General features: G+C 39.0%; 1 long non-coding RNA gene and 1 pseudogene across 1 annotated transcript; both read left to right on the top strand.

The window, feature by feature from the left end:
- The first annotated feature begins 4,720 nt into the window (after nucleotides 1–4,720).
- On the top strand, nucleotides 4,721–4,833 carry LOC122096782 (annotated as a pseudogene).
- Nucleotides 4,834–31,088: 26,255 nt separating this feature from the next.
- LOC122096776 lies at nucleotides 31,089–60,032 on the top strand. Its single transcript, XR_006145387.1, has 3 exons — nucleotides 31,089–31,123; nucleotides 59,364–59,378; nucleotides 59,917–60,032. It is a non-coding gene; the product is annotated as an uncharacterized LOC122096776 (long non-coding RNA).
- Nucleotides 60,033–72,089: the final 12,057 nt, after the last annotated feature.

The following is a 72,089-nucleotide window of genomic DNA, read 5'->3' as shown; positions in this document are numbered from 1 at the left end:
ATTCCAATAAAATAACATCTTAAAACACCAGTGATGTTGATGGTTTAGCTTACTTTCAGTGTACTGAATATTGTACACAACCTGCTTTAAAAGAGGAGACCATCCCTGCAGGCAGGCTCGAGAAAGTACAGACCCCCTTTGGCACTGACTACACCAAGAGCATGCTGCTGTGGCCTGCACACACACACACCTAAGAAAACGTGAATATAAACAGCATTTATGCTGGCCATTGTATCCGAAGACCAAAATGAAGCCAAGTCTGCTAACAAATCAACCACCCAATATTACTACTCGAAACAGATGCTTTTGTCTTTTATGGGAACTGCAACCATAAACATTAGTACTATAACTTTGTGCAGTCTTGCCAATTAAACAGTTCAATAGTGAAATTTCACATAAGACACAAAACAATATTTGAATAGTATGCACTTGATGGGTAGAGTGCCTTCAGTGTACTGTTTCTTATTTCCTTTTTTAAAATCAACTTGCTATAGACTTTCTACACATTTTGTTAAATACAGTTCCTAGCAATGTAGAAACAATGAAGTTTTCATTTACTAATTACAAATGTTGAGGCCTGCTTCTGAAAGTCCTCATATTTAAAGGTTAGATAGACAACATAATGAAATTTTAAATTATTTGTATGTCATTTTTGAAAGTGTACTGCTTTATGGTAAAAATGTTTTTCATTTGTTCATTGTTTTCATTACTTGTGGTCATGTTGTCTTTCGATACAGGCATAAACCTTCCACTCTTAAAAGTGGTAATTGCTTCTTTACCTTTTATTTCTTTTGTAAATGAAGATTTTCTTTAAAAATGTGACTTTGAAGTGTTGTCTATTGCATAAAACAGTTGACACTCACTGTAAAGTTCCTCTGCATGTGGTGGACCATGCAGGTTTCTGTATGTTCTCAGTATGCATCACTAGATAATAAAGGCTTTTGTGAACAAGGAAAAAAAATATTACAAGTGTGGAAAACCTTTGATCTGAAAGGAAAACTTCAGTGTTCATCACAGAACTCACTCACATAGGAGAAAAGAAAGTAGTGAATATAACATGTGAAATGACTTTCAATCAGAAGTGAGTCCTCAGCGGTCTGGGAAGGTGGCTCAGTGGTAGAGTGCTTGCCTTGCATGCTTGAGGCCCTGGGTTTGATTCCTCAGCACCACATAAGAAGAAAAAGCCGCAAGTGGCGCTGTGGCTCAAGTGGTAGAGCGCTAGCCTTGAGCTGAAGAACTGAAGGACAGTGCCCAGGCCCAGAGTTCAGGCCCCAATGACTGACAAAAAAAAAAAAAAAAAAGAAGTGAGTCCTCAGCATATGTAAGAACATAGACAGGAGAGAAATTATGAGTATAGAAAACATTTTGCCAGAAGTCCCATCTGTACAGGTATCAGAAACCTGGACACATGACAGAATCTCAGTAAATATGAACATGAGAGGAAATATTTGAACCAGAAGTCAACCTTCAACACATATTAGAACATTCACCCAAGAAAAAGCCCAACCTAGGAAAATCTTTGTCAGAAAACCTGTGTAAATTATACAGAGAAATCCTTCATGGCAGAGTTAAGCTAGGTGTGATGGGAAACCATTCTTCACTCTTCAGCAGTCTTTAAGCCAACATTTCTCATTCTCTCATCGTGTTGAGTGGGGATGGTGTCCTTCAATATTATCCAAAGCATGTAGAAACAACCAGTCTGGACAAGTAATTCAGAGATTGAAGTTATTAACTTGTGTCTTTTATACTAAGGAATTGTGTGTCAGGGTAATTTGATAAACTCTTCTTATAAACATGAGTACTGTCCCTTTGGGACTGGATTCAGATCATTTCCAACATGGTTAGGGGAACAATAGATGGATAAAGACTGTTATGATTGGAGGCAAGAACTTATTCCAGTTTAGTTTTTAAATGGATGATCTGATGGAAGATATTAGTCCTTATTGCAATACATATAGAGTAGAAAAATATTTCTCAGAGCGAGTAACAATGCTCAATAGGAAATGTATTCATGACCTTCCCCATATAACTAAATGACCAATCTGTGCAGTATTTTTACCATAAAATATATATTTTAAAAAATATGGTGGATACATAGAGACAAGGGTCTTTGCATTTTGCCTTGGGGGAGAACCCCAAAGTGTCTTCACTGCTTGGTTTTTTCTTTAATTAATTACTGGTGATGAGCAACTTGTGATTAATTCACTCAGCCCATTTAGTTGTTCTGCTGAGTGAGCTATAATAAAACACCAGTGTGGACAATGTGACAAGCCTGCATTTTCTCAATGTTCTAGAGGCTAATTACAAATTATATTGCACTTATTTTGAAATTCAATGTGATGTTCCATATTTTCTTTGTACAATCAGTGTATATCCATGCAATGAGTATATATCCAAAACCCAGAACACATATATTTCTTTGTGATGAGAAGAAGTCTTTCATTTGCTATCTCATAAAGGGCCAAGGTAGATATGACATTAGGGGAAATAACCAAGCACAAAAAAACATTGAGCAATCTCTCACAAAAATTGAAGTTAACAAAAAAAAAAAAAAATAAAACCATCTGCCACTTGAGTTACAGCATCACTTCTAGGCCCTGAGAGGAAGGACGGAAGGAGGGAGGGAAGTGAGAGAGGGAGAGAGGAAAGAAGGAAGATGGAAGTAATAAACTATTCAAAAGAAGAATGTTTAATTTTTGGTAAATGAGAGAATTATTCTTTCAGAGTTTGGGCTCAAGAAAAATGGCTTTTACAAAGTGGCTGAACAAGTTTACAATCCCACCAATAATGCAGTAGGGTTCCCTTCTGTCCACATCCCCTCTAGCATCTGTTGTTATTAGAGTTCTTGATTATTGCCATTCTAACTAGGGTGAGGTGGTATCTCAATATTTTGATTTGCATTTCTTTTATGGCTAGGGAGGTTGAACATTTCTTCATGTGTCTATTGGCCATCCTTTCCTCTTCAGAGAAGTTTCTCTTTAAGACTTTAGCCCACCTATTTATTGGGCAGTTGTTTCTCTGAGGATGTATTGTTGGGGGGTTTAATTTTTTGAATTCCACATATATTTTAGATTTATAGAAGTTCCTCAAAAACTACACATAGAGCTCTCCTGTGATGCAGCAATCCCAATTTTTGGACACTTACCCGAATGATCACAAACAAGAATATCCTAAGGCTACCAGCACGACTATGTTTATTGCAGCATTATTTACCATAGCTAAGATATGGAAACAATCCTGATGCCCCTCAGTAGATGAATGGATCAAGAAAATGTGCTACACAATTGAATTCTATGCCTCCATCAGTAAGAATGAAATTGCCCCATTTGTTAGAAAATGGAAAGATTTGGAAAAAATTATATTGAGTGAAGTAAGCCAGGCCCAAAGAAACATAGGTTCCATAGTTTCCCTTAGTTGTAATAACTGGTATATGTGTGAGACAAGCAGAAACGGTTAGATAAGTTGATGTTAGGGGAAATGAACCCGAAGATAAAGACTCCAATGATTTTTCTTGCTTGCTATTGTTTCTAACATGTTTATAAGATGATTTCTTTGTTGCTCTGTATGTTCCTACCCACAGTATAATCGTTGTTTTCTCTGTATTTGATGTTGGTATAATTTGTGGCGGGGAAGGAAAAAAATTGTTTAAATAAGGATACTGGTGGACTCATTGCAACAATGAGATATACAAGACATTATGTTGAAAAATGAATTTTAGAAGTTTGGTGGGGGGTGTGGGAGATGGGAGGGCAGGGATGGTAAGGGTAAACAAAGGAGGAGGTAACAATCTTGATAGGAAGTGTACTTATTACTTTGCTCCTGTAATTGTAACCCTTCTGTTCCGTATTTTCACATCAACAAATAAAGTAAAGAAAAGTGACTTTTACAAGAAGCACACTCTTTAACTGTTTAGAAAATGATGCAGAGGCTGTAACATTTTATAAAGTGATTTAATAAAATCAGTAATATTAAATAAGAGGGTCAGGCCTGGCTGGTGCCATATTGACCACAGGGTGGATGGTGGTGGAGTCTGCCATCTTGTCTTCATGCTCGGGGAAGGAAATGACAACATCCATCACCTGCCTACCAGATGATGGGTGTGCCTGGATCCCTGGAAGCAGGGGTGAGCATTTGGCTGATATGTTACTCAATCTGTTAGTTCAGTGCCTGGGACTGGGAGTTTCCTATGGACCTGCCACTGCTCAGGCCCTATTTAGGTTGGACCAGCAGTGGCACCAGATGCTACGCCACATGCCTCTGTGATCCTGTTCTGTGTCCTGTCTCCTGGCTTGTCTCTGGTAATCATGGTGTCCCAATTCAGTGGATACTGAACAAGGCTATCATAGGATTTTCACTAGACCCTCAGGGACCACCCAAGACCCCCTTGCATTACCTTGAGCACTTATATCTTTATGTTTGCCCAGCTCTATGTCATTTTTCCTCCCATAATTAGCTTAAAATTATGTGTACATTTTTTTCTGTTCCATCAATGAATTTTGAAGTTCTTTTAAATTTTATTCTTTAAGTTTTCTGGATCACTTACACCCTTTTATGAATTGGTTTGTTGGTTTTGTTTTTATTTATTTTTTTCCTTTATGACCTGTTTGTAAGCTGTATAAGTGTATTTGTGGACAGCAAGCTTTTGTTCCGGCGAGCTGCTTGCAGACTGCTACCTCTGTAATAAAGTCTCCAGTATTCCATCTTCCAAAATGTGGCTTCTGTGCTCGCTTCGGCAGCACATAGACTAAAATCGAGACAATACAGAGAGCATTAGCATGGGCCCTGTGCCTGTGCAAGGATGACATGCAAATTCGTGAAGCGTTCCATATTTTTACAAAATAGTGTTCTAAACTTACTGAGAGCCTAATTACATCATTTATACATTTTAAAAAATGTGACTTTTGGGATAATTTACCTTACAACAAATATACTGTCTTCATTTACATAAACACAAAGGTTGACTTAAAGTTAGAATTTCTAGAGCCAAGATAGCTCCCACTGTATAGTTATGTATTTAAACGAATCCTGGATGCATTTAGAGAAAATGTCTGTGTTACATCAGAAAGTACTTAATTAGTAAACCAAGACCAAGACTCCAGATGCTATATAAGCCAGTCCTTATGGATAAGTCCAGAGTTGCTTGCTTCCATGAAAAGCTGTACTTTCACACTATCATGAAGAATGTTTTTGTGCCTATAGGAGGTCTTCAACTCAGGAACTGATATAACATCCTTGATCAAGGTTTCATTTGTGAAACCAACACTAACACTCTACCACTTGTGCCACATCTCATGATTATTGGTGGTTAATAAGTTTCATTCTGTAGTCATTTCCAAAGTTAGGCTTTAGCAGAATTCTGCCTTTTTATGAAGATTTCAGCTCTCAATTAGATTATTTTCAATAGCCATTTATTGAATGTTACTGGATAAAGTGTACAAATAAAATCATATTTATGTTATAGAAAATTGTGTTATCACATCAGGGTCAGTTAATAAGACCCAAAGTCATGACCCTGAAGAGTCTGCTCTCCAGAGATCTAAGTATTTAACCAAGAACCTCCAGTTGCCAAGCAATCTTGACCCCAAGGAGAGAGCAGGATGTTAGGTGAACCCTTGTTTCTTCCTCAGGTTAACCTGGAATGATGCACCTCAGAGTGACTGGAAGGGACAGAAGCTGGGATACTGAGCACAGTGGGTACTGAACAAGGCCATCATAGGATTTTCACTAGACCCTCAGGGACCACCCAAGACCCCCTTGCATTACCTTGAGCACTTATATCTTTATGTTTGTCCAGCTATAGGTCATTTTTCCTCCCATAATTAGCTTAAAATTATGTGTACATTATTTTCTGTTCCATCAATGAATTTTGAAGTTCTTTTAAATTTTATTCTTTAAGTTTTCTGGATCACTTACACCCTTTTATGAAATTCTTGTTATAGAAGTCTCAGTACTTTGAGTAGATAACTACCTGGAACATCCACAGCCAACCATCTTTTGGCTCACTTGTATATGAAGTCTGAGCAAAACCCAACCAAAGCATTCTAACTTAAATATTTCTTACAAAAAGTTTGATGTGGAGACTTTATCTGGTGTGGTGCAAGTTGGTTGGGCTCATGGTCCAGGCAGGAACTCAAAATGGAAGGTAAAGAAAAGTTTGGTAAGAATCCAGCTGAGGAGAGGAGGGGTGTGCCAAAGTCTTCATGCAACAGGCAAGCCTGGCAAGGCCTTGGGACAGGAATGAGAAGCCCAGAGCAGGGCCTGTACTACACATCTTTCTACCACCAGCACAGCATGGCACCTACAGCATGGGCCACGGTGTGCATGTGTTTCTTGCAGGGTTCACTGTTGACACAGGGACCTGTAACAAGTCAGTGGCCTAATGTAATAGTCTTGTCCTATGTAGATGATACAATTGCTTGTGGACAAGAAAAATTGGTAGTAAAACAATTGTTAGGTGTACTGGTAAAATTCTTCAGGACGTGTGTGTTCGTGTGTGTCCTAAGAAGAAAAGAAATTGAAAAGTAGTTCAGAGAGAACTTCAATGATAAGTGTGGGACTTAGGTGCACAGCAAAATAGATCCATTACTATCACAACAAATAGGTGAAAAGGAAGGGTTTCCTTCACTTATTTTTACCTACCCTTACAAATCCCATTGTGTTCAAAATAATAAGAATAGAAATGTATGTGTTGATGCTTAATGTTGTACAACAGCTAGTTTATAAATGACAGCAGAGGCATAAGGTCTGTTCTGTGAGTGTCCCCTGCAATCACTGAAAGGACAGTACTATTGAAAGTGAACTAAAGCCAGTTTATTGCAGGGGAGGCATTGACTAATTTCAATGAGCAGACTTTCTGTTTTGCTTGTCTTTGGGCTTGATCTCAGGGCCCAGGTGCTGTCCCTGAGCTGCTTTTGCTCAAGGGTAGCACTCTACCACCTGAGCCACAGCACCACTTCTGGCTTTTTCTGGGTATGTGGACCTGAGGTATAGAACCCAGCTCCTCATGCATGTAATGCAAGCACTGTACCACTTAGCCACCTTCCCTGTCCTATAAGCTGACTTTTTTATGTTAAAAGAAGAAAGAATATGTTAGTATGTACTATCCACCTTCCATGTGCAAGTCCCAAGGTTCAATCCCCCAAAGTGAAAGGAAGAAAGTAGAAAATGGAATGACAGAAAGTATTCAGTTACAACTACAAAGAAAAATAGAAGAACAAAGGCAATAAGCAAGTAATTAGGTTTTTGTTTGTTTGGGACCATTTCTTTTTTCTTTCAATTGTTAAGTGAGGGCTTTAAACTCAGGGAGGGCCTGACATATTCCCTAAGCTTTTCACTAAAGGCTAGCATGCTACCACAATGTCACTTCTAGTTTTCGGGCATTTAATGGGTGATATGTCACAAAGAATTTTCAGCTGATGTGCTGCTGAGGAATGAACCCAGAGCCTCATGTATGCAAGGCAAGCACTCTACCACTGAGCCATGCTCCCAGCACTGACCCCTTTCTTAAAACAGTGTTTGGGGCTGGCAATGTGGCTTAGTGATAAAGTGCTTGCCTAGCATGCATGGAGCACTGGGTTTGATTTCTCAGTACCTAATAAACAACAACAATCACCAAACATCCCTAGAGTTGGTCAAGTGGGAGAATGGAGGTCTTCAGCATAATAAAATTCAGTAACAGTTCTTAAGCCCTGAGTTTAAGCCCCAGGAATGTCAAGCAATATCAACAACAACAAATGAGTAAATGAAAACAAAAACACAGTGTCAGCAAGTTTAATTGATAAACACCACACGCATACACACACACACACACACACACACACACACACACACACACACACACACATACACACACACATACACAATTTTTAAAAACCTCATTCACCTCCTTTACCCTGTCTGCTCACCCTCTCTGCTCCAACTGCTACCTACATCCACAAGAGAACTTATTCTATGTTTCTGTTGTTTTTTCAGTCTTAAAAATGTACCAATATTAAAATGTACCAATATTAGGTATTGATCTCATTGTCTGGGTGCTATCCCTTACCATTTTATCTTAAGGCTCTTTCACTCTTTCTACTTCTGTATTTTTAGTTGATTAATTGTAGAGAAGAGTTTCATTGACTTTTCTGAAAGGGCTGGATGAAAGCTCAATCCTCAGATCTCAGGTTTACCACCATGAGACACTTATGTCCAGCACCTTTAAATATTATTACATGCACTATGTTATTTGTGGTATTTAGTAATGAATTTTTTGTTTGTTTTTATGCTGGTCCTGAGCTTGAACTAAAGGTCCTAAGCAATCCCAGAGCTCTTCAGCACATGGTGAGCACTCAACCACTTAAGCCACAGCACCACTTCTGTTTGTCTGGTGATTAATTGAGACAGGAGTCTCACAGACTTCCCTGCCCAGGCTGGCTTTGAACTGTGATCCTCAGATCTCAGCCTCAAGAGTAGCTAGGATTGCAGGCATGATGCATCAGCATCCATTTGTACTTCAAAATACTGTGTTTACCTATCTGTGGAATACAAAATGATGAGGATCACTTTTTACCTGTATATTACCTATCAAATATCTAAGCACAATCCTACTTCTATCTCTTTGTGTCTCTCAATTTATGGATTTCTGTAACCATCTTCTAGCAGTTGTGGTAGGAATGCCACTTATGTTTTCTCAGACATAGATTTTGGACAGTGCCTATGCTCATCAAGCTTCTCCTGTGGATACATGCTCTGAGGTTTTGTTAGGTGTATTTCCTTACTGAAAGATTTTGCACATCCAGTACAAGTATAAGGATTCCCTCCTTTGTACATTTTTTTTATGTAAACTGACTGTGGGTCTTAAGTGGAATGATTTTGCACATACAATACATTCAGGTGTTTTCCTCCCTCCCTCAAGCATTTCTTGGGCAAGGACAGCAGAATTATGATACTCTTCTCTATATTCATTATGCTTTCTGGAGTGCTCTCCAACACTGTCTAAAGAATATGGTCCCTGAGAGTACTACCTTCCCTTCTCTACCATATTCAAAGACTACAGGTCATTTGGATTCTCATAATTTTGAATTAAATGCGCAGAATATCTGTGGGGGTCCTTCAACTTCAGTAGACACCCAGGACATGCATCTCATCAGGTTCACTGAAATCCTCAGTTCTCATCCTTCAGGGTTCCCATTAGTCCTAGTCAGCTCTGCCTTATATTTTGAGCTCAAAATAAAATTTGTTCCTAATCACACTCTTCCCTCAACTGTATCAGTAGTTATGACTGCTATTTCTCACAGATATTCATCTTGGAAAGACTTAATCACAACATCTATGTTTTTGGACCTCTAAAATGAGTCATAAGAAAAAAGTACAAAAACATAATTGATATCTAAAAACTCTTTATTGTGAAGGTATCACATTATCTTTTAAAATTTAAGATTTTAAAATATTAAAGTAGGAATTTATTTATCAGATCTGTATGCCTTTCCCCCTAAGGTATTATGAAAGTAATACTGATATTTTACAATTGAAAATAATATTTTTCTGTGTTTAAGTTTTCCTTCTTAGTCAATTCACACTTCTAAAAATGCAGATTATGGGTATTTTCAGGAAAGGTAATTAATTAATAACACACCTCCAGCTGCAGAGTGTTACAAGAAATTATCCTGCTTGAAGACAATAAGAAAGATGTCAACATGGAACTACACATGAAAATTGTAAATGTGTAGGTAAGTATATAGGAATGTATAGAACATATATTTTATGTAATCTGTCTAAAATGATTAGTGAAGGGAAAACATATAGAACTATGTTCATGATTCTTAAAGCATAAAGATGCAATATATAAATACATAAGTGTAATCAAACCAAAGTATGTGGATTAGTAACATGGATCAATTAATGCTGTATTTGCCAGACAAATATGAGGACCTGTGTTCAAGAATACCACCAAAAAAATTGAAAAGTGCAATTGATTCAGATGTTAAATGGAATTAACCCATTGAAAAGTAACTATATTATATGATGTCATCGGCTAGAATTGTGAGAATATTGTAAACTCTTAGAGTACCTAGTAATAATGCAATGCAGTACCTCCAGCAACTTAACTACCTATGTCTGCCATAAGAAAGACCAGACTATTTGAGAAATTTACTTTCTTGCAGTTCTAGAGTATAGCAACAATTTTGGTACATGTTTTATGTCTTTTGAAGTTCTATGTTTCAGCCTAAGGATGGTCTTTATTCTGTACATAAAAGTTGTGGTTACTTCTTTATTAAAGAAACAGTCAGACTACAAGATTAGGTTATAGCTACTGCTTAACGGCATTTTTTTTCTTTTTTCTTTTCATCAGTCATGGGGCTTGATCTCTGGGCCTGGGTTCAGTCCCTCAGCTCTTCAGCTCAAGGCTAGTGCTCTACCACTTGAGCCACAACACCACTTCCAGCTTGTTCTGTTTATGTGGTGCTGAGGAACCTAACCTAGGGCCTCATGCATGCAAGTCAAGCACTCTACCACTGAGCCACCATCCCAGCCCCTGTAGTAGCATTTTCATAGGAGTATATTATGCCTTACATATTTGTTTTTTTCACAGATTCAACCAACCTTAGATCTAAAATACTTGAAAAAGTATGGTACCTATAGTCAACATGTGGTCTTTCAAAAAACTGGCATTATCCTATGAACAATGCAGTGTAACAACTGTTTAGTAGGATTTAAAATGTAATAGGCATCAGAGGTGATTTACAGTGTATAGAAGATTGCCAGGAAATTATATTACAAGTGATTTGCACTGTATAGAAGGTTGTGTACAGGTTAGATGAAAGCACACTATGAAAGAAGTATCAGATGAAACAAACATAATAAATAGGAAAGTAATTAGTAAAATAAAACCATGTTTATATTGTAATAGAAAAATAGTGAATATATCAGGTACTGTCTGATTTGAACTGAAGAAAATATTCTCAAAAACTCAATAAGCCATCCAAAGAGATATACATTTATTATCAAGAAATCAAAATAATCAATATGAAGATACCTGAAGCAAAAATGAATAATGGAAAATACAAATACTGATAATCTGAGAGGAAGTAAACTTCAGCACAAATTGTGTTACCACAGATACAGCGCACTGATAATAATATGTATATCATCAATCTGTATAATAAAAATTTTATTCTGAAAAGTAAAGTCTACAAGGACATGGTTAAAAGGCCAAAGAATGATAATTTCATTAATCTATTATTATGATTGGAGAACGAATACTCCTTTTTTTTTTTTTTTTGTCGGCCATAGTGCTTGAACTCAGAGCTTGGGCATTATCCCTGCACTTTTGAGCTCAAGGCAAATGATCTACCGCTTGAGCCACAGCGCCACATCTGGCTCTCTAGTGCTTTATTGGGGATAAGGATCTCATAGACTTTCCTACCAGGGCTGGCTTTGAACCGTGATCCTCATATCTCAGCCTCCTGTGTAGCTAGGATTACAGGCGTGAGCTACTGGTGCCCGGCATCTAATACTCCTCTTAATGACTGAACAACCAAACAAATGGTCACCACAAAGAAACATGTGGAAGGCATTTTCTTTACCTAAATGCTGTTTGATAAGCACTACGCTGTTATATTTACCAAGAGAGACACACTGAGAATAGATCTGAAGACAAATTGTCTGGAAATCATTATGAGAAAGAAATCTATGTTATAAACACAATAAAATCCAACAATATGTTTCTAATAATCTCTCAGTAAAAAAAACACATGGGAACTAGAATGGATCTGTAACAAATGTATGCTATTAGTATGATTTATAGAATATTAAAGGGAGCCACTGTCTTACTTCAGTTTGTGAAATAAAAACAAGTGCTTTCAATTATGCATGGTGTATTCACGAGAAAATCTTCTGGAGGGTGTGGCAGAGCCATAGAATTTGAGGGAAATAGGGTGATGAAAATACAGTATACAACTCAGGAGTAGAGATAGGAGGGAGGAGTTGGGAGAGAGTGAAGGAATGGAAGACACTGTATGAAAAGAAAAGTATTTATTAATCTCTGTATGCATCACCACCATATTAACATCAAATTACATTAATAATAAAACAATACCTCCAGCATAAATGATTTGCTTGGTGATGAAAATCTACCACAGTTAGAAGAACAGTTACAATTATTAGATATATAATACAACACTTATTTTGAAAGATAAACTATTTGAGTTTAGGTTAAATATTAATTCTACATAAACCAGTAACAATCATACGTTTCATTGTAGTATCCAATTAAGTGTTAATGTTACATGTTGAGGTAAGAAAAAACAAGACAAGCACTTCTAGCTCAAGACTGTCATTTTAGCCTAGCTACTAAGGAGGAAATAGGGGTCTGGAAGGCAGCCTAGATAGACAACTCAAATTAAGCAGCTAATGAACAGGTTAAGGAAAGGCTCAAGTGATAGTGCCAACAGTGAGTGAGGAAGCTGACTGACTGTGAGACCTGGAGTTCAAGCTCCAATAGTAGCTCAAAAAAGCCATGATGGAGTCTGAGGTTTGTTTATTACATGTGTTTCTAATTTAGAAACCTAATTGTAGTGATACTAGCAAGTCTTCATCTCACACATAAAGAGAAAAGAAAATGAGTGGAGGAGGGAGAGAAGGGAAGCCAAAGGTCAGGGAAAAGAAGGAAGAAGAGGAGACAAGAGAGTAGTGGAGAGAAAGGAAAAAGAGAAAAAGGAAAAGGAGGAAAAGAAGACAGCAATGGAGAAAGCCTTATGGCATTATATTTAACAGTAAATCCTTAAATAGGACACCAAAAGTGACACTTGAAACAAACAAACAAATGTGGCACCTGTGGCCTACACCTGTAATCCTAACTACTCAGGAAGGTGAGATCTGAGGATCATGGTTAAAAGTCAGCCTGGGCAGGAAAACCTGTGAAACTGTTATCTCCAATGGAGCACCAGAAAACCAGAAGTGGTGCAGTGGCCCAAGTGGTAGAGTGCTAGCCTTGAACTGAAGGGCAGAAGGACAAGCTCAGACCCAGAGTTCAAGGCCCATGACTGACAATAAATAAATTAATGAATAAAAATTAAAAAAATAAATACAAAACCAAACAAGATTAAGTGCATACAATGAAAACCTTGTATGCTGAAAAGAACTATCAACAAAGAAGCAAAAGCATGGTAAGAGAAAGTATTTGCATATGTCTTTACATAGATTACTAGCAAATCTGAATTAGAAAATATAAAATCTACAAAATCTACTTTTAAAATGGGAAAAGGATTCAAGATTTTTTTTTTTTGAGGGGTCCGGTCTTGGGGCCTGAACTCTGGGCCTGGGCACAGTCCGTCAGCTCTTCAGCTGAAGGCTAGCACTCTACCACTTGAGCCACAGTGCCACGTCCAGCTTATTTTCTTTTTGCTTATGTGGTACTGAGGAATTGAACCCAGGGCCTCATGCATGCAAGGCAAGCGCTCTACCACTGAGCCACCTTCCCAGCCCCTCAAGAGACTTTCTAAAAAGGACATACACAAATAGCTAATTAAAATATAAAAGTAGCACCAATAGTCATGTGAAAAATTCAAATCAAAATTACAATAAAATAACTATTTTACACATGTTAGTGTGGCATAATTTTAAACAAAACAAAAAAATCCTTCCAAAATCTAGCAAAAGCTAGGAAAAATGGGACAATATTGTGAACCTTGGTGCATTTCTCTCAGGTATGTAAAACTATCAAAGATGGGACAAAGAGTCCTAAAAAGAACTTAATATAGAATTACATAGCAATATGGTCCAGCACTTCTACACTAGTATGTAAAATACAGAAAAATGGAGATTTCTATAAATACCATCAAATACAGCCTAAGTTTCAAGAAAGACAAATACCACAAAGCAGTCCAAGAGTATTTACACAGATTAATTGAAGTACTTATAATTCACTCAGTCCTGTACAACAATCAAAGTTATGTTTGACCACACTATTTCAGCAAATCCAGTATAACTTTACTAGGATAGTTTTTTATTTTGTATGAGGATGTGAAGTCTGACCATTTTCTAGCAAAACTTTACCTTTCATGACAAGTTACTTCATAGGTGTCATTGAATCACATGACAAGTGGGACAACTTTGTCTTCACATTAGAACAACTAGAAACAAACTAAAGCAAATCTGCACTTAACTTAGAAGGCAAGATTTGATAATCTGCTAAATCTCTAAGCCATCTTGAGCTTTTTCAGAAACATGTTTCTCAAGCTGAATCTTTTTTTTTCTGTTCTTTACTCTTGGAAACCCTGAGGTTCATAAAGTGGAATGTCAAACAGAGTGAGGAATAAAAGAAACTCATCAGAAATCCTTTCTTGCTTGCTTGCTGTTGACAATGAATAAAGATTCTGGAACCATGGCTTGGAGAGAAGCCAAATTAGAGTCAGAAAAGAACCTGTGTGATTTTACCCTAGCAGTTCCTGGTCAGAACATGATAGGTGGGCTGGAAAAGCATAAAGCCTTCTTATGGGAGAAGAAACATTCCTGAATCAAGTAGAGCATTAAAGTATCCCCTAAAGACAAATCCACAGAAGATTAAAGTCTTATTTGTAACCAAACAATATTAACAGAAAATACACCCCAAAATGTAGATCCATAAAATGTAAAAGAAACAACTTACGTAGGTATGTGCTTTTGCTTATACTTGTTGGTTGATGACACAGGAAATTCTATTATCCAGCGTTCTTGTTTTATTTTTTTCCACTTATGCATAATTGTAAGTGTTAATATAAAATACATGAACTTTGCAGTGACATTTACAAAAAGAGAACATTTTTCAGATTATTTCAGTGAGGTTTTTGATAGGAAAGACAATATGAATCTTTTAAAAACAGTGTTTGCACATCAGTACTGGGTTTTTCTACTTTACAAGAATGTTTTCTTACTTTGACAAACTTAAAAAGAATTTATTATAATGAAAGACCCCAGACTCCTGGGATACTTTCATCAACGGGAGGGTGCCCCAGAAAACTCAGACTCCAGGCCGGGAGATGCAATAAGGAAGAGGAGTTTATTTGACATTTGCGCAAACGGACTCTCTGCCCGGAACAGACAGGGAGCCCCGAGCAGCAGCGGTTACAAGCCTTCTTTTAAAGGCAAAAACCACAAGATTAACGCATAACACAAAGCATCCCATGATTGGTCCATTTAAAGGTCACCATATACACCAACAATCACTTTGCCACGCGGGAAATTTTGTAACACTCTTTGTAAAATGACTGGCCCATGGTTGGTTTAAGGCGGGGGGGGGGGGGGGGGGGGGGCGGGAATACATGGTTACAGGCCTATGATTGGTTGACATTTGGCTTAGCTTGTGGTCTTGCCAGGTGGTCGTTATCTCAAGGTCCTGTCTGGGGAATTTCTAAATGGGAACTGAGGAACACCTACTGTCTGTTTTTTATCTACGACCACTGACCTTGTCCTGGGGCCGGCATCTGGTCTCTGAAACTTCTTAACTCATTTTCTGGGAAGGGAAGGGTCAATGCTAGCGTAAACAAGTTTATAGAAGCAGAATCAGCAGTTAGCAAGTTAGTAATGGTAATGGTCAATTTTTAATCTTTCAATAGGCTAAGTGTTCACATTCACAATACTTAAGATGAGGAGTGTTACAAACTTCAAGGTGGGGTATTTTCGGTTTGTTTTGGGATTTGAACTGTCCTCATCCACATTAGTGACTGAACATCCTGCCTTAAAACTGTCACGTTTTCTATTTCATATTATTTTACTAGAAATGTAATCTGAATTTAAAAGGGGACATTGTAACTGGACTCTCATGTCTAATGGCTGTAATCTTAGTTACTCAGAAGGCTGAGATCTGAGGAAAGTTAGTATTATCCCCACCTTTGCTCCTCAGCTCCACCCAGACCTGAGCTCCTCCCAGACCTAGAGTTCCTTCCAAACTGGTGACCACTCCCTCTCTCTACCCACACCTACCTGAGCATGCACCTACCTAACTTCCTGTTCCCCAGCTCCTGTTGCTACCTGAAGAGGGATAGATGCATGTGCTCCCTCTTTGGGGAAATACTGTCTTTCTAGTAAACCTTATTATAATCTTTCTCCTGTGCTTGTTTGTGGTCCCCTGGGATGGACATGAAGGATCCCTACAAGGATCACAAATTGAAGTCATGGGTACAAGAATGTCTGAGAGACTTATCTCCAATAAAGTAGCCAAAGTAGCTGGATGTGGAGATGTGGTTTAATTGGTACAAGATTATCATTGAACCAAATAATTTCATAGTCAGTTTCCAGACCTTGAGTTCAAGAATCAGGACAAGCACACACATATCAAGGTCATTGTATTGTATTCAAATTATATTTTAACAATTGATTTGGAATACATATATAGGAAATCTCTCTCATTTTTTTTTTGTCAGACATGGGGCCTGAACTCTGAGCCTGGAAACTGTTCCTCAGCTCCTAAACTCAAAGCTAGCACTCTACCACTTGAGCCACAGTGCACTGTGAGTTTTTTCTACTTATGTGGTTCTGAGGAATCAAACCCAGGGATTTATTCATGCAAGGCAAGCATTCTACTACTGAACCACCTGCCCAGCCTTTCTCTCTCATTTTAAGTGATGTAAAATAGGCTAATTATATTAGTGGAGAAATTGTAATTTGTTAAGAACAGACATATTAATTGGAGTATATCTGTGCCAGCAGCATTTTGAAAGTTTCAAAAGCCATAGGAAGTACAGAGGGTGAAAAGAGGATCACTATGTTTATATAAGACATTTTCAAGGAATGTTTACTATTCATAGGCTTCAATTCACAAAAAGCAAGTTTATGAAGTCACATGAGTGAGTACCAGAATCTCTAGGTTCAGGAGTATAAACGCACAACTCCTGACTCTCCTTGTCTAGAGGACCAGAGGTTTGTGAGCCAGTTTCCGGCACCTGGAGGAACAAGTGCTAATGGCAGCACAAATCCATTAGGCCATAAAATATCAACCCCAGACTAGGAAAAAAGATGCTAAGGGCAGACTCTGGCTGGCGACTCAGATCGCTTCAAGTTACAGCTCCCAAGTTCCCCTGAAGAAGAAGCACTGGTCTTCTACCTCTTGGCTCTGACTATGAAGTGCTAAGCTGTACTTCAGAGCTCTTCCAGCAGCAAGGCAAAAGGAAAGAAACCTGAATTTGCAAACTAAAAACACCCACTGTTGGGTCTTCGTCTGTCCCATGAAAGACTGACGGGGTCCTAGGAAAGGTTAGTGCAGTGCTCTCGCCCGTTCCCCAACCTCCCTCAGACCGGGAGACAATCAGACACAGTGGGGAGCCAAATCCAGCAGGTAGAAAATTCATTAATTAACTGAGAACAGCACCTTTTAAAGACAAAAAGGGCGGATGGCATCGCAAGGAAGGAAGAGAAACCAATCACTGTCAAGGTCACACCCTATCATGCACCTGAGCCTTCACTGGCTGGTTAGGCACTGATCGGAAGATCAATTGGGCTCTGCTCTCTCTACTCTCTCCCAGCGCCATCTTGGTTGCACATGTGCTCTACAGTAAATTGGGCTCTGCCCACTCAACCCCCTCTCAGCACCATCTTTGCTGCCCATGTGCTCTACATATTTCCCCCGCCCCCCTTTTTTTTTGTTTTAATTGCAGACCCACCTTCCAGTTAGTTATCCTTTTCTCTCCTCTGTAAAGGTTGTTTTAACAGGATTACATTGGTAAGGATAGCATTGGCTACACAGGGGGTTCCAGGCAAGTCTGGGGGTCGAGATTCGCCAGACAAGGATAGGGAGGGCCTTGGTGCATGATCCAAGAGCCAGTCCCAGTTATCTCACATCCCCACCTAGCACAGTAATAAACATCAGTCCCACCACAGTTAGAAATGTCTGAAGCAGTTCAATTAATTCCTGGGCACCAGGTGTCTTTTAAGTAAGCCAGTTCCTTGTACGTGCCTTTAAGCTACACAGGGGTCAAGATGACCTTTGAGCTTTACTGTCAGCTCCCAATGGCTCCCAACAACCCACAGTGGCCAAGGATGCTCAGATGCCTTACCACAGCCCACCTCCACACTTTCAAAGTATCTATGCCCCAATAGAAAGTGCAATTCCCATAATACAATGCATTCAACTAGAGGAAGTGGCTTTGTTACAGGGTTTGGACTGGCGCCAGAGACTTGGTCCTAAGTGTGCATGGATGCTTGGGGACATTTCTCTCCCAGCTACGGGAAACTAAGGTGAGTTTCCTCTTGAAAAATCCATTTACCTCCTGAAACATTGTGAGATCAACCAAAACAAAGAATTGTATTAGGAGCATTAGATAATTTGGCTTTTTAATTCTTAGTTTTATTAATGTAATTGATTTTATGACAATCTATGGTTATTGATTTTGTTTTTATTTAAAAAGTATGTTCCTCTGAATATAAATTATGTCTCTGTTTTGGCTTAAAAATTTGAATATCTCTCTACTCACTTTAAACAGGTATTTGCAGCTGGGTGCCAGTGGCTCATGCCTGTAATCCTAGGTACTTAGGCAGCTGAGATCTGAGGAGGCTGGTCTAAAATCAGCTCCAGCAGGAAAGTTCATAAGCTTTATCTCCAATTAACCACCAGAAAAATGGAAGTGGTCTTGTGGCTCAAGTTGTGGAGAGCTCACTTTGAGGGGAAGAGCTCAGGGATAGTGCTCGGGCCCAGAGTTCAAACCACATGATCAGGTATTTACAGACACTTAACTGATTGATTCTGGGAGTGTTCTTTTTAGCTTCTGGGCCTGGGGCCTTACCTATAGGAGTTTGGTGGACAAAGGTTGAACTAGAATGAGGAAGGATGCATATGATCTGCAGTTGTTGCCATGTTGAGTCCTAGAACAATGTGATGCAAGCACTGGACAGATACAGAAAGTGTCTATAGCTAAGGTTGTCGCTGAAATAAAGAGAGATTCATCATTGGCCTTGTCTCTGTCTCTTCCATTATCATCCCCTTGTTCTTCTGGAGCACTGCTGGTGTTGTGGCTGGCCCCCAGCTGTGGTAGTATGCTTACCTAGCATGCATGAAGTCCTGGGTTCAACTCCTCAGTACCACATACAGAGAAAAAACAGAATGTGGAAATGTGGCTCATGTAGTAGGGTGCTAGTCTTGAACAAAAGAAGTTCAGTGACAGTGTCCATGCACAGAGTTCAAGTCCAGGGTTGGGACATAAAACACAAGAAATGTAAGCTGGGTACTGGTGCCTCATGTCTGTAATCCTTGCTTTTCAATAGGCTGAAACTGAGGATCCCGGTTCAAAGTCAGACTGGCCAGCAACATGTGTGAGACACTTATCTCCAGTGACCACTAAAAATCCGGAAGTGTGTTGTGGCTCACATGGTAGAGCACTTGAGCTCAATGATGGTTCCCAGGCTCAGAGTACAAGTGCCATGTCCGAACAACAAACAAAAAAAGGATAAAAGTATAAATAAATGCATCAGAAATATAAGCTTGAAAAATGAAAACTACACTTCACAGGTAGTCTTGGAAGCACTCCAGTTTTTCCTGATCCTTTTCTCCTTGCCTCTTAGGAATTTACTTTTACAGAATGATATTAGGTTTTCTTTATATTATTAGAGGTGCTTTTAAGTTGAAGTCTATAATCCAAATATGCCCTTTGATTCCCATTTTCATGAGGAATAGTTCAGCTCCACAAAACGGACATGCAAAACCCATACACTGGAGAAATAAAATCAGGTAAGAAAGTATCCAATCCAATCCATCCCAATTATGTTGTATGTAAAGGATCACCAAAAATCACAATAAACTTTAGGAGACAAGTATAGGATCTCTGATTATGAGAGAGAGAGACTGTTGCAGACCCTGGGGTGCCTGCAGGAGCAGGCCAAATGTGAGCAAAGGCTTCAGGGCCATTGACTCCCACCCTCAGTACTGCAAGTCCTTTATGATTTGAGGAAGTGTGTGTTCTAGCTGTTTGGCCTGGGGCTTTAAGTGAAGGGAGGCTTTGGTGGAAACCATAGATTGAAATAGAATGAGGAAAGAAGTGTGCTGTTTGCACTTTTTGGCAGAGTGGGCTTAGACCAATATTACACAAGCATTTGACAGACATAGGAGAATTGTGCCATCAGCCATCTCTCTGTCTCCTTAATTATCATCCCATTGGCCCACAGAAGTCTTGCTTGTGCTCTGGTGAAACTGCGGCAGGAGACAAAAGATTTATTCCACAACTTAAGGGATAAGGTCTGAGAAGACAAGTCTGAGGTCCCCGAGATATATTGCCTAAAGCTACTGAGAGGAACTTTAAGTTTCAGAGAGGAGGTAAGAATATTAAAGAGATTTTCACATGCAAAAATGAAAAATCAGACTGGTTTGCACTGATTAAGCTTCACATCAACATAGACCTACCCTAAACTTCACTCTTCTACACACCTGCATTCATTCTGACCCCCAAATCACTCTCTTTGTAGGAAAATCAGGGTAATGTGCCATGTACTTAAGAATCGCTGTGAGGAAACTTTTTGCTACTTACCTGAAGAAATTATTAAAGGACATGCAAATAGAGCACAGCAAATGCTCACAGATAGTGCACAAGCTCTGAGTTCAAGCCACAGGACCAAGAGCAAAAACAACAATCATAACACCCTTAGATGAAAAGCAAACTTCAGAAACAACCTAAAACTCCTTTTGATTTAATAGATAGAATTGGGGATGTTCTGGAAAATTAATTGTTAGATTTTTTCGAAATGCAAATCAACACAAGGATTATGCTGCATATCCACGTAACAATCTTCCTATTCTATGCCGTTGTGTACATTACAGCAATGGAAAATGACCCGGTATAAGTTCAGTGTCTGTGAGTACCTTTGTAAGATGAGAGGGGAGGTATTAAACAATTTAAGGCAAAACAGAGATATAATTTACATTCAGCAGAACACAGGAATGGAACAAAAAGAAATGTATGAGCAACACAGTCACATAAACTCGATTTCATTATTAGAACTAAGAACCAAACAGTCAATGCATCCACTTCTCCCCATATATTTACATTTTGTGGCTGGTTTCAGGAAGAAAATAGTGTTTTTCAAGTAAAATTCAGCTTAGCTCCTACAGCAGGGAGAGGAAAGTCCCAATGCATTCAAGCACTCTTGTGACCAGGGTGGTGCCGGGTATTGTGGGAATTGTAGTCTCCAAGAAGGACATTTTCTTTGAAAGTCTTGGGTTGTTTTTCTTGTTTTGGAGGGCGGAGGTGGGGCAGAAGATCCTTTTGCGCATGCGACTCCCCGCCCACAACGGGCATTTTAAGTGGGCTTCTTCTGGGTTCTTTCCCTTTGCCTTGCTGCTGGAAGTGCACTGAAGTAAAGTTTGGCCTTCCATACGTGGGAGCCAGGAGTCCGGCCCACAGCTCTGTGCAGTGGAGCTTGGGAGCTGTAACTTGAAGGAATCTCAGGCTTTGGAACTGATGTCAGGTAGGAACTGTGCGATTGCTGGGGGAGTCTCCCCTCCACGGATTTCTTTTTCTTTTTCTGTTTCTGTTTGGTCATTGGTGTGGCTTAAACTCTGGGCCTGCAAGCACCATAACTGAGCTTGTCAGCTCAAAGGGAGAACATTACACTTTGGTTAAAGCTCCTACTGCCCCCTCCACACTTTTCTCCAGTCTGGAGTTGGTAATTTGCTTGAGGTTCAGGAGTTTGTGCTGTCATTAGGCTCTAGACCCTGAGGTGCAAGAACCTGGTTCCCAAATATCTGAGAGCAAGCTTGGTGATTCTGCAGATGAGGAGAGCCCAAGAGCTGTGCATTTGTACTCCAAGACCAAGGGATTCTTCTATTAACCCATATGACTTTATTCGCTTTGCCTAGGTGTAAGAGGAGTACAGGAAGAATTCTAGTGAAATTGTGAGGTGTGTGCCTGCCTTGAGTCCTCTTACATTGAAGTTGTATTTGGGGCTTCTGTGTTGTTTCTCCTAGAGATATTTTAATTTGTTTGGCTTGAGTTTTTAGTCTCCTGGCTTGATTTCACACGTGTTTGTATTCGACTCTGTTTCTAGAGACAGTTGTACATGGGATATTGGATATTGTTCCTGTATTTTTAGGAATGAAGCCTAGCGATGTTTGAAGCAGAGCACCCTATGAATAGGAATCTCCATCCTAAATGCACAGACCTTGTCAATTCTGAGAAGCCCTAAAGGGAAGAAACAGAAAAGCACAGGAAGGGGAAGCTGTTGCTAGCATCCTTTGCCTTATGGAAAAATTGTTGCTACTTCCCTGAGCACCAGATTCACGTGGTACTCTTTCCTGCACCACTCTCAATTACTTTATGTTGTTGCAAGATTTAAACTAATTTCTAGGAGTCGTGATGAGCTGGATTGAGGAATAAGTCAGGGCATAGTTATCAAAGGATATCTGAGGCTGTGGTTTGGGATATTGGAGTAATTGTTATGACTGAAAGTATCTATTCATGTAGTAATCCCTAATCCTCTTCTGGCTAATTTATTTAGCCTGTTAACACTGTGATTTTTAGTATGTCATCATTCAAACTTACATTAAGTGTGCCATCTATGGATTTGCTAATGCTAGCTCTAATCAGTTGGTTGTGCCTGGTAGTACAGAAAGTGTTGGTCGGGGACATGTGGCCTAAAAAGAAAATTCACAGAAGAAAACTTGAGATAATATGTCTTACTCAAGGTTGTTTGCTTTGTAGGTGTTACTTATCTTCAGGTGTGTCACGCCTATATCGATTATTTTATGTTGTATCTTTAGGATGGCCAAGGTTCTTCGCATGACTGTTTAGGAAAATGAACGTTAGGGACTTCTCAAACCTGGGTTACCTCATCTTTACTCAAGTCCCTTTGGCCAAAGCATTTTAAATGGCAAATTGCTAATCATTGCATATGTGTGCAATGGGTAGAGTGAAATGTGCCATTTGACACCCATTATTGAAATAGTATAACATAAGAAATATATTCTATATACATTTTTCTCTCTAACTTTGGGTGAAAATTACTGTTACATCATACATGCTTTCCATGGTGTTTAAATATGTAAATGAATGAGGTAGAACACAAAATCCAATGGATTCCTAGGATACTTTTGCATTAAAAAAGCAGTTCATGGGCTGGAAAGGTGGCTCAGTGGCAGAGTGCTTGCCTTGCATGCATGAGGCCCTGGGTTCGATTCCTCAGTACCACATAAGCAGAAAACGCTGGAAGTGGTGCTGTGCCTCAAGTGGTAGAGCACTAGCCTTGAGCTGAAGAGCTGAGGGACAGCGCCCAGACCCAGAGTTCAGGCACCAGGACTGGCAAAAGAAAAAAAAAAAGGAAAAAAAAGCAGTTCATACATCCCGAAATATTTTCAGTAATAACTACTTTTAGTAGAAATATGATATGTTTTTGCTTTCAATTATTCAATAATTTCTGTGGGAACATTCATTTTTTCCAATTTAGTGTGTACATAAGTATATAAATTAGTTGGTTTAATAATATCTATCTATCAGGAAATGGGCTGGATTTGTGTTTATTGGACACTTTAATGCTCTGCCTAAGACATTAAAAATTCTTCGCTTATAAGAAGGCTTTATGTTTTCACAATAAAAAATTTAAAAAAAAGAAGGCTTTATGGTTTTTGAACCTATGTATCATGTTTGCAAGAGGAAATTCTGGGCCCAAAATCTCACAGATTCATTTCTGAATGCATCATTTCCCTTATATCCCAGCCATGCTTCCAGAATCTTCTGCTCATTGTCAGCAGCAAGACAGAATGAATGGATCTCTGGTGAGTTGATTTTTTTATTTTTCGTTTGTTTTCCATTCCACTATATGAACCTAAAGATGTCCAAGAATTAAAAACAATACCAACCACACAGATTCAGCCTCAGCAACATATTCATAAGTCAGATAAAGAAGGCTTGTAAATTAGCAGATAAAGATTGCTTGTAGGTTTAGCAGATTGTATGGTTATATTCTAAGTTGAATTCAGATTGGCTTCAGAATGTCTAGGTTTCAACTTGTCATAAAATGTAGTCACACCTGTTATGTGATGTAATGACACCAAGCAGGTTACTTCTCATGGAAGGTGAAGGATAGATTGCCACCATATCACTTCCTCATGAGTAACATTAAACTATCTCAATGAAATTTTCCTGGAATTGCTGAAATAGTGTGGTCATACCCACCTTTGTGTGTTCTTAAGGAATGATTAACCTATATGTACTTAAATTATTCTCCATATATAGTTCTTGTACTGTTTCACAGTCTTGGTCTTACTTGAAACATCGCCTGTATTTGTTGCTAAGCTGTATGGACTTTCTACAAATTCCTGTTTGTTTTCTAAAGCATTCTAACAAGATTTCTTTCCTCCATTTTCTCTCTCTATTTTTGATTTTCTACTCGCTAGTGTTGGTTATTTTTCCCTTTCTCTCTCTTTGTATCTATCTTTCTATCATTTTCTTTTTTCATTACCTCTTTCCTCCATATGTGTCTCAGTTGTTTCTTTTCTTCAAATGATCTATCTGGAACAAGATTTTCTTAGTGATCAGTTTTACGTTGCTGACATGACTCTTAGGATTGACATTTTTCTTACCTATAGTATAGGAAAATGGTTGCCTAGAGAGTTCTACAGGATTCCAGAAACAAAGAAAATTAGAGAAACACAAAAACATAAACAGATAGACTTAGGGAAAACCAGGGTTCCGAAGGCTCTCTGGCACTTTGTCCATGGGTGCCAGCAAGCTAGCATAGTTCCTTGAGTGCACACAGGGAAGATCACCATTGATAACATGCAAAAATGAAGTATCTATATTAATAGTACAATCAGAGCCACAACAGGTTGTGAGGAAAACATGTTTCCTTATTCTCCTGAGACAGAAGACTGGTGCCCAGAGAAAATGCAGACATGGAGTTCACCTTACCTAGCCTTCAAGGTCAACAGCACCTCAATTTCAGATGCTATCTTTCCAATAGTAAGGAAAAGGCCTGCACTCCAGTCTCTTAAATCTCTCCAGAATTCTTTTTTAACATTTCTGCGGCCAGCTCTCAGTTCTCTCAGTGCTGTCAGACTGGAATTCCAACCTCTCAAACCTTTTCCCCTTCAGCTCAACTTCAGAGTTCCCTACAGAAAAGTACTTCCTTCTACCAATTGATACACTACAAGAAAATCTGTTTTCTCCTGATTTTGTGTTGGTCTAACTTCATTTGATGTGGTATTCAGTTTTGTTTTTCCATCCCACTACTGTTGAATATTTAAATTCACTGCCAGTATAAGATTGGAACTAGTGTTGAAAAAAATTAATACAGTGACGAGATGTTCTCTATTAGAAATATCACTTGTCGCAAAATGTCACAGATATTTGCTCACTAATTGATTTTGATCTCTGAGGTATTTCACTATTAACTAACACAAGTGAAAATATATCCTTAGAGATCTACTGGAGAAAGGACTCAGAAATATGTGACCCATTTGAGCATTTGGTCATATTTATCATTTTTGTCATCTTGAGTGTTCGTTCCTTGAGCCTCTCTATATTTGCTTTCACCTTCCATGAAGGCCTATTAAAATGAAATCCTTGTCAAGGAACATTTTTTTCCCTCCACCTATATTTTGTTTTGTATAATGTAGGCAAAGTTTACAAAATTTCATGGTAGCAGTTCTTTTTTACATAGGAAGGATATATCAGGGTATCTATGACCACATTTCAATATTTAGTATTTAAACCAAACATGGTAAACCACAGATATTTTTATGTGGGAACTCAATTAAATCTTATAAGGGCCAAATCAATCATTAGTTACTTTCTGGAGTACTGTTACTGTTTTTTGAACATTCATATGGACACTGCTTTTCATAGATCTAGCAATGTTCTATGTTCTGTATTCCATATGATATCCTGAATGTGTGCTGCTTGCTTTTTGAGTACTTGTTAATAGAAGGTCTAAATAGGATTGATGGTGAAGCAGTATGTGTAAATGAAGGAAAAATATTGGTTTAATTCATTTTTACCCTGGTATGTACTGAAATTTTATCATAAATGATAATATAATTTTTCAGACACCTCCTTAGACTTAATGTTATCATGTCAGAATATTGTCTCCTTAGAGTTTTTATCTTGTCTCTATTGCTAGCAGCAGAAATGTGTTTGCATGCATTATGGAAACTGTAATCTTTTATTGGTCTTGGGGCTTGAATTCTGGGTCTGATTTTTTTCCTTCCGCTCTTCAGGTTAAGGTGAGTGCTACCACTTGAGTGACAGTGCTACTTTCATTTTTCTGGTGGTTTATTGGAGATAAGTGTCTCATGGACTTTCCTGCCTGGGCTGGCCTTGAACCTTGATCCTCAGACCTCAGCCTCCTGAATAGCTAGGATTACAGGCATAAGCCACCAGCACGCTGCAAATCTGTGTATTTTAAGGTCCTGGTTTATGTATTGTAAAATATTTCTAGTTTGGTATTTAATTCTCCTAGTGAATAGATAACAAACTAGCTGCAAACATTTTATGTAAGACCAAAGCATAACTGCAGCATAATGAAATTCCAGATTGGAATTCTCATAACCCAGGTCTAATTTCTTGATGGAAATGTGCCATTACAGAAGCTGATGTCATTTGATGATGTGGCTGTGTACTTCACCTGGAAGGAGTGGCAGGATCTGGATCCTGGTCAGAGGACCCTTCATAGAGATGTAATGCTGGAGACCTATAGCAACCTCAAGTCCTTGGGTGAGCAAAGGTTATTTTTACTTTCTAAGGTCAAGTGCTTTTATTTTAGTAGACATTAGACTATTTATGTTATTTAGGGAGAAGATTCCAGGCCATTTCCAGGTAAAAAACTACTAGTATATAAGCCAGTCAAATTTGAGTCTGAGAGCCTGGTGTTGTTTGTCTTTCACACTAGTGCTTGAGCCACAATTCTATTTTCGTTTTTGTTTTGGGGTATATTCTGTGTTTCCATGCCCAGTTTGGTTACAAACCTTCCTCTTCTGATCTCACCTCCTAAATGTAGGATTACAGGTGTAAGCATTTGGACCATTACAATTTCTACAAAAAAAAAAAAAAAAAAAGATTCGAGGCCATGGAAATTGTCATTTTTTTCTAAGGAAAACTTCAACTTCATTATATGTAACACAATAGCTAATTTTATTCTCGTTCTTTAAGAAGGCAAATCAGTAGTTGGACAAAAGTTCTAAGCTATGATCCACTAATAGGAGACTGACTTCCCAGACTTGGGTAATTAATAGAACATACATTACTACTGAGAGTATGCTCTGGATATCAATAGGTGAAAGTGTGTATTTGTAAGCCAAACCTGATACAGGGTTTAGTGCTTCAAGCTACCAATCCTAGATACTCCGGAGGCTGACATCTGAAGGTTTCAGTTTGAAACCAGCAGCTGTAGAAAAATCACCATGAGACTCTTATCTCCAATTAAGCATTCAAAAACCAGAAATGTAGCCAAGACTCAAACTAGTAGAATGCTAGCTTTTAGCAAAACAGCTGAGTTCAAGCCACACAGTTGGCAAAATAAACCCAAAGCTGGATGCTACTCCACCATGGAGCTGTTAAGAATTCAGAAACCAAGCCGGGCGCTGGAGGCTCACGCCTATAATCCTAGCTACTCAGGAGGCTGAGATCTGAGGATCGCGGTTCAAAGCCAGCCCGGGCAGGAAAGACCGTGAGACCCTATCTCCAATAAAATACCAGAAAACCGGAAGTGGCGCTGTAGCTCAAGTGTTAGCGCGCTCGCCTTGAGCTGAAGAGCTGAGGGACAGCACCCAGGCTCAGAGTTCAAGCCCCACGACTGACTAAAAAAAAAAAAAAAGAATTGAGAAACCATGGACTGGGAAAATGGCTCAATGGCAGAGGAATTGCCTTCCATGCATGAGGACCTGTGTTGGATTCCTCAGCACCACATAAGCAGAAAGAAAAAAAAAAGCTGGAATTGGCTATGTGGCTCATGTGATACAGTGCTAGCCTTGAGCTGAAGATCTGCCGGACAGTGCCCAGGCCCAGAGTTCAGACCCCAGAACTAAATCCCCAACCCCCAAAAAACAATTGAGAAACCAGATTTAGGAGCAACCTTGTGAACATGATGTCTGTGACCTTAAATTAATGATGACCCAGCAAGAGCAATAATTCTCCACTATTTCTTAATCATAGGACACTGTGTTCCTAAACCTAAATTGATCATGATGCTGGAGCAAGGTGCAGATCCATGGATAAGAGAAGCCTCAGACAAGTATTTTACAGGTGAGTTAAAGCATCTTGAATGGTGATGATGGGTCCAGAGCCCAGTTGGTCTGTTTATCTTGAGCTGTACAGAGTGATAGTATTCCTAGTGCCCCTGAGTCATGTATGGCAGAGAACTAGGTGATCCTTTGTCTCAAGGAATTGTCAATCCAGAATTCACATGGAGGCAAACTGCATTTGGTGTGCCAGTGTACTTAAGGTTAGCAATTCTCTTTGTCTGTAGAGAAGTCATTCTTGAAGAGAAAAAGACCATAAGAAATGTACAAAAGGAGATCTCATTTTCTTTTAAACTAGTATTATGCAGGTAGGAGGAAAATAGGAGAATGGTAGTGCTGCTATTCTCTCATCAGGACAATAGCTTATGAGTTGTGCTGGGCATAGAGTGAGATTCAGAATGGAACCATTAAGAGTACGTTGATGAATAATTTCAGTAAATATTTCCTAGAAAAAAATAGAAAAATCTGAAATACAGAAAAACATTATTTTCCATTTTAAAATGTCAATACTACATTCATAGTTATTCCATTGCAGAGAAAATTTTATATTCTGCATAAAACAATGCTTTGATATTTGAAAATCTTGTAACAGTTAAAATGTGAGAAAATACCTTTACAGTAAGGAATTTATGGATCTCATTTATGTTTTTGTCTATTTTTCTATTATGCATTTTAGATGTCCCACAAATGGAGGATGTGATTAGCACCTGTCAGGAAAGTCACAATAAGAATCTCTCTGAAGTAGCAGTCATAAATATTAACCCAGGGGAGGAAAAACTGAGACTTATAAAAAGTTTTAATTTGAGCTCAAAACAGAAGTCAGAACTGATTAAGAATAATGGGAACTCCTTAGGAATGAGGACAGAAAACATCACTGGGTGTCAGAACATGAGTGTTTTGAGTGAACCTGGTAAGATGTGTGCTGTATATAGCCCTCAGGTGTCTTCTGTAGTTGAGGATTATAAACAATGTAAAGGGTCTTTCACTGAGAAGACACACCCTATAGTCCCTCAGAGAACATACACAGGAGAGAAACCATATGAAAGTAAAATGTGTGGAAAGATTTTGACCAGTAAGGCATACCTTACTGTCCACCAGAGAAGACACACAAATGAGAAACCTTATGAATGTAACATGTGTGAAATGTCTTTTACCTCGAAGTCAAACCTTACTGTCCACCAGAGAAGACACACAGGCGAGAAACCTTTTGAATGTAACATGTGTGAAAAGTCTTTCACCTGCAAGACATATCTTACTGACCACCAGAGAACACACACAGGAGAGAAACCTTATGAATGTAATATGTGTGGAAAGTCTTTCACCCAGAAGTCAACTCTCACTGTCCATCAGAGACGACACACAGGAAAAAAACCTAATGAATGTAACTTTTGTGGAAAGACTTTCACCGAGAAGTCAACTCTCACTGTCCACCAGAGAACACACACAGGCGAGAAACCTTTTGAATGTAACATGTGTGAAATGTCTTTTACCTCGAAGGCAAAACTTACTGTCCACCAGAGAAGACACACAGGCGAGAAACCTTTTGAATGTAACATGTGTGAAAAGTCTTTCACCAAGAAGTCAAACCTTACTGTCCACCAGAGAACACACACAGGAGAGAAACCTTATGAATGTAACCTGTGTGGAAAGTCTTTCACCCGCAAGGCATATCTTACTGACCACCAGAGAACACACACAGGAGAGAAACCTTATGAATGTAATATGTGTGGAAAGTCTTACACACAGAAGTCACACCTTACTGTTCACCAGAGAACACACACAGGAAACAAATCTTATGAATGTAACATGTGTGGAAAGTCTTTCACCCAGAAGCTACACTTTACTGTCCACCAGAGAACACACACAGGAGAGAAACCTCATGAATGTAATGTGTGTGGAAAGTCTTTCACCAAGAGGTCAAACCTTACTGTCCACCAGAGAACACACACAGGCGAGAAACCTTATGAATGTAACATGTGTGGAAAGTCTTTCACCAAGAAGTCAAACCTTACTGTCCACCAGAGAACACACACAGGAGAGAAACCTTATGAATGTAACCTGTGTGGAAAGTCTTTTACCAAGAAGTCACAACTTACTCTCCACCAGAGAACACACACAGGAAATAAACCTTATGAATGTAACGTGTGTGGAAAGTCTTTCACCCAGAAGCTAAACTTTACTGTCCACCAGAGACCACACACAGGAGAGAAACCTTATGAATGTAACATGTGTGGAAATTCTTTCACCAAGAAGTCATACCTTACTGTCCATCGGAAAACACACGAGAAAGAAACCTTATGAATGTCATATGTGTGGAAAGTATTTCAGCCAAGAGCTACACGTTACTGTCAACCAGAGAGCACACACAGGAGAGAAATTTTGTGATTGTAAGCTATGTGGAAAGTCTTTCACCCAGCACATCCACCTTTCTGTCCATCAGAAAAAAACCCACCAGAGAGAAATATTATGTATGTAGCAGGCATGGAAATTCTTTCACCTGGAAGGCACAACTTAACATCCATCACAGAACACAAGGAGAGAAACCTTATGAATGCAACCAGTGTGGAAAGACCTGGAGGTCACAGCTTAACACACATAAGTTGCTTCACACAAATGAAATAACCTAGGATTGTACCAAATGGGAAAGTCTTTGACCTGTAAGAAAATTGAAATTACAATACAGAACCAATACAGGATAGAGACCTTATGATACAGCAGATGTGGAGTCCTCCAACTACAAGACACAGCTCAGGGTTCATTACAGAACACAAAACACACACACACACACACACACACACACACACACACCCTCACACACAAAGAGGAGAGAAATCCTATGTAGGAAAAATCAATGGAAAGGTTTTCAAGAAAAAGTCCTAACTCAGTTTGCATCAGAGAACAGACACAGGCGAGAATATACAAATGTAACAATTGTGGAAAGTCCTTTATCAAGTATTCATGGATCCAAGTTCGTAGGACACACACAGCAGAGTAATCTTAAAAATATTACAAATGTGAATAAGGGAAACCATGGGACCTATTATTTGCAATATCTAGTATATGTATGAGTCAAGCAGAAAAGGTCAGATAATGTGATGTTAGGAAAATGAACCCTTAGATGTGTATTTAAATGTTTTTTTTTATTTCATGCATTTCTTTCTAATGCATTTATAAGATTATTTCTTTGTTGCTTTGTATGTCCCTCCCCCACAGTATAATCCCTGCTTTCACTATATTTGATGTCGGTATAATTTGTGGAGGAGAAGGGGAAAAACAAGTCATTTCAGCATACAGGTGGACCCGTTGCAACAATGAGAAGTACAAGTTGTCATGTCAAAAATGAACTTTACAACTTTGGTGGGGGGGAAGGATAGGGTGGTGGGGCCGGGTGAGGCTGGGAAGGGATGTGAAGGGTAAACAAAGGAGGAGGCTGCAATGCTTGATAAGAAATGTACTCATTATCTTGCCCATGTAATTGTAACCCCTCTGTACAGTATGTTCACAAAAAATAAAATAAAATAAAATGAAAAATATTACAAATGTGGAAATCATTTGATCAGAAAGGAATACCTCATGTTCATCAGAGAACTGACTCACGTAGGAGAAAAGAAAGTAGTGCATAGAACATATGTGAAATGACTTTCAATCAGAAATGAGTCCTCAGCATATGTGAGAGCAGAAACAGGAAAGAAATTATGAATATAGAAAACATTTTGCCAGGAGTCACATCTGTACAGGTATCAGAGACCTGGACACATGACAGAATCTCTGTAAATATAAACATGAGAGGAAGTCTTTCAACCAGAAGCCAACCTTCAGCAAGTATTAGAACATTCACCCAGGAAAGAAGCCCAATCTAGGAAAATCTTTGTCCAAAAACCTGTGTAAATTATACAGAGAAATCCTTCATGGCAGAGCTAAGCTAGGTGTGATGGGAAACCATTCTTCACTCTTCAGCTTTCTTTGAGCCAACATTTCTCATCCTCTCATCGTGTTGAGTGGGGATGGTGTCATTCAATATTATCCAAAGCATGCAGAAACAACCAGTTATAACAAGTAATTCAGAAATTGAAGTTATTAACTTGTGTCTTTTATACTAAGGAATGGTGTGTCAAGGTAATTTGATAAACTCTTCTTAGAAATATGAGGTCAGTCCCTTTGGGACTGGATTTAGATCATCTCCCACACGGTTAGGGGAACAATAGTTGAGTGAAGACTGTTATGATTGGAGGCAAGAACATGAGAACAACTTTTTTTCTATTGTTCCCTTAAGTCCCCCTCTGTATGTGTGATCCATGCATTACAGTACAAATGACTTACTTATTCCAGTTCAGTTTTTGAATGGAAGATATTAGTCCTTATTGCAGTACATACATACTGGTAAAGTCTTTCTCGGAGGGGTAACAATGCTCGATAGGAAATGTATTCATGACCTAATTCATATAATAGTATAACCAATTTATACAGTATCTTTACAATAAAATATATATTCTAAAAAATATGGTGGATTAATAAAGACAAGAGTCTCAGCATTTTGCCTTGGGGGAGAACCTCAAAATGTCTTCAGTGCTTACTCTTTTCTTTAATCACTGGTGATGAACTCTTAGCAAATTTAGTTGTTCTGCTGAGTGAGCTATAATAAAACACCAGTGTGAATGATGTGTCGTACCTGTGTTATCTCATAGAGGGCCAATGTAGATATGACATTAGGGGAAATAATCAAGCACAGAAAGATACTGATTAATCTCTCACAAAAAATGAAATTAACAAAGAAAATACTATCTGCCACTTGAGCTACAGCATCCCTTCTAGGCCTCAGAGGAAGGAAAGAAGGAAGGAGGGAAGTGAGAAAGGGAAATAGGAAGGGAAGGAATGAGGAAGAAGGAAGAAATAAACTATTCAAAAGAAGGATGTTTAATTTTTCGTGAATGTGAGAATTATTCTTTCAGAGGTAGCTCAAGAAAAATGGCTTTTACAAAAAATAATTCTTGAACTGTTTACAAAATGATAAAGAGGTTATAACATTTTTAAAATAGATTTAATAATTGAGTAATATTCAGTAAGGGGGTAAGGTTTGGCTGGTGCCTTATTGGCCACATGATGGATGGTGGGGTCTGGCATCTTGTCTTCATGCAGGGGGAAGGAAATGCCCCAACCATCACTTGCCTCCCAACTGATGGGTGTGGCTGGATCCCTGGAAGCAGGCATGGGCATTTGGCTGATATGTTATTCAATCTGTTAGTTCATTTCCTGGGACTGGGAATTTCCTGTAGACCTACCTCCTGCTTAGGCCCTATTTAGGCTGGAACAGCAGTGGCACCAGATGCCATGCCACGTGTCTCTGTGATCATGTCCTGTGTCCTGTCTCCTGGCTTGTCTCTGGTCATCATAGTGTCCCAATTCAGGACTCTCTTGGTGCTGATTGATATCTCAGTGTTGTTTATATTCTTTCTTTCCTTTCTGTCCTGTTTCCAAGCTGTCTAAGTGTATTTGTGGACTGCAAGTCTTTGTTACAACAGGCTGCTTGCAGACTGCTATCTGTGTAAAAGACTCCAGTATTCCATCTTCCAAAATGTGGCATTCTACAAATATACTGTCTTCTTTTACAGAAACACAAAAGTTGACCTAAATTTAGAATTTCTAGAGCCAAGATAGATGCCACTGTATAGTTATGTAATTAAAGATATCCTGGAGGCATTTAGAAAAAATGTCTGTTACATCAGAAAGTACTTAATTAGTAAACCAAGACCAAGACTCCAGATCCTATATAAGCCAGTCATTCTAGATATGTCCAGAGCTGTTTGGTTACATGAAGAGCTCTACTTTCACACTTTCATGAAGAAATGTTTTTGTGCCAATATGAGGTGTTCAACTCAGGAAATGAGTTGAAGCCATCCAGAGCTGGCTTCAAAGGAGATTCTCTTGGCCTCCATAAAAGCTAGGAATCAAAGCATGAGCCCTGTGGGCTGTTCTGAAGAAATATCTCTCTGGGTACAGGAAGTTTCCTTCAGTGCTTCAGCTCAGGCTTCCTATGGCTTCAAGAATTTCAGTATTTATTTCAATTGTTCAAAAATAATAAGTCCTCTTTATGGTATTTTCACAATAAAAAAAGAATCTTTAAATCCTGCCTATGATTCCATTTACAAGATAAGAACAGTGGACTTCACACTGCAAGATTCAGCTAGTTGCTCGCTTAACCCCTTCCCTCACACTCTTCACCCTTCTGCTTATCTACAGAGGCCTAGTAAAAAAAAAATAGGGGGATTGGGAGGCACCTGTACCCTTGGCCTTCCTACTTGTACCACACACACATCATCATCATCATCATCATCATCCATTTGGAAATAGCTCTTACTCCCATGATTACAAACTGGATGCTTTCTGAGAAGGATAGCTCATAGATTAGAGTCTTACCTAGGCCTGTCATATAGCTCAAATTATGAACCAACATACCACTTTCATTCAAAGTATGCCTCATGATAGCACATTTTGTTAATGCTTTGATTATTTTTTTTTTAATTTAATTTAATTTTATTTGTGAACATACTGTACAGAGGAGTTACAGTTACATGGGCAGGATAATGCGTACATTTCTTACCAAGCATTGCAGCCTCCTCCTTTGTTTACCCTTCACATCCCTTCCCAGCCTCCCCCCTCCCCCCCTAATCCCAATCCTTCTTCTTCCCCCCCCCCGCCCCCCCCAATGCTTTGATTATTTTTGTTATCATTTGGCCAACACTTTGCTTGAACTCAGAATTTAAGGGACTTAATGCTCACTGAATTGGTAAAGTACCCTTTCCTTCTTTTAATTTAAAACTAGCAATTAAAAATGAGCAATTACACTCCATCAGGTGTGAAATCTTAGCTACTCAGGAAGCTGAAATTAGACAGTATTTGTAGGCAATCCCATGCAAAACTTCATGAATATGGTTTCTTAGCCAATAAAAGCATAGATCTGGCCATATGTACCTATCTTGTTTGCTACTTGTGATATGTAATTATAAAATTATTGTGTCAAAAGGCCAAGGCAAAGAAACAAGACCCTAAGATGAAAAATCAGTGATACAAAAGGGCATCTGGTATAGAAGGTAAAGGAAGCCTCACAAATTTTGGCCCCTGAATTCAACCTGAGGATCAATAATATGATCTGTGCAAATAATACATTCTTCCAAATCTTTTATGGAAGAATTTGGATGTCGTTTACAGAATGATAGGTAAACAGTCCTTTACCAAGTGGTTGCAAAAGGACCTTTGCATATGTCTATATGATGTTATGAATTTTTTATCCTGTTCTGTGGAAACCATGATTCCTACTTGGATCAAGTAATTTAGATCTCCTAATCTAACAGGGCACTGGTGTGCTTCACATCTGAATTCTTAGTTGCTCAAATGTATGAGGTTTAAAGATCACAATTGAAAGGCAAACTAGGTAGGAAATGCTGTGAGAGTGTTATGGCCAATTATCACCAAATTTCTCACAAGTAGTGCTGTGAATCAAGTGGATAGACTGTCAACACTTTTGTTCCTTTATTACCAAAGCTCAGGGACAGTACCCAGGCTCTGAGTAGAAAGCACTCCAAGGCCAGGGAAGATATTTTGTAAAATGGGTTCTTTGGCCCTCGTGCAGAAAAGTTACCATTCCTGTATAAGCCTAAAGTCCTCCATAGGGTATAGTCATTGTCCTCAATTGAAGTTGATATTGAAATGTCTTATAAGCCAGGGTAATGATAGATTGTCACGAATAGTTTGGTATCTTTTGTCATGTGAACCCACATGCACATACCTTTATGTTTCTGACTAGTTCATAGGTCCTTGCAAAGGTTCAAGTTACTATGTAGGACAATGTGGTCAATGTCTGTAAAGTGGGGAAGGAGACCTCCAAAGAGAGCTCTCAACATATAATATGTGAATAAAGGCTTCAGAGCCATTGACTCCCACCCTCAGGACTACAAGTTCTTGTCCTTTCTTGGTTTGAGGAAGTCTGTGTTCTAGCTGTTTGGCCTGGGGCTTTAAGTTAAGGAAGCTTTGGTGGAAAAGATAGGTTGACATAGAATGAAGAAAGAATGTGCTGTTTGCACTTTTGGAAATATAGCAGAATTGTGCCATCAGCCATCTCTCTGTCTCCTTAATTATCCTACCATTGGCTACAGAGTCTAGCTTGTGCTCTAAGGGGAATGTGGCAGGAGACAAAAGATTTATTCCACAGGTTAATTGATAAGGTCTGAGAAGACAAGTCTGAGCTCCCCTAGGGATGTAGCCTAAAGCTACTGAGAGGAACTTTTAGGATCAGAAAAGAGGTAAGAATTGTAAAGAGATTTTCACGTGCAAAATGAAAAGACAAAAGCAGACTGGTTTGCAAGTGATTAAGCTTCACATCAACATAGACCTACCCTAAACTTCACTCTTCTACCCTAAACCACTCTCTTTGTAGGAAAATGGAGGTAATGTGCCGTGTTCTTAAGAAGCCCAGTGAGGAAACTTTTCACTAGTTACCAGAAGAGATTATTAAAGGACTTGCAAGAGAGCACAGCAAATGCTCACAGACAGTGCCCAAGCTCTGAGTTGATGCCTCGGGACCAACAGCAAAAAGAAAAAAAACATAAAACCCTTAAATGAAAAGCAAACTTTAGAATTGGGGAGTTTCTGGAAAATTAATTGTTAGATTTTGTGAAATCCAAATCATCAGAAGTAACCTAACAATCTCACTATTTTATGCCAGTGTATATATTACAGCAACAGGAATGACCCAGGTATAAGTTTAGTGTCTGTGAGTACCTTTGTAAGATGAGAGGGGAGGTATTAGGGTATTTATGACCACATTTCAATATTTGGTATTTAAACAAGAAATGGTTAATTAGGATATTTTTATGTGGAAACTAAATCACATCTTATGAGGACCAAATAAATAATTAGCTACTTTCTGGAGTAGTGTCACTGTTTTTAACATTCATGGGGACAGTGTGCTTTTTATAGACCTACTAATGTGCTATGATATGTATACCATGTGAGGTCCTGAATGTGTTCTGCTTGCTTTTGAGAGCACTTGTTAATAGAAGATCTAAATAGGGTTTACAGTGATGGAGAATATGTAAATGCAAGAAAATTATTTGTTTAATTCATTGTCAATCTGATAAGTAGTAAAAGTTTATCAAAATATGATAATATCATCTTTCATATACCTTATTAGACTTAATGTTGCCATGGTAGATTATTGTCTCCTTAGAATTGTGATCTTGTCTCTATTGCTAGCAGCAGAAATGTGTTTGCATGCATTAGGGAAACTGTAATTTTTTAATGGTCTTGGGGCTTAAATTCAGGGCTTGGCTGCTGTCCCTCAGCTCTTCAGGTCAAGACTCGTGCTCAACCACTTGAGTGACAGTGCTACTTTTAGTTTTCTGTTGGTTTATTGGAGATAAGAGTCTCACCGACATTCCTGCCTAGGCTGGCTTTGACCCATGGTCCTCAGACCTCAGCCTCCTGAGTAGCTAGGATTACAGTCATAAGCCACCAGGGCACTGCAGATCTTTGTTGTTTAGTGACTAGGTTTATACATTGTCCAGAATTTATAATTTGCTATTTAATTCTTCCAGTGAATAGATAATACAGCAAGCTGCAAACATTTTATGTAAGACAAAAGCATACCTGCAGCATAATGAAATTCCAGGTTGGAATTCTCATAACCCAGCTCTAATATCTTCATGGGAATGTGCCATTACAGAAGCTGATGTCATTTGATGATGTGGCTGTGGACTTCACCTGGATGGAGTGGCAGAATCTGGATCCTGGTCAGAGGATCCTTCATAGAGATGTAATGCTGGAGACCTATAGCAACCTCATGTCCTTGGGTGAGCAAAGGTTATTTTTACTTGGAAGATCAAGTGTTGTTATTTTAGTAGATATTAGACTATTTATGTTATTTAGGGATAACATTCCAGTCCAAGGGAAGTGTTATTTCTTTCTAAGGGAAACTTCAACTTGATTATATGTACCTCAAGAGCTAATTTTATTCTTATTCTTTAAGAAGGCAAATCAGTAGTTGGACAAAAGTTCTAAAATATGTTCCACTAATAGAAGACTGACTTCCCAGACTTGGAGTGATTATTATAGGTGGATCTACATTCTAGATAGAATGTACATTACTACTGACAGTATGATCTGGAAATCAGTAGTTGAAAGTGCAGTGCTTCAAGCTTGGAATCCTAGATACTCTGGAGTCTGAAACTGAAGATTTTGGCTTGAAGCCAGCAACTGCAGAAAAATGACCATGAGACTCTTATCTCCAATTAACCATTCCAAAAGTAGAACTGTAGCCAAGACTCAAACTAGTAGAATGCTAGCTTTGAGCAAAAGAGCTGAGTTCAAGCCACACAATTGGCAAAATAAACCCAAAGCTGGGGGAAAATCCACCATGGAGCTGTTAATTGAGAAACCAGATTTAGGAGCAATCTTGTGAACAGGATGTCTGAGACCTTACAGCAATAATGACGTAGCAAGAGCAATAGTTCTCCACTATTTCTTAATCACAGGGCATTGTGTTCCTAAACCTAAATTGATTGTCAAACTGGAGCAAGGTACAGAACCATGGATAAGTGAAGCCTCAGACAAGTATTTCACAGGTAAGATAAAGCATGTTGAATGGTGATGTTGGATCCAGAGCCAGTTGGTATGTTTATCTTGAGGTGTACCAAGCAATAGTATTCCTAGTGCCCCTGAGTCATGTATGGCAGAGATCTAGGTGATCCTTTGTGTCAAGGAATTGTCAATCCATTATTCTCATGAACAGAAACTGAATTTGGTGTGTCAGTATTGTTAATGTCCTTTTGTCTTTAGAAAAGTCATTCTAAAAGAAAAAATGACAATGAGAAATGTAGAAAAGGAGATATCATTTTCTTTTAAACTAGTACTATGCAGGTAGGAGGAAAATAGGAGTATGCTAGGGCTACTGTCCTCTGATAGGGACAATTTCTTATCAGTATTGCTGGCCATGGAGTGGAATTCAGAATCGTGGCTTTAAGAGTGTGTCGCTGAATAACTTCAGTAAATATTTCCTTGAGAAAAATAGAAAAATCTGAAATACAGGAAAACATTTTTTTCCATTGTAAAACATCAGTACTACTTTCTTAATTACTACATTGTGGAAAAAAGTATATATTCTGCATAAAACAATGTTTTGCCATTTGAGAATATTGAAACAGAATGGGAGAAAATATCTTTACATTAAGGAATTTATGGCTCTCATTTATGTTTTTGTCTATTTTTCTCTAATTCATTTTAGATGTCTAAGAAATGGAGGATATAATTATCACCTGTCAGGAAAGTCACAATGAATATCTATCTGAAGTAGTAATCATGAAAAGTAACCCAGGGGAAGAAAAAGTGAGATATATAAAAACTTTTAATTTGAGCTCCATACAGAAGTCAGAACTGATTAAGAATAATGGGAAATCCTTTGGGATGAGGACAGAAATGGTCACTGGGTATCAGAACATGGGTGTCTACAGTGATTCTAGTAAGATGTGTGCTGTATATAGTCCCAGTGTGTCTCCTGTAGTTGAGGAATGTGAACAATGTGACACCTCTTTCACCCAGAAGACACACCTTACTTTCCCTCAGAGAACACACACAGGAGCGAAACCTTATGAAATTAACATGTGTGGAAAGTCTTTCACCTCAAAGTCAAACCTCACAAAAATTGAAGTTAACAAAAAAATAAAACCATCTGCCACTTGAGCTACAGAATCACTTCTAGGCCTTGAGAGGAAGGAATGAAGGAAGGATGGAAAGAAGGAAGGAAAGAAGGAAGGAAGGAAGGAAGGAAGGAAGGAGAGAGTGAAGGAGGGAAGTGAGAGAGGGAAAGAGGAAGGAAAGGAATGAGGAAGAAGGAAGAAATAAACTTTTCAAAAGAAGAATATTTAATTTTTGGTGAATGTGAGAATTATTCTTTCAGAGATGGAGCTCAAGAAAAATGGCTTTTACAAAAAGCAAATTCTTGAACTGTTTACAAAATGATAAAGAGGATGTAACATTTTATAAATTGATTTAATAATTCAGTAATATTAAGTAATGAGGTCAGGTTTGGCTGGTGCCCTATTGGCCACATGGTGGATGGTGGGGTCTGGCATCTTGTCTTCATGCATGGGGAAGGAAATGCCCCCATCCATCACTTACCACCCAACTGATGGGTGTGGCTGGTTCCCTGGAAGCAGGGGTGAGCATTTGGCTGATATGTTACTCAATCTGTTAATCCTGTGCCTGGGACTGGAATTTCCTGTGGACCTGCCTTCTGCTTAGGCCCTATTTAGGCTGGACCAGCAGTGGCACTAGATGCCATGGTACATGTCTCTGTGATCATGTCCTGTGTCCTGTCTCCTGGCTTGTCTCTGGTCATCATAGTGTGTCAATTCAGCCCTCTCTTGGTGCTGATTGGTTTCTTTTCTTTTCTTTTCTTTTTTTAGATTTTCACTGTATTCTTTTTTTAATGTATTTTTTATTGTAAAAATACTGTATAGAGGGGTTAAAATTACATGGGCAAGATAATGAGTACATTTCTTATCAAGCATTGTAGCCTCCTCCTTTGTTTTCCCTTCCCATCCCTTCCCAGCCTCTGCCCCCTCCAATACTCCCCCCCCACCAAAGTTGTAAAGTTCGTTTTTGACATGACAACGGGTACTTCTCATTGTTGCAACGGTTCCACCTGTATCCTTATTATGCTGATTGGATTCTTAGTGTTGTTTTAATTTTTTTTCTTCTGTCCTGTTTCCAAGCTAAGTGTATTTGTGGACTGCAAGTCTTTGTTACATCAGGCTGCTTGCAGACTGCTAGCTGTGTAATAAAGACTCCAGTATTCCATCTTCCCAAAGGTAGCTTCCAACAAATATACTGTCTTCTTTTACAGAAGCACAAAGGTTGACCTAAATTTAGAATTTGTAGAGTCAAGATAGATGCCACAGTATAGTTATGTGATTTAAGATATCCTGGAGGCATTTAGAAAAATATCTGTTACATCAGAAAGTGCTTAATTAGTAAACCAAGACCAAGACTCCAGATCCTATATAAGCCAGTCATTCTAGATATGTCTAGAGCTGTTTGGTTACATGAAGAGCTCTACTTTCACACTTTCATGAAGAAATGTTTTTGTGCCAATATGAGGTGTTCAACTCAAGAACTGAGTTGAAGCCATCCAGAGCTGGCTTCAAAGGAGATTCTCTCATCTTGGCCTCCATAAAAGCTAGGAATCAAAGCATGAGCCCTGTGGGCTGTTCTGAAGAAATCTCTCTCTGGGAATAAGAGGTTTCATTCAGTGCTTCACCTCATGATTTCCGTCCCTTCAACAATTTCTGTATTTATTTTAATTTTTCAAAGAGAATCCTTAAATCCTGGCCAGGGTTCCATTTACAAGATAAGGACAGTGGACTTCACATTGCCAGATTTAGCTAGGCTGCTAGCTTAACCCCTTCCCTCACACTGTTCACCCTTCTGCTTATCTACTGAGGTCCAGTTAAAAAAAATAGGGGGATTGGGAGGCCCTTGGCCTTCCTACTTGTAACACACACACACACACACACACACACACACACACACACACACACCTGCCACTGGATATAGCTCATTCTCCCATTTTTACAAACTGGATGCTTTCTGATAAAGGATGGTTCATGGACTGGAGTCCCTTCTACCTAGGCCTGTCATATAGCTGTAATTAAAAGACATGGACTAACATGCCACATTCATTCAAAGTAGCCCAAAGGATAACATTTTATTTTTGATTTTATTATTTTTGTTATTATCATTTGGCCAACGCTTTTGCTTGACCTCAAAAGTTAAGGGACTTACTGCTCACTGAATTGGAAAAGTACCCTTTCTTTATTTTAATTTAAAACCAGCAATTAAAAATGAGCAATTACACTCCCTCATGTGTGGAATCTTAGCTACTCAGGAAGCTGAAATTAGAAAGGTAGTATTAGTAGGCCATCCCATGCAAAAGCTTCATGAATATGGTATCTTAGCCAATAAAAGGATGGATCTGGTCATATGTGCCTATCTTGTTTGCTACTTGTGATATGTAATTATAAAATTAGTGTGTTGAAAGGCCCAGACAAAGAAGCAAGACCCTAAGTTGAAAAATCAGTGATACAAAAGGGCATCTGGGGGGAAGATGGCAGAGGAGAAGCTGGAATCTGAACAAGCTCTCGCATAGAAAGCAGTTTTAGAGTTCCAGTGAACAGTCCTAAGACAGAGTATCACACCAAGTGTGCCATCACAGGACAGAGAGTTAGTCAAGAGAGGGGAAGCCAAGCAGACACATCTGAGCGCCTGCCAGCAGCTGCTGCTGCGGCGGCAGGGTCGCGGTAGCGACCACCGCCACGGGGAGCATACCTGAGACACAGTCCGGGACGAAGGAGCCAGACCCAGCAGACGAGCGGATTCTACTCAACACCAGCAAGAACCGACAAGGAGCGGACAACTTCATCCTGCACTTTGCAGACCAGAGACGACCCAGGATCCAAGACTCGGCGTGAGTAGAAGCCCTACTTCCTCACTCCTTCTCAGGGAGCAGAGGAGGGAAGGCCACCCCTCTCCCCCCAGCACTGGTGATCTCCATCTTGGATACCGACAAAGCTCAGAGGAGTGGCTAGCTCCAGCTCAGGCCTTGGAATAAAACGAGTCATTTAGCAGGTCACAAGAACTTAATGGCGAAGTGACCTCACAGACTCAGTTCCATCCAGGGAAAAGTCACCCAGCTCAGGCGCCAGCCATTGGAGTGGATTTCCTCACTGGGCAATCGGAGCCAGAGGCTGCCCCTCCCTCTAGCAGCCACCACAATCAATTGAAAAACAGAAACCCTGAGAATGGCTCCAGGCTGGGCTCGGTGAGTTTTTCACAAATAGCCCCAGGGAAAAGCTACTGTTTGTTGAAAGGCCTCAACTCTACCCAGAACCTAGCCTAATCACTGCATCCCCCTCTTTTGTGATTCTCAAAGCAGATCACCCTTCCATTAAACTAACCTGGGAGGGGGATCTCAAAATCTTGGGTAAAGCAGAGCATTTTGCTGCCTGTTCGAACAAACTGACTTAAGAAACCAATCAAGCCACAGGACCTCAAGCTGACCAGAGACTCCAACAAGAGGCTGGTTATAGACAAAAGGGAGATACAGGATTCTTCCCACGACTCCCCCCCCCAAAAAAATCAAAGAACTTCTTCTTCTTCCTCTTCTTCTTCTTCTTCTTCTTCTTCTTCTTCTTCTTCTTCTTCTTCTTCTTCTTCTTCTTCTTCTTCTTCTTCTTCTTCTTCTTCTTCTTCTTCTTCTTCTTCTTCTTCTTCTTCTTCTTCTTCTTCTTCTTCTTCTTCTTCTTCTTCTTCTTCTTCTTCTTCTTTTCTTTTCTTTTTTTTTTTGGGTCCGGTCGTGGGACCTGTACTCTGGGCCTGGGTGCTGTCCCTCAGCTCTTCAGGTCAAGGCTAGCGCTCTACCACTTGAGCCACAGCACCACTTCCGGCTGTTTTCTTTTTGCTTATGTGGTGCTGAGGAATCGAACCCAGGGCCTCATGCATGCAAGGCAAGCGCTCTACCATTGAGCCAACTTCCCAGCCCACTTTTTTTTTTTTTTTTTGGTACCTTATATATATAAAAAAATTTTTTTTCCTTTTCTAAAACTTTTATTAATCTTTAATTTTTGCCTCTTTTGAAAAAATAATTGTTTTCCAGTAACTTTTTTTTCCTCTTATAATTTTTATTTTAGGAATACGTGAATGTGCGTTTTCCTTTCTTTTCTTGTCTTCTTTCTCTTTTTCTTTCTTAATTATCTTTTTGTTTTTTGTCTAGCTCTACTGAACTTCTGATCTTTTCTTCTCCCTTTCCTATCCTTTCCACCTTTTCCTCTCTTTTGTTCTTCTTTATGTGACTTAACTCTTGTCCTGCACATCCTCAGATAAACCCGTAGTTAACTAGTAGACCCTATCCCCCATTGTGTACACACTTAATCCACAAATTTATTACTCAATTCAAAACCTCTGAGACTTAAATTCTTTAATAGCAGTACTACCTCTTTATACCTATATAATATTTTAAGCATTTTTTTGAGTTTTTCACATCTCCTCTATGTCCCTCCCCTTCTCTCAATTTATTCACATTCCTCTCTAAATAGATGGCCTTTTATTCTCTATAATAACATTAATTTTTACGTTTTTATTTTTTTTCTGGTATCTTTTCATTCCCCTTTCCCTTTCTTCTTTTTCTCTCTCTCTCTCTACTTGCATCCTACCCAACCTATTTCCTGCATTGGGATTAGGACATAGTTAACTCTCCCTGTGCCTCCCCACACCAATCTATTCCTATTTTTTACCCACATCTCTCCCTAACCCTAATAATTTCTGGTTTTCCAAATTATTCTCTGCAGTTCGAAGTCCATTAACATATAGTTGTTTGATGTTGAATAGATATATCTGTTGAACTAGATTGTATCTGTAGACTATTGACTGTACAAATGCAAACTTTGGTTGATGGTTGCCTTAAGATAGTGTTCTAGCACAAAACTGGTGCTATCTTCATCTCAAATGGGCAGAGTAAGCCAGAAAAACACTAGAAAAATGGTAAATTCGGGTATCTCAATTCCCAATCTTGATAATCAGGGGTCAGAACAGATAATGAATAATCCAGAGGAGAGTTCCCAAATAGCTCTACAAACACTGCTAGCAAACATGATAAATAGAGAAGTTTGACAACTTACAAAGGACTCTGCATGAGCGTGATAGGGAGAGAGAGGAGGCACCCCAGAAGTTTATACAGGAATATCATAAGCGTGAGGAAGCTACTCAAAAACTGATACAGGATTTGCGTGAACAACTTGAGAATACTCAAAGAGAAAGGGAGGAATGGCGTGAGCAGGCTGAGAACACTCAAAGAGAACTGCAGGAATCCCAGGAACGGGAGGAAAGAGAACTACAGGAATCCCACAAATGGGAGGAAGCTAATCAAAGAGTAATACAGGAATTGAGAGACCAGGTAGAGAATACACAAAGATCACTAAAGGCATTCATGGAATCCATTAACAAAGAGCTGAAGGAAGTCAGGGAGACCACAAAGGGAATGCTGAATGGAACCCAACAGAAGGAATGGAAGTCCAAAGAAACCATAACCAATCAACTAAGTGATTTGAGAACAAACACTGAACACCAAATTAAGGAAGTAAAGAAATTCATACAAGACCTAAAACAGAGCTTCAACAAAGAACTTGAAGCCATCAAAGACATAAAAAACAAAGTAGAGAGTCTTGACAGCAGGTTAGACCATGCAGAACATCGAATCTCAGGGATTGAAGACAGCCTAGATATTATAGAGAAAGAACATACAACCATCCAAGACAAGTCCAAGAAATATGATAGATCTATTCAACACCTGGAAGACACCATCAGAAGGCCTAATCTAAGGATAATGGGTGTAGAAGAGCACCTAGAAACAGAAGTTAATGGTCTAGGAAAGTTGTTTAACAGGATCCCAGCAGAGAACTTCCCAAACATGCAAAAAGATAGGCCTATTCAGATACAAGAAGCCTTTAGAACCCCAAATAGACCAGACCAGAATAGGACATCCCACCATCACATTATAATCCACACAGGATCAACTCAGACCAAGGAAAAGATCCTTAAAGCTGTCAGAGAGAAAAGGTTAATCACCTATAAAGGGAAACCAATTAGAATCACCTCAGATTTCTCAGCAGAGACAATCAAAGCAAGAAGAGCCTGGAATGATGTATGCCATGCCCTAAAAACAAACAACTATCAACCAAGAAAACTGTACCCAGCTAAACTCTCCTTCATAACTGAAGGCCAAATAAAAACCTTCCATAGCAAAGAAAAATTGAAACAATACATCTCCACCAAACCAGCCCTACAAAAGATTCTTAAAGATGTCCTACACATAGAAAACCAACAAGACCGCAATAAAGGCCAAGAAACTGCACCCAAACTGAGAATCCAAGAACCATAGGAAGAACCCAGTTTTTGCAGCCCCCAAGAAGGTGGATAACATGGCAGGAACTCCCAAATACCTCTCAGTCCTGTCTCTTAACGTTAACGGACTGAACTCTCCAATTAAGCGACATAGACTGTCTAGTTGGATTAAAAAACAAGACCCTTCTATCTGCTGCCTGCAGGAGTCACATCTTGCCCGTAAAAACAAACACATTTTCAATGTTAAAGGCTAGAACAAAATCTACCAAGCAAACGGCCCCCATAAACAGGCGGGAGGTGCAATCCTAATATCAGATAAAATAGACTTCATTAAAATTTGTGAGAAGAGATAAAGAAGGTTGCTACATACTAATTAAAGGATCTCTCCTTCAGGAGGATATTACAATTCTAAATATCTATTCGGCCAAACAATGGAGCACCCAAATTTATCAAAGAAACACTACTTTCCCTCAAATCCCATATAGATCCAAAGACATTAATTGTTGGGGATTTTAACACACCAATCTCCCCACTAGATAGATCAACTCGGCAAAAACTCAACAGAGAAACCGCAGATCTAAACAGCTGCATAGATCAACTAGACTTAACAGACATCTACCGAACATTTCACCCAGCAGCATCAGAATACACGTTTTTCTCAGCAGCACATGGAACATTTTCTAAAATAGACCACATTTTAGGCCACAAAGCAAACTTGTCTAAATTCAGAAACATTGAAGTTATACCTTGCATTCTCTCTGACCACAGGGAATAAAATTAGAACTCAACACCAAAAGCCACCAAAGAAAGTCTGGTATCACATGGAGACTGAAGAACACACTACTTAATCATGAGTGGGTCATGGGGAAGATTAGAAAGGAAATTCAAATGTTCATGCTATTCAACAAAAATGAACACACAAATTACCAGCTCCTCTGGGACAGAGCAAAGGCAGTACTCAGAGGCAAGTTTATAGCTCTGAGCTCCTACATCAACAAATTGGAGAGATCTGAAACTAACAATTTAAGGACACATCTAAACTTCCTTGAAAAAGAGCAGCAAGATAAACCCCAATCCAGTAGACAGAAAGAAATAATAAAAATTAAATCAGAATTAAATGAATTAGAATCCAAAAAAACTATAGAAAGAATCAACAAAACAAAGAGTTGGTTCTTCGAAAAACTTAACAAAATTGACAGACCCTTAGCAAATCTTATCAGAAAAAGAAGAGAACACACCCAAATTAATAAACTCAGAGATGAGAATGGAAACACCACCACGGAAACAACCAAGATTCAGAACATTATAAGGGAATACTTCTCAAAACATTATGCTAATAAGTTTGAGAACCTGACAGAAATGGACCTCTTCCTAGCAAATATTGACATGCCAAAACTAAACCAAGATGAGTTAAACTATCTTAACAGGCCCATATCAAGCATTGAAATAGAAAGAGCAATAAGAGACCTCCCAGCTAAGAAAAGTCCAGGACCAGATGGTTTTACAGCGGATTTTTACAAGGCCTTCAAAGCAGAGCTCACAGCAATTCTCCTCCAACTCTTCAATGAAATTGAAAGAGAAAGCTCACTACCGAATACATTCTATGAAGCCATCATAACCCTCATCCCAAAACCAGGCAGGGACTCATCAAAGAAAGAGAACTATAGACCCATTTCTTTGATGAATATTGATGCAAAACTTCTCAACAAAATTTTGGCCAACCGACTTCAACAATTCATCCAAAAAATCATACACCACGATCAAGCAGGATTCATTTCAGGGATGCAAAGCTGGTTCAATATACTCAAATCAATTAATATTATTCATCACATCAACAGGAGCAAGAATAAGAACAACATGGTTATCTCAATAGACGCAGAAAAAGCATTCGACAAGATCCAACACCCCTTTATGATGAAGGTTTTGGAAAAATTAGGAATCCATGGAACATTCCTCAATACAATAAAGGCTGTATATGCTACTTTCATATTTTAATCAGCTATTTGTGTATGTCCTTTTTAGAAAAGTCTCTTTAATCTTTTTCCCATTTTAAAATTAGATTTTATGGTGTGGGGGTTACATGGAGCATTTTCTTTATATTTTCAAATCCATATTTGTTAGTAATCTATTTGAAGAATATGCAAATATTTTCTCCTACCATGCTTTTGCTTCTTTGTTGATGGTTCTTTTCAGTATAAAAGGTTTTCATTGTATGCACTTAATCTGGTTTGGTATGGTATTTATTTTTTAATTTTTGTTCAGTTATTGATTTATTATCAGTCATGGGGCTTGAACTCTGGGTATGAGCTTGTCCCTCAGCTCTTCAGTTCAAGACTAGCACTCTACTACTTGGGCCATTGCACAACTTCTGGTGTTCTGGTGCTTCATTAGAGATGAGTTTCATAGGTTTTTCTGCCAGGCTGGCTTTGAACCATGATCCTCAGATCTCACTCTCCTGAGTAGTTAGGATTACAGGTATCAGTCACCAGAGTCTGGCATTTGTTTGTTTATTTTTTGCATGAGTCATTTTTGGTGTCTTATTTAAGGATTTACTGTTAAATCTAATGCCATAAGGCTTTCTTCATCTCCTGTCTTCTTCTCCTTTCCCTTTCCCTTTTGTTCCCTTCTCTCCACTACTCTCTTGTCTCCTCTTCTTCCTTCTTTTCCCTGACCTTTGGCTTCCCTTCTCTCCCTCCTCCACTCATTTTGTTTTCTCTATATGTCTGAGATGAGACTTGCTAGTATCACTACAATTAGGCTTCTAACTTAGAAACACATACCTCACACTCCACCACAAGAAAGCCACACTCCATGGCTTTCTTGAGCTACTATTGGAGCGTGAACTCCAGGTCTCACAGACAGTCAGCTTCCTCACTCACTGTTGGCACAATCACTTTAGCCTTACCTCTAACTTGTTTATTAGCTGCTTAATTTGAATTGTTTTTCTAGGCTGGCTTACAGACCTCAGTTTCCTCCTTAGTAGCTAGGCTAAAATGACAGTTTTGAGCCAGAAGTGCTTGTTTTGTTTTGACTTACCTCAACATTTAACATTCACACTTAATTGGATACTACAATGAAAGGATTATTGTTACTGGTTTATGTGGAATTAATATTCAACCTAAACTGAAATAGTTTATCTTTCAAATTAAGTGTTGTTGTATTATATCTCTAATAATTGTAACTGTTCTTCTTACTGTGGTAGATTTTGATCACCAAGCAAATCATTTATGCTGGAAATATTGTTTTATTAATGTAATTTAATATTATTATGGAGGTGATGCATAGAGATTAATAAATACTGTTTCTTCATACAGTGTCTTCCATTCCTTCACTCTCTGCCACTCCCTCCCTCCTATCTCTACTCCTGAGTTGTATACTGTATTTTCATCACCCTATTTCCCTCAAATTCTATGGCTCTGCCACACCCTCCAGAAGATTTTCACATGAATACTCCATACATAATTGAAAGCACTTGTTTTTATTTCACAACTGAAGTAAGACAGTGACTCCCTTTAATATTCTATAAATCATACTAATAGCATACATTTGTTACAGATCCATTCTAGTTCCCATCTGTTTGTTTTACTGATAGATTATTAGAAACATATTGTTGGATTTTATTGTGTTTATAACATAGCTTTCTTTCTCATACTGATTTCTAGACAATTTGTCTTCAGATCTATTCTCAGTGTGTCTGTCTTGGTAAATATAACAGCATAGTGATTATTAAACAGCCTTTAGGTAAAGATAATGCCTTCCACATGTGTGTTTGTGGTGACCATTTTTCTGGTTGTTCAGTCATTAAGAGGAGTATTAGACACCAGGCGTTGGTGGCTCACACCTGTAATCCTAGCTACTCAAGAGGCTGAGATATGAGGATCTCGGTTCAAAGCCAGCCCTGGTAGGAAAGTCCATGAGATCCTTATCCCCAATAAAGCACTAGAGAACCAGATGTGGTGCTGTGGCTCAAGAGGTAGATCATTTGCCTTGAGGTCAAGAGCAGAGGTATAGCACCCAATCCCTGAGTTCAAGCACCATGGCCGACAAAAAAATAAAAAGAGGAGTATTCGTTCTCCAATCATAATGAGAGATTAAAGAAATTATCATTCTTTGGCCTTTTAACCATGTCTTTGTAGACTTTTCAGAGTAAATTTTTTATTATACAGATTGATGATACATGTTATTATCAGTGCTCTGTATCTGTGGTAACACACTTTGTGCTGATGTTTATTTCTTCTCATATTATCAGTATCTGTATTTTCATTATTCATTTTTGCTTCAGGTATCATTATATTGAGTTATTTTGATTTCTTGATAATTAATGTATATTTCTTTGGATGGCTTATTGAGTTTTTTGAGTATATTTTCTTCAGTTCAAATCAGACAGTACCTGATATATTTACTATTTTTATATTACAATATAAATATGGTTTCATTTTAGTAATTACTTTGCTATTTATTGTGTTTGTCTCCTCTGATACTTATTTCTTAGTTTGCTTTCATGTAATCTGCACACAGCCTTCTATACAGTGAAAATCACCTGTAATACAATTCCTGGCAATCTTCTATACACTGTAAATCACCTCTGATGCCTATTACATTTTAAATCCTTCTAAATAGTTGTTATACTGCATTGTTCATAGGATAATGCCAGTTTTTGCAAAGACTACATGAAGACTATAGGTGTCATACTTTTTCAAATATTTTGGATCTATGGTTTGTTGAATCTGTGAAACAAACAAATATGCAAGGCATAATATACTCCTATGAAAATGCTACTACAGGGGCTGGGAAGGTGGCTCAGTGGTAGAGTGCTTGCCTTGCATGCATGAGGCCCTGGGTTTGGTTCCTCAGCACCACATAAACAGAACAAGCTGGAATTGGTGCTGTGGCTCAAGTGGTAGAGTACTAGCCTTGAGCTGAAGAGCTGAGGGACAGAGCCCAGGCCCAGAGATCAAGCCCTGTGACTGATGAAAAGAAAAAAAAATGCTGTTATGCAGTAGCTATACCCTAATCTGGTAGTCTGACTGTTTCTTTAATAAAGAAGTAACCACAAATTTTATGTACAGAATAAAGACCATCCTTAGGCTGAAGCACAGAACTTCTAAAGACGTAAAACATGTATCATAATTGTTGCTATACTATAGAACTGCAAGAAAGTAAATTTCCCAGTCTGATTTTTCTTACGGCAGACATAGGTAATTAAGTTGCTGGAGGTACTGCAGTTCATTATTACGAGGTACTCTAGTAGTTTACAGTATTCTCACATTACTCACCTATGACATCATATAATATAGTTACTTTTCTTTTTTTTTTTTATTGTAAAGCTACTATACAGAGGGTTACAGTTACATGAGTGAGGTTACGAGTACACTTCCTCTTGAACATTGTTACCCCCCTCCATTGTTTTCCCCCTACCATCCCCTCCCTCCCTCCCTTCCCCGAGGTTCTTTTTTTTTTTTTTTTTTGATTGTGATTAAATGATTACATAATTTCAAAGTCACAAGTTCATTCTAACTTCCCTGGAGCAAATTGTCTACCACAGTCTGTAATATATAACAGTGTTCACATGTTATATACCATATTTGTGATCAGCAGCATGAGGATATTTAGTAGTGGTTCAACCAGATGAGCAGGAGTTCTTTGTTTCTTAAATCCTGTTAGTTTTGTCGTATCACCTAACCTTTTGGATTTAGCATCCACTTATGAGGGAGACCATGTACCGTTTGTCTCTTCGTTCTTGGCTTACCTCGCTCAACATGATTCCTTCTAGCTCCATCCATTTCCCTGCAAATGCCATTATTTTGTCATTTCTAATGGCTGCATAATATTCCATTGTGTATAGATACCACAATTTTTGGATCCATTCATCTGTGGTGGGGCACCTAGGTTGTTTCCATATCCTAGCTATTGCGAACAGTGCTGCAATAAACATGGAGGTGCATGTGTCCTTGTATATTGGTTCCTGTTGTTCAGGGTAGATGCCTAGAAGTGGTATGACTGGGTCGTAAGGGAGGTCAATCTTTAGCTTTCTAAGGACCCTCCAGACTGCTTTCCAAAGTGGTTGTATAAGTGTACATTCCCACCAGCAGTGTAATAGGGTTCCTCTTTCTCCACATCCCCTCCAGCATTTGTCGTTGGCTGATTTGTGGATGTGGGACATTCTGACTGGGGTAAGGTGGTATCTCAGGGTTGTCTTTATTTGCATTTCCTTCACCACCAGGGATGATGAACATTTCCTCATGTGTTTCTTTGCCATTTTTATTTCTTCATTTGAGAAGTCCCTCTTTAGTTCCCTTGCCCATTTAGTAATTGGTTTGTTAGGTTTGGGAGGGATTAGTTTCTTGAGTTCCCTGTATATACAGGATGTTAACCCCTTGTCTGATATATTGCTGGTAAATATTTTTTCCCAATTAGTTGGTTGTCTTTCTAGCTTAGTTGCGATAGATTTAGCTGTGCAGAAGCTTTTTATTTTAAGGTAGTCCCATTTGTCGAGTCTCTCTCCAACTTATTGTGACCCTGGGACTCTGTTCAGGAAGTTCCTTCCTGTGCCTATTAGTTCAAGTGTCTCTCCTACTCTGTCCTGCAGTAGTTTCAGAGATTCAGGTTTAATGTTAAGGTCTTTAATCCATTTTGAGTTGATGTTGGTGCATGGTGACAGGCTGGGGTCCACTTTTAGTTTTCTGCATGTGGCTGCCCAGTTTTCCCAGCACCAGCGGTTGAAGAGGCTGTGTTTCTTCCATTGTATGTCTTTGGCTCCTTTGTCGAATATCAGCTGGCTGTAGGCCTGTGGATTTATATCTGGATCTTCTATTCTGTTCCATTGGTCTTCGGGTCTGTTTTTGTGCCAGTACCATGCTGTCTTTGTGATTATAGCTCTGTAGTAGAGTTTGAAGTTCGGCATGGATAGCCCTCCCATATTGTCTTTATCCCCTAGAATTGTTTTGGCTATTCTAGGTCTTTTGTTGTTCCATATAAATTTTTGGACTGTTTTCTGTATTTCAGTGATGTACGTCATTGGGATTTTAATAGGAATTGCATTGAATTTGTATATTAGTTTTGGAAGTATCACCATCTTTACTATATTAAGTCGGCCTATCCAGGAGCATGGGAGGTCTTTCCATTTCCTAGTGTCTTCTGCAATTTCTTTCTTTAACTTTTTATAGTTCTCATTAAATAGTTCTTTTACATCTTTGGTTAGGTTAATTCCTAAATATTTTATTTTTTGGGAGGTTATTGTGAATGGGGTTGCTCCCTTTATTTCCCTCTCTTCCTGTGCTTTATCAGTGTATAGGAAGGCAACTGATTTTTGTGGGTTTATTTTGTATCCTGCTATTTTGCCGAAGTGACTTATGATTTCTAAAAGTTTGGGGATGGAGTTTTTGGGATCGTGGAGGTATAGTATCATGTCGTCTGCAAAAAGGGATAGTTTCACTTCTTCTTTCCCTATGCGGATCCCTTTAATGTCTTTTTCTTGCCTTATTGCCCTGGCTAGGGGTTCTAGGACTATGTTGAAGAGGAGTGGAGACAGTGGACATCCTTGCCTTGTTCCTGTTTTTAGGAGGATTGGTTGTAGCTTTTCCCCATTAAGTATAATATTGGCTATTGGTCTGTCATAAATGGCTTTTATTGTTTTTAGAAATGTTCCTTCTATTCCTATTTTCTCCAGAGCTTTTAGCATGAATGAATGTTGAATTTTATCAAAGGCCTTTTCTGCATCTGTGCCGATAATCATGTGATTCTTGACCTTGGCTCTGTTGATATGCTGGATTACATTTATTGACTTACATATGTTAAACCATCCCTGTGTCTCTGGGATGAAGCCTACCTGATCATAGTGTATTATTTTTTTTATGTGTTTCTGGATTCTGTTAGCTAGAATCTTGTTAAGGATCTTTGCATCTGTGTTCATCAAGGAGATTGGCCTGTAATTCTCCTTTTTGGTTGGGTCTTTGCCTGGTTTGGGGATGAGTGTGATATTGGCTTCGTAGAATGAGTTTGGGATAGCTCCCTCCTTCTCTGTTTCTCTGAAGAGCTTGAGGAGTATGGGTATTAGTTCTTCTTTAAAGGTCTTATAGAATTCTGCTGTGAATCCATCTGGTCCTGGGCTTCTTTTGTTGGAAGACTTTTGATAGCTTCCTGTATCTCATTATAGGATATTGGCTTATTTAATTGGTTAACTTCTTCTTTGCTCAGTTTGGGTAACTTGTATTTCTCTAAAAATGCATCCATTTCCGCCAGATTTTCTTCCTTTAGAGAGTATAGCTTTTGAAAGTAGTCTGTTAGAATTGTTTGGATATCTTGGGTACGTGTTGTGATGTTTCCCGTGGCATCCCTAATCCTATTAATATGGGTTTCCTCTCTTCTTTTTTTAATTAATCTTGCCAACGGGCCATCAATTTTGTTTATTTTTTCAAAGAACCAGCTTTTTGTTTGGTTTATTTTGGTTATGGTTTTCTGATTTTCTAATTGGTTAATCTCTGCTCTCAATTTGGTTATCTGGCTTCGTCTAGTAGCTTTAGGTCCCATTTTTTCTTGTTTTTCTAGCTGTTTTAGTTGCAACATGAGATTATTTACTTGGTCTGTCTCCATTCTCTTGATGTGGGCACTGAGGGCAATAAATTTGCCCCTCAGGACTGCTTTTGCTGTGTCCCACAAGTTTCTTTGTGAGGTGTTTTCATTTTCATTGAGTTCTAGGAAATGCTTTATTTCTTCTCTGATCTCTTCTGTTACCCAGGCCTTGTTAAGGAGTGTGCTGTTCAATTTCCATGTATTAGAGAAATTTCTGCGGTATGCTTTGTTATTGAGAGCTAGCTTGATTCCATTGTGGTCAGATAGGATACAGGGGATTATGTCGATCCCTTTGTATTTGCTTAAGTTCCTTGAATGAACTATGATATAGTCTATTTTGGAGAAAGTTCCATGAGCTGCTGAGAAGAATGTGTACTGTGTTGTTTTAGGGTGAAATACTCGGTAGATGTCAGTTAATTCCGCTTGAAGTATGGCCTCACTTAATTCGGTAGCTTCTTTGCCAATCCTCTGGTTGGTAGACCTGTCCTTTGGTGAGAGTGGCGTGTTAAAGTCTCCTAGTATTATTGTATTGGGATCTATTTTATTCTGTAAGTTTGAGAGCATTTGTTTAACATATCTGGGTGCACCAATATTTGGGGCATATAAGTTGATGATGGTTATATCCTCCTCTTGGATTGTTCCCTTTATTAATATGTAGTGTCCGTCCTTGTCTTTCTGTACTGATTTTAATGAAAAGTTTATTTTGTCAGATATCAGGATAGCTACACCTGCTTTCTTATTGGGGGAATTTGATTGGTAGATCCTTTTCCACCCCTTCACTCTGAGTTTGTTTGTATGTTTGGCTGAGAGGTGGGTCTCCTGAAGGCAACAGATGGATGGGTCTTGTTTTCTGATCCAGTCCTCAGTTCGTTTTCCTTTAATTGGCGAATTCAGCCCATTTATATTAAGAGAAAGTATAGAGAGATGCATTGTGGTCCCTGCCATTCCGTTTTCCTAAGTTTTTCTTCTTTCCTTTCCTCCTGTGCTTGCTCAGTTAGACTTTGAGTAATGCCTGTTTGGGGCAGGTCCCAGTTCCTGGTTGCTTTCTTCAGGTTGTGTCCCCCCTCTTGGAATTCTTTGTAATGCTGGCTTAATGTTTATGTATTCATTTAGTTTTTCTTTGCTATTAAAAGTTTTCAGTTCTCCATCGAATGTGAATGCTAGCTTTGCCGGGTACATCAGTCTGGGTTGGCAGTTATTGGCTCTCAGGGCTCGTATGGTGCTTTCCCAGGCTTTTCTTGCATTCATTGTTTGTGTGGAGAGATCTGCAGTGATTCTAATTTTTTTCCCGTTGTAGTATAGCTCCTTCTTCATTTTTGCTGCATGCAGGATTGTTTCCTTATTATTCAGATCCATCATTGTTACTATTATGTGCCTAGAGGTGTTTCTCCTGGGATCTTGCTTGTTGGGTGTTCGATAAGCTTTTGTGATGTAGTTAAGATGGTCGTTTTTGAGGTGGGGAAAATTTTCATTGACTATCTTGTTAAATAGGTGTTGCATTCCCTTGCTCTGGAATTCCTCACCTTCGTCCACTCCGATTATGCGAAGGTTAAATTTTTTAGCATTATCTGCTTGCTCTTGAATTTCCCTTTGGTTTAATTTGAGTGATTTTTCCATATCTGTCACTTTTTGGTCCAGTTGGTGTATTCTGTCTTCTGTATCTGACACTCTACCTTCCATTTCATTCACTCTGTTGACCGTGGCTTCTATTGTGGTTTGCATGGAGGAAATGGATCCCTTTATGGATTCAATGTTGGTTCTCAGAGTACTGATCTCACCTCTCAATGAGGTGAGATCAGTATGCATTACCTCTAATTTGGCGTTTATCTCACTTCTTACTGAGGTTTGTGCAGCTTCTATTTTTGCATCCAATTTTTGTTTGATATCCTGTATATCTTTTGATAGTTCATCCTTGTGCTCTTTCAATTTCTGATCCATTTCTCGCTTTATTTCTTGAGTCATTGCCTCCAGCAACCCTTGGATGTAGTTTTTGTCTTCCATTCCTGCTTTGCTCCCACTGGGGCTCTCCCCTGCGTGGCTGCTGGCTTTTGAGGTGAGCTTGCTGTCCTGGGTAGTGGTAAACCTTGTGATTTTTCTCTGTGATTTTCGCATGGGGGCTCAGGAGACTGCTCTTCAATCTTGTTTTGGTGTGTCTGTCTTTGCTTGGTTGCTGATTCTGTATTGGTAGAGAGAGTCTGTGCCTGATCTGGATTCTGTTGGGAGCCTATTTCCAGCTGCTATTCACTTAGGATTCTCAGCTCTCTGCTGTAGCAATTCCCGCCTTTGGAAGGGTTGAGCAGCCTAGACTGCTTGTGTTTGCTCCTGCGGGTGCTCTTGGGAAGATCAGATGCTCTGGATGCACTCTCCCAAATACTGGAGTCTGCTATGGGCTCCTGATGTGTTTTTGTTTGTTTGTTTTGGGCTGGTTGTGGGCTTGAACTCTAGGTTTGGGTGCTGTCCCTCAGCTCTTCAGCTCAGGGCTGGCACCCTACCATTTGAGCCACAGCCCCACTTCTGACCCTTTTTGCTTTGTTCAGGCGCCGGTCCCCTGGCCTGGTTCCGGCCCCAGCCTGGAGCGCGCTCGTTAGGCCTGTGCTAATGTGTATCCACCTTGGTTATGCAGCCTGGAGGACACAGTTCAAATTTCTTCTACTGTTGGTAGTCTTGACCCAGGGGCACTGTTCCTGGCTTGAGCATTTAAGCTCCCTTCCAGGGGCGCTCTTGCTCTGGCCTGGCCAGCAGAGTGTGCTCCACCGGCTGGTGGAGCTCTCGAACAGTTCCCAGTTTTAGTGGGTCCTGTGGTCCGGGTGTTGGGGTAGGGAGTCTAGGTCAGGGTCTGGGGATTCCCTCCAGCTCTGGTCTCCCTTGATGGATTCCCTGTCCCCTGATGGGTACTCACCCTGTAGGTCGTCAGTTGTTGTTGCAGTCCGTCAGTTGTTGTTGCAGTCCGAGTTCAGTTGGGGTGGTTGCGCGCTGGGTTGGGCGGCCCCCAGCCGGGTCGTTGCGATCGCGATTGGGCGGGTGGTCTGCGGACAGGTCCCTTTGTGGCGCTGCTGGTGCCGGGCAGCTTTGGCGGGATGGAGCCTCTCCGCTCCGGTGGAGAGTGATGGGTGGGGTGGGATCCTCCTGGAGACTCCGGCTGGTAGGTTTCTCTGTTCCTGGCGATCCGCTGTTCTGCAATCCGGTACCTGGTGATCTGCAAGCAGCCCCCTGTGTCTCTGTGGCTCCGGCAGCCCCCGCCGGGCCGGCTGGCCGGCGGCTTGGCGCACTGCCGCGCGGCCAGTAAAGGTTGGGGGAGGGGTCTTCGCTCTTCTCTGTTCTGAAATTCTTCTTTTCCTCTCTTTCTTTTTTTTGTTATTTTCCACCTCTGGTTTTTCTCTGAGTGTTCGTCTTTTTGTTGTTGTCGGTCTCTTGGGGAGATTAAAGGTTGGAACTCGAACTCTCTTTTTGGTTGGAGAGAGCTGTGGCGTTTCCCTACTGCCCCGTCGCCATCTTGGTCCCCCCTCTATAGTTACTTTTCAATGAGATAATTCCATTTAAAATCTGAATCAATTACACTTTTTAATTTTTTGTTGGTATTCTTTGAACACAGGTCCTCAAATTCGTCAGCAAGTTCAGTATTAATTGATCCATATTACTAATCTGCATACTTTGGTTTAATTACACCTATATATTTATATATTGAATCTTCATGCTTTATGAATCATGAATATGGTGCTGTGTTCTCCCTTCACAAATCATTTTAGACAACTTACATAAAATATATGTTCTATACATTCCTTTATATTACCTAAACATTTGCAATTTTCAGGTGTATTTTCACGTTGACATCTTTCTTATTGTCTTGAAGCAGGATAATTTCTTGTAACAGTCTGCAGATGGAGATGTGTTATTAATTAATTACCTTTCCTGAAAATACCCATAATCTGCATTTTTTAAAGTGTGAATTGACTAAGAAAGAAAAACTTAAACACAGAAAAATATTATTTTCAATTGTAAAATATCAGTATTACTTTCATAAAATCTTAGGGAGAAAGGCATACAGTTCTCATAAATCCATTCCTACTTTGATATTTTAAAATCTTAAATTTTAAAAGATAATGTGCTACCTTCACAATAAAGAGTTTTTGGATATCAATTAAGTTTTTGTATTTTTTCTTATGACTCATTTTAGAGGTCCAAAAACATAGATGTTGTGATTAAGTCTTTCCAGGATGAATCTCTGTGTAAAATAGCAGTCACAACTAATGATACAGTTGAGGGAAGAGTGTGATTAGGAACACATTTAATTTTGAGCTCAAAATGTAAGGCAGAGCAGACGAGGACTAATGGGAACCCTGAAGGATGAGAACTGAGGATTTCAATGAACCTGATGAGATGCATGCCCGGGGTGTCTACTGAAGTTGAAGAACCCCACAGTTATTCTGAGCATTTTTATGCAAAATTATGAAAGTCCAAATGAGCTGCAACATTTGAATATGGTAGAGAAGAGAAGGTAGTACAATAAGAGACCATATTTTTTAGACAGTATTGGAGGACACTCCAGTAAGCATAATGAATATAGAGAAGAGTATGGTAATTCTGATGTCCTTGCCCAAGAAATACTTGAGGGAGGGAGGAAAACACCTGAATGTATTGTATGTGCAAAATCAGTCCACTTAAGGTCCACAGTCAGTTCACATCAAAAAATGTACAAAGGAGAGAATCCTTATACTTTTACTGAATGTGCAAAATCTTTCAGTAAGGAAATACACCTAACAATACCTCAGGGCATGTATCCACAGAAGAAGCTTGATGAGCATAAGCACTGTCCAAAATCTATGTCTGAGAAAACAGAAGTGACATTCCTACCATAAGCACCCACAGTAGAGAAACCCTATATGTATGAGGAATGTAGGAAAATTTCCACGTAGAAGTCAGTTCTCAGCAGGCACAACAGAATTCACACAGAAGAGAAACGTTATGATTGCAAGAAATGTAGAACTTACTTTGCATCAGATAGCACACAGGAGAGAAACCTCATGAATGTAACAAATGTGGAAAGTCTTTCAACCACTAAGTTAAACCTTCATGTTCATCAGAGAACATACATAGGAGTATCACGAATGTAGAAAGTCTTTCAACTGGAAGGCAGAACTTTCTTTTCATCAGAGAACACATAGAGGAGAGAAACTTTGTGATTGCAACAAATGTGGAAAATCCTTTAAGCAGAGGTCACAGCTTTCCAGCCATAATAGAATTCACACAGGTGAGAAACCTTATGAATGTAACAAATGTTGAAAGTCCTTCTCCTGGAATTCAGATTGCAACACACATAAGAGAATTCACACTGGAGAGAAACCTTATGAATGTAACAAATGTGGAAGTCCCATCAGATTGTAATCACAGCTTACTTTGCATCAGAGAACACACACAGTAGAGAAACCTTATGAATGTAAGAAATGGGTAAGTCCTTCACTCTGAATTAACACCTCCACTCACATGTGAGGATTCACACACGTGAGAAACCTTAGGAATGTAATAAATGTGGGAAGTCTCACCTGGAAGATAACTCATTTTGCATCAGAGAAACCAAACAGGATACAACAAGTCTTACAGCTTGAACTCAGAGACTAGGCACTTTACGTTTTTTAATTGGGCTTGGTCTTGAACTCTGGGCCTGAACACTGTCCATGAGCTCTTCAGCTCAAGGGTAGTGCTCTACTACTTGAGCCACCTCACCAATTCGGGTTTTCTGAGTGGTTTATTGGAGATGAGTCTCCCAAACTTTTCTTGCCCACTCTGGCTTTGAACCATGATCCTCAGATCTCAGTCTGCAGAGAAGGTAGGATTAGAGGCCTGAGACACCAGTGCCCAGCAACACTTTCCTAAATCATTTCTTCTCAAGGCTAACATTGCTCTACCACTTGAGCCATAGCTGCACTTCCACTTTCTTTGGTGATAAAGACAAGAGTCATAAGGAAGTGAGTTAAGTAAAAGCTCGGGTGAGTCTGAGATGAGAGAGGGAGTGGCCAGCTATATGGAGGGAACTCTAGGTCTGGGAGGAGCTCAGGTCTGGGTGGAGCTGAGGACTAAAGGTGAGGATAATACTAACTTTCCTCAGATCTCAGCCTTCTGAATACCTAAGATTACAGCTATTAGACATGATAGCCCAGTTACAATGCTCTTTCTTAAATTCAGATTATATTATAATGAAATAATATGAAATAGAAACTTGAAATTTTTAAGGCAGGATGTTCAGTCACTAATGTGTATGAGGACAGTCCAAATCCCAAAGCACACAGAAAATGCCCCCACCTTGAAATCGGTAACGCTCTTGATCTTAAGTATTGTGAATGTGAACACTTAGTCTATAATAAATTCTTTTACATTTTTCAAAGTAAGAAAACATTCTTGTTACAGAAAAACCCAGTAGTAATGTGCAAGTATTGCTTTTAAAGGATTCATATTGTCTTTCTGAGCAAAAACAACCTCAATGATGTATATAGAATAGATTTTCTCTTTTTGTATATGTCAGTGTAAAGGTTATGTATTTTATATTAACAGTTACCATTCTAGGTAATTGTAAAAACTACACCAGTCCTCTCGATAATAGAATATCCTGTGTAATCAACCAACAAGTACAAGCAAAAGCACATAGGGATATAATTTGTTGGTTTTAATTTTGATGGATCTACATTTTGGGGTGTATTTTCTGTTAATATTGTGTGGTAACACATAAGATTTTAATCTTCTGGTGCCTTGGCTGGGGGTGGTTGATTGGGATTTTGTCACTCCCCTGACCAGTATTTTATGTTGCATCTTTATGAGGCCCTGTATCTCCAGCAGAATGGACACAGTTCTTAATATGACTACTTAGGAAAGTGAGGGACTTCTCAATCTGTGTTTATATCATCATTACTGATGTCCCTTTGACCAAAGCAGGTTCAAACTCAAATTGAAAGTCATTGTACAAGGGTATGCTAAGTATTTGGATAAAGGGAAATGTGCCATTTGACAACCATTATTGAAATATTATAAAACAAAAATATGTGTTGTATACATTTTATCTCTATAAATTTGTGTGAAAATACTGTTCATAACATACATGTGTTTGAATATGTAAATTAATGAGGTAGAGTACAAATGCTGAATGCAGTCCTAAGATATCTTTACATTAATAGAAAATTAGTTTATATATCCCTAAGTGTATTTCAGTGAAAATTACTTTTACTGAACAGGTGGCATGTTTTCCTTTTTTGGGTTCAATTTTTCAACAATATTTTGTAGGAGCGTTAGTTCTTATGTGATCTATATGTATATTAACCTAGATATGAATTGCTTTCATACTGTCGATTTACGTTCTAATGGACCGTGGATTTCTCTGTAGTGGAGACTTTAATGCTCTACTTGAGACAGGAATGATTCTTCTCCCATATGAAGGCTTTATGCTTTTCCAGCCCACATGTCATGTTTTGAGCAGGAACATCTAGGGTAAAATCAAACAGGTTCTTTTCTGACTCCCTTATTTGCCTTCGCTCCTAGCCATGGTTCCAGAATCTTTATTCATTGTCAACAGCAAGAAAGAATGAAAGGATCTCTAGTGAGATTTTTTTATTTTTCACTTTGATTGACATTCCATTTTATGAACCTATGGGTGTCCAAGATTGAAGAAGAGAAAAAAAGAATTCAGCTTCGGAACATATTTCTAAAAAAGCTAAAGATGGCTTGGAGATTTAGCAGATTATAAAATCTGACATTCTAAGTTATAGGGCAGATATGCTTCAGTTTGTTGCTAGTTTTTTAATGTGAGAAAAAGTTTTCCCATTTGTTATGTGATTCAGTGACACCTAGGAGGTGACTTCTCATACAAGGTGAAGGATGGCTAGCAACTGCTCAGACGTCACATCCTCATATGTAATATTAAACTATCCTAATGAAATTTTACTGGATTTGCTGAAATAGTGTGGTCCAATATAACTTCAAGTATTCTACAGGACTGAGTGAGCTATAAGTACTTCAATTAATCTCTGTAAATACTCTTGGACTGCTTTGTGGTCTTTTTTTTACTTGAAACTTAGGCTGAGTTTGATGGTATTTATAGAAATCTCTGTTTTTCTCTATGGTGCTCTCATAGGACTTCTCTTACCTATTTTCCCAATTCATTCTTTTTCAAGCTCATTAGCTTTCTTACTTTCTTTTGCATTACATTTTTTTTATTGTGAAAATGCCATACAGAGAGGTTACAATTACATGGGCAAGATAGTGAGTACATTTCTTATCAAGCATTGTTGCTTCTTCTTTGTTTCTCCCTTTACCATCCTTTCTTTCTTTCTTTCTTTCTTTCTTTCTTTCTTTCTTTCTTTCTTTCTTTCTTTCTTTCTTTCTTTCTTTCTTTCTTTCTTTCTTTCTTTCTTTCTTTCTTTCTTTCTTTCTTTCTTTCTTTCTTTCTTTCTTTCTTTCTTTCTTTCTTTCTTTCTTTCTTTCTTTCTTTCTTTCTTTCTTTCTTTCTTTCTTTCTTTCTTTCTTTCTTTCTTTTTCTTTCTTCCTTTCTTCCTTCCTTCCTTCCTTCCTTCCTTCCTTCCTTCCTTCCTTCCTTCCTTCCTTCCTTCCTTCCTTCCTTTCTTTCTTTTTTCTTTCCTTCTTTCCTTGTTTCTTTCTTTTCAGTTGTAGGTCTGGAACCCTGGGCCTAGGCACTATACTTAAGCTCAAGGCTAGTACTCTACCGCTGGTGCCACAACACCACTTCCAGTTTTCTAGTGGTTAATTGGATATAAGAGTCTCACAGATGGTCCTGCCTGGTCTGGCTTTGAACCTCTATGCTCAGATCTCAGCCTCCTTAGTAGCTAGGATTACAGGCATGAGGCACCACCATGTGGCTTCACTAGCTTTATTTCTCTCTTTCTCTCTCATTGTCTATTTCTCTCTCTCTTTTTCTCTTTCATTCTCTCAGCTTCTCTTTCCTCCATTTGTCTCTTAATTTTTCTTTTCTTGAAATGGTTTATCTGGGAAATAGTTTTTCTTACTGCTCAGTTTTCTTTTGGTGACATGGCTCTTAGAATTGACATTTTTCTTACTCAATATACAGGAAAATTGTTGCTAAACAAAAAATAATTTGTTTCCAGATTCTATTATCTTTCTCTGATTTAGCCTCATTTGATGTGGTTCCTGCAGTTTTCTTTTTTCTTCTCGCTCTGTTTGAATGTTTGCATTCACTGACAGTATAAGATAGAAGCTGGTTGTGAAAATAAACAATAGAGTGACTATGGTTTTCATATTTGAAATATCACTAATGGCAAAATCTGACATACATTTGCTAAGTAGTAAACTTTAATCTCAGGATTAACTACTAAATAGTATGTGTGGCAATGTATCCTTTGGAATCTAGTGGGAGAAATGATTCAGTAATATGTGACACATTTGAGCAACAGTGAAAACATCTGCAAAAACTACAAGCAAGATGCACAGATTATAATAATTTGTATTTTTTGTCCATGTATGTTTGTTATTAATGCTATTTGTAGTGTGTATTTCTAACTATTTTCTGTTTTAGCATGTGTTCAAACACTTTCAGTTTGTTTGTTATTTTAGTAGGTAAAATAGCTATGTTTGTTACCCATATGTCTTCACAGAATCCAAAATTTGATTTTTCCATGTTCCTTTTGATGACAGGTCTTGCTATGTAGTGCAGCAAACTCTTTTTTGTTAAATAAGTTTATATATTGTGAAAATCCCATACAGAGGGGTTACACTTACATGAGCAAGGTAATGAGTACATTTCTTATTAAGCATTGTTGCCTCCTCCTTTGCTTTTCCCCTACCATCCCAGCCCTCCCATCTCCTCCACTACACTCCCCCACACACCTCCAGCAAGCTCTTCATCTTCTTATGTAGCCTAGGCTGGCAACTAATCTTTCTTGAATTTCCCAAGTCCAGGGAGACTAGTTGTGTTTCAGACTGTGTGTGGTTACATTAGCCATTCTTATGTGTACAGTTCATTGATAAAACCCTGGGCCACACTGTTGTGAGGCCATTCCATCCATCCATCTACAACACTTTTCATCTTCCATCCGTGAAGCTGTTTAATCATTGAATAGGCAGCTCCTGTTCCTCTCTATCCCAGTCTCTGGAATCATCCTACATTTGGGCTCTACAAGTTTGTTGATCCTTGGAAGCTCAGTAAGGGAAATTATACCATGGCTGTTCCTTTATGACTGGTGTGTTTTATTTAGCTTATTTTACTTAAAGTTCGTCCCTGCCATAAAATGTAGTAAAGTTTTCTTCCTTTGAACACATTTATTGTTTTACATGGTTCAATGTTTTCCATATTGTGAGTAGATTTTGAGAAGTGATTCTCCAAGTATTTGTTGTACTCCCTGCTTTATCTACTGTTGCATACAAGCATAGAAATGCTGGGCCAGAGGCTGGGAAGGTGGCTCAGTGGTAGAGCGCTTGCCTTGCATGCCTGAGGCCCTGGGTTCGATTCCTCAGCACCACATAAGCAAAAAAGAAAAAAGCCGGAAGTGGCATTGTGGCTCAAGTGGTAGAGCACTAGCCTTGAGCTGAAGAGCTGAGGGACAGCGCCCAGGCCCAGAGTTCAGGCCCCACGACTGGACCCCCCCAAAAAAAGAAATGCTGGACCATATTCCTATATAATTCTATATTTCATTCTTTTTAGGACTCTTCGTACCATCTTTGATAGATTATTTGTTTGTTTGTGAGGTCGATCAAGGGGCTTGAACTCCGGGCCTGAGCCGTACTCCCTCAGCTCTTTAGCTCAAGGGTAGCGCTCTACCAGTGGAGCCACAGCAGCACTTCTGGTTTTCTGGTGGTTTTATTGGAGATAAGAGTTTCAGGGATTTTCCTGCCCATGCTGGCTTTGAACCGTGATCCTCAAATCTCAGTCTTCTGAGTAGCTATGATTACAGGTGTGAGCCACGGGAACCTGGCTTCATCTTTGATATTTTTACATACATGACAGAAACGCACCAAGGTTCACATCCTTTTCACATCTTTCCGAGCTTTTTTTAGACTTTGGGAGTATTTTTGTTGTTTTTATTTAAAACTATGTCCATACTAGCATGTATCAAATGTTATTTTATTGGAATTTTGATTTGAATTTTTCTCATGACTACTGATATTAAACTACTTTTATATTTTAATGTACTCCATGTGTATGTTGTTTTTAGAAAAATCTCTTCAATCTTTTTCCAACTTTAAAATTAGATTTTGTTGTATGGGTTACTTGAAGGATTTTCTTTATATTTTTAATTCATATTGGTTAGCAATCCATTTAGAGATATATGCAAATATTTCTCACATACATGCTTTTTTTCCTTTATTGGTAGTGTTTTTCAATATACAAGGTTTTCATTTGTATTTATTTATTATTTATTTATTTATATATTGTAGGTCATGGGGCTTGAACTCTGGGCCTGAACACGGTCCCTCAGCTCTTAAATTCTAGACTAGCACTCTACCACTTTGGCCATAGCACTTCTGGTTTTCTGGTGATTTAGTGGAAGTAAGAGTTTCACAGCTATACCTGCTCAGGCTGACGTTGAGACCCGATCTTCAGATCTCACCCTCTTGAGTACCTAATATTACAGGTGTGATCCACCAGAGACTCACATTGTTTGTTTGTTTCTTTGTTTTTTCCAAGAGGTAGTTCTGGAGTTTTATTTATGGGGTTACTGTCAAATCTTGCTTTATTTTTTTTTCTTTTCTTTTTTCTCAGCAGTGAGTCCTGAACTGTAGGCCTGGGTGCTGTCACTCAGCTCTTCAGCTCAAGGTGAGTACATTACAGATTGAACCAAAGGAACACTTCCAACATTTCGCTTATGTGGTACTGAGGAATTAAACCCAGGGCCTCATGCATGATAAGCAAGCACTCTACCACTGAGCAATATTCCCAGACCAGTTACTGTCAAATCTGATGCCATGAAATTTTCCTCCCCATCTCTCTTCTCTTCTTTTCCCTTTTCCTCTTTTCCCCTCCACTCCACTACTCTCTTGTCCTCTCTTCTTCCTTCTTTTTCTTGTCCTTTCTTCCATTCTCTCCCTCCTCCACTCATCTTCTTTTCCCTTTATATCTGAAACACAGTAATACACATACCTCATGGTTTTCTTGAGCTACTATTGGAGCTTGAACTTCAGGTCTCATAGTCAGTCAACTTCCTCACTCACTGTTGGCACTATCACTTGAGCCATACCTCTAACCTGTTCATTAGCTGCTTAGTTTGAGTTGTCTATCCAGGCTGGCTTCCAGACCTCAGTTTCCTCCTTAGTAGCTAGGCTAAAATGACAGTCTTGAGCAAGAAGTACTTGCCTTGATTTTTCTTACTTTAACATTTAATATTAACACTTAATTGGATACTACAATGAAATAGTTTATTGTTTCTGGTTTATGTAGAGTTATTTTGCAACCTAAACTGAAATAGTTTATCTTTCAAATGAAGTGTTGTATTGTATTTCTAACAATTGTAACTGTTCTAACTGTGGTAGATTTTCTTCACTAAGTAGATCGTTTATGCTGGAGGTATTGTTTTATAATTAATGTAATTTAATCTTATTATGGAGGTGTGTATAGAGAGATATAATGTCATGAGTGACGTAAAAATACCCTTCCTTTCATACAGTGTCTTCCATGCCTTCACTCTCTCCCAATCTCTCCCTCCTATCTCTACTCTTGAGTTGTATATTTTACTTTCACCACCCTCTGCTGTTCCTTGTAAACTACTGTTGTTCAACAGTAAGCATCAACACATACATTTCTGTTCTTAATATTTTGAACACAATGGGCTTTGTCAAGGTAGGTAAAAGTAAGTGAAGGAAACCTTTCCTTTTCATTTATTGGTTGTGATTGTAATGGATCTATCTTGCTGAGGACTTAAGTCTGACACTCCTGTCATTTTAGTTCTCTCTGAACTACTTTTCAATTTGTTTTCTTCTTAGGACACACACACACACACACACACACACACACACACACACACACACACACACACACACACACACAAATATCCTGAAGAATTTTAACTAGTTCATCAGACAATAGTTTTACTACCACAGCAATTGTATCATCTACATAAGACAAGACAATTACATTAGGCCACTGGCTTAACTTGACTAACAGGTCCCTGTGTCAACAGTCAGCCCTCCTGAAAGCTGGGCACACCATGTCCCATGCCAGAGGTGCCGTGTGGTGCTGGTGGTGTACTGATGGGTAGCACAGGCCCTGTTCTGGGCTCCTCACTCCTGTTCCAAGGGGCTTGCCAGGCTTGCATATTGCATGAAGACTTTGGCACTGCACTCCTCTCCTCGGCTGGCTCCTCACCAATCTTTTCTTTCCTGTACCTTCCATTTTGAGTTCTGGCTTAGACTATGAGCCCAGCCAATTTCCAACACACCTGATGAAGTCTCCACATCAAACTTTTGTTAACAAACATTTAAGTTAGAATGCACATATAAATATTTGGCTTGGGTTTGCTCAGACCCCATGGACAAGTGAAAAAAAGATGGTTAGCTGTGGAAGCCCCAGGTAGTGATCTTCTCAAAGTACTGACAACTCTATAACAGGGACTTCATACAGGGATGTTTCTGATCAAGAAACCTGGACAAAAAAATATTTAAAAGATCTTCACAATTCATTGAGGAAACAGAAAAGAAAGGTTAGGGGAGATGTTTCTCAAAGGAGCAAGAAAAATGTACACCTAATACTATGCTAATTATGGGAGGAAAAATGACCTAGAGGTGGACAACACTAAAGAAATAAGTGCTCAAGGTAATGGAAGGAGGCCTTGGGTGGTCCCTGAGGTTCTAGTGAAAATCCTATGATAGCCTTGTTCAGTACGCACTGTGCTCAGTATCCCAGCTTCTGTCCCTTCCAGTCACTCTGAAGTGCATCATTCCAGGTTAACCTCAGGAAGAAACAAGGATTCACCTAACATCCTGCTCTCTCACTGGGGTCACGATTGCTTGGGAAATGGAGGGTTTTGGTTAAATACTTAGATCTCTGGAGAGCAGACTCTTCAGGGTCATGACTTTGGGTCATATGAACTGCCCCTGCTGATGATATCACAATGTTCTGTAACATAGATATGACTATGTTTGTATACTTTATCCAGTAACATTCAATGAATGGCTTTTGAAAATAATCTAATTTAGAGTTGAAATCTTTGAACAAAGGCAGAACTCTTCTAAAGCCTAACTTTGGATATTGCTACAGGATGAACCTTGTGGTAGGACCGTTGACATTCTGAAAAATTATATAACTTAACCCACTCTTAGTGATTAGGTCTAGGGTGGATATGTACCCAAGTCATGGTTCACCACTTCTCTTCTGAGGACATAGTAGCTTTTAGAATGAGCTGAAACGAAATATCCTGTCATTCACCCCTGGGAGTGGCCTTGAAATAAATTGCAGTCCATAAGGGAAGAACAGCAAAAGTGCTTCTGCACATCTGGACAGAACAGACTGAAAAGAGTATTTCTCTTACATTTGTGTGCACACAGTAGAACACCATTGTCTTCTTGTTCAAATATATTGGTATTCTGGGATCTTAAATGATCACTACTTGACCCCTTTTCTTATGATCCTGTTTCAAGTATACTGAAATATTTGGCCACAGTTTAGATGTTGAGATCTCTCTTAGAATGTCTAATTCCACACCTTACAGATGTGGACCACATTGTCCTACATAGTAACTTGAACCTCTGCAAGGAACTATGAACTAGTCAGAAACATAAAGGTATGTGCATGTGCATTCACATGACAAAAGGTATCAAATTATTTGTGACAATTTATCATTACCCACGCTTATAAGACATTTCAATATCAACTTCAATTGAGGGACAATGACTATATCCTGTGGAGTATTTTAGGTTTCTATAGGAATGGAAACTTTCCTGCATGAAGGTCAAAGAACCCATTTTAACAAAATATCTTCCCTGGCCTTGGGGTTCTTTCTACTCAGGGCCTGGGTACTGTCCCTCAGATTTTGTAATAAAGGAACAAATGTGATGACAGCCTATCAACATGATTCACAGCACTACTTGTGGGAAATTTCATGATAATTGGCGATAACAGTCTCACAGCCTTTACTACCTAGTTGGCCTTTCAATTGTGATTTTAAACCTCATATTCTTGAGCAACTAAGAATTCTGATGTGAAGCACCAGTGCCCCATTAGATCAGGAGATCTTAACTACTTGATCCAAGCAGGACTCATGGTTTCCACAGAATAGGATATAAAATTCATAACATCATATAGACATATGCAAAGGTCCTTTTGCAATCTCAGTAAAGGACTGTTTACCTATCATTCTGTAAACCACATCCAAATTCTTCCACTAAATATTTGGAAGAATGCATTGTTTTCACAGATCATATTCGTGGTCCTCAGGTTGAATTCAGAGGCAAAAATTTGTGAGGCTTCCTTTACCTTCTATACCAGATGCCCTTTTGTATCACTGATTTTTCACCTTAGGGTCTTGTTTCTTTGTCTGGGCCTTTCAACACACTAATTTTATAATTACATATCACAAGTAGCAAACAAGATAGGCACATATAACCAGATCCATCCTTTTATTGGCTAAGATACCATTTTCATGAAGCTTTTGCATTGGATGGCCTACAAATACTACCTTTGTAATTTCAGCTTCCTGAGTAGCTAAGATTCCACACGAGGGAGTGTAATTGCTCATTTTTAATTGCTGGTTTTAAATTAAAAGAAGGAAAGGGTATTTTACCAAGTCAGTGAGCAGCAAGTCCCTTAAATTTTGAGCTCAAGCAAATGTATTGGCCAAATGATAATAACAAAAGTGATAAAATCAAAAATAAAATGTTATCAGGTGAACGTAGCTCTCATTGGCTTCAACTCAGTTCCTGAGTTGAAGACCTCATATTGGCACAAAAACATTTCTTCATGAAAGTGTGAAAATAGAGCCCTTCATGTAACAAAACAGCTGTGGACATATCTAGAATGACTGGCTTATATAGGTTCTGGAGTCTTGGTCTTGGTTTACTAATTAAGCACTTTTTGATGTAACAGACATTTTTTCTAAATGCCTCCAGGATATCTTTAATTATATAACTATACAGTGGCATCTATCTTGGCTCTAGAAATTCTAAATTTAGGTCAACCTTTGTGTTTCTGTAAAAGAAGACAGTACATTTGTTGGAAGCCACATTATGGAAGATGGAATACTGCAGTGCTTATTACACAGCTAGCAGTCTGCAAGCAGCCTGTTGTAAAAATCACTTGCAGTCCACAAATAGACAGCTTGGAAACAGGACAGAAAGGAAAAAAAAGAATTAAAACAACACCAAGAAACCAATCAGCACGAAAAGAGTGCTGAACTGGCACACTATGATGACCAGAGACAAGCCAGGAGACAGGACACAGGACATGATCACAGAGACATGTACCATAGCATCTAGTGCCCCTGCTGGTCCAGCCTAAATAGGGCCTAAGCAGGAGGGAGGTCCACAGGAAATTCCAGTCCCAGTCACTGGACTAAGAGATTGAGTAACATATCAACCAAATTCTCACCCCTGCTTCCAGGGAACCAGCCAACCTATCAGTTGGGTGGCAAGTGATGAAGGGGGTATTCCTTGCCCCTGCATGAAGACAAGATGCCAGACCCCACCATCCACCATGTGCCCAATAGGGCACCAGCCACACCTGACCTCCTTACTTAATATTACTGAAATATTAAGTCAATTTATAAAATGTTACAGCTTCCTTATAATTTTGTAAACAGTTCAAGAATTAACTTTTGTAAAAGCCATTTTTCTTGAGCCCCACCTTTGAAACAATAATTCTCACATTCACCAAAAATTAAACATTCTTCTTTTGAATAGTTTATTTCTTCCTTCTTCCTCATTCCTTCCCTTCCTCTTTCCGTCTCTCACATCACTCCTTCATGCCTTCCTTCCTTCCTTCTTTCTATCCTTCCTTCTTTCCTTCCTTCCTCTCAGGGCCTAGAAGTGATGCAGTAACTCAAGTGGCAGATGGTTTTATTTTTTTGTTAACTTCAATTTTTGTGAGAGGTTGATCAATATCTTTGTGTGCTCGATGATTTCCCCTAATGTCCTATCCACTTTGGCCCTCTATGAGATAACACAGGTGCGACACATCATCCACACTGGTGTTTTGTAATAGCTTGCTCAGCAGAACAACTGAATAGGCTAAGAGTGAATCAATCACCAGTTGCTCATCACCAATGATTAATTAAAGAACAAGCACTGGAGACACTTTGGGGCTCTCCCCCAAGGCACAATGCAGATTCTAGTCTTTATTAATCTATCATATTTTTAAATATATATTATATTGTAAACATACTGTACAGATTGGTTATACCATTATGAGTTAGGTCATGAATACATTTCCTTTTGAGCATTGTTACCCCTCTGAGAAAGA

The sequence above is a fragment of the Dipodomys spectabilis genome, unplaced genomic scaffold (assembly GCF_019054845.1).
Source record: "Dipodomys spectabilis isolate Male_0828 unplaced genomic scaffold, ASM1905484v1 ptg000388l, whole genome shotgun sequence".
In the NCBI taxonomy this organism is placed as follows: Eukaryota; Metazoa; Chordata; class Mammalia; order Rodentia; family Heteromyidae; genus Dipodomys; species Dipodomys spectabilis.
Note: the sequence above shows the minus strand (reverse complement) of the source record. Positions and strands in the feature narration are given on the sequence as shown.